Source organism: Hyaena hyaena, unplaced genomic scaffold (genome assembly GCF_003009895.1).
Source record: "Hyaena hyaena isolate Hyena2069 unplaced genomic scaffold, ASM300989v1 scaffold_471, whole genome shotgun sequence".
In the NCBI taxonomy this organism is placed as follows: Eukaryota; Metazoa; Chordata; class Mammalia; order Carnivora; family Hyaenidae; genus Hyaena; species Hyaena hyaena.
Window position 1 is genome coordinate 908,734 of NW_024081102.1, and position 51,601 is coordinate 960,334.

General features: G+C 48.7%; 2 protein-coding genes across 3 annotated transcripts in view; both read left to right on the plus strand.

The window, feature by feature from the left end:
- The first annotated feature begins 1,804 nt into the window (after positions 1 to 1,804).
- ZNF398 (zinc finger protein 398) lies at positions 1,805 to 32,292 on the plus strand. Of its 2 annotated transcripts, none has more exons than XM_039253911.1 (6): positions 1,805 to 2,133; positions 6,771 to 7,166; positions 14,154 to 14,280; positions 14,824 to 14,937; positions 26,069 to 26,182; positions 27,468 to 32,292. In XM_039253911.1, the coding sequence occupies exons 1-6, from the start codon at positions 2,110 to 2,112 to the stop codon at positions 28,619 to 28,621; spliced, it is 1,929 nt and encodes a 642-aa protein (XP_039109842.1). In that variant the 5' UTR covers positions 1,805 to 2,109; the 3' UTR covers positions 28,622 to 32,292. The 2 variants fall into 2 exon arrangements, with proteins under 2 accessions (XP_039109842.1, XP_039109841.1); XM_039253910.1 differs by lacking the exon at positions 1,805 to 2,133 and adding an exon at positions 4,179 to 4,257.
- Positions 32,293 to 39,383: 7,091 nt separating this feature from the next.
- ZNF282 (zinc finger protein 282) overlaps positions 39,384 to 51,601 on the plus strand; it is a 29,444-nt gene continuing 17,226 nt past the window's right edge. The window contains exons 1-3 of the mRNA XM_039253904.1: positions 39,384 to 39,644; positions 41,960 to 42,379; positions 51,329 to 51,455. Of these exons, the coding sequence (XP_039109835.1) occupies positions 39,480 to 39,644; positions 41,960 to 42,379; positions 51,329 to 51,455 (712 nt within the window). The 5' untranslated portion in view covers positions 39,384 to 39,479. The remainder of the gene's footprint in view (positions 39,645 to 41,959; positions 42,380 to 51,328; positions 51,456 to 51,601) is intronic.

Here is a 51,601-nt window from a genome sequence, read left to right on the forward strand (position 1 = left end):
AGCTTAAAAAGATGTAACAAAAAATGACTGGCTGCAAGCAGAAAGGTTGTAGACACTTCTGTAATTTTTCTTCAGTGAATAACAAATTATATGATATACAAGAGATTGTGAAATTGTCATATACATATACAAGATACTTAAACAAGGTGAAATAACAGTTATTACGTCTTTGAAAGGGTAACAAATAACGCCTTAATTCTGTATTTCCCAAGGAACATTACCAATGTAGCAAGACTTACTAATAACCAATGGTTGATTACACAAAAAGCAGTTTGCTTATTGGAACTTGATGTATAAATTGATGTGCCTTAAGAGTGTAAGTATTTCCTGCATGATCCCTGCTGAAAAGTTCTTCCTCTGATTCTACTCCAGGGAAGATCCTGAAATTGGTGCATACAAGGTAAGCTACAGATGGAACTTGGATTATTTTCTTAACTTGAAAGGTAATTAAATTGCTCCATTGTCACATTTCTAGATTCAAACTTTAAGGACACATTTATTTCCAGTGATTGTGTATAGTGGCAAGAACAGACAAAAATATTACAAATTAGAACCTAAATAAATGAGTGTAACCGTCTTAAAACCTGGTTCTGAAAGTATCATGTGTCTTGAAAATGCACAAAACTTCAGTCGGTGACATTGCTTCAATGGAACCCGATCATTGCCGAAGAAATTATCAAGGCCAACAATTATAAAGGAACGAAATTTTTACCATCATCAGTTCCTATTAGCTGAAGAAACACAATAAACTGGTGGCAGTATTACCATATTATACTGGCAGATGTCGCCTTGCTATTACTTGAAGCTCAGTTGAATGTAGCTTATTTAGTGATGCAAATGAACCTGTTTTTTGGCCTTAGGAGCATCCAGGAGTCGCCAGGGCTGAGAAGTTACTGTTTTTACCTTATCCGGCCAAACTTTAAAATTTAAACCGCTACGTTTTTAATAATAAAATCGTAAAAAATGAGTTCCCAAGAAAATTCGTGATTTTTTCTTTTTTTTTTAAAAACTCTGTTACGGTGACATTCTCGTTTAGAGAGTAGCAATTTTTTTTACAAACATTCACCACTTGACCGAAATATATTTTCAGGTATAGCTAGTCTAAAAGTAGTTTGTATACCGTAGAGCAGGTGCCCCGACAGGATAGTTCTCGTACTTCTGGGATTTATTGTTACTTTGGCCGTTGCGGGCATTGACCTGATTCCTGTTGAAATACAGGTTTGGGAGGGTTTTCATCCATGGTGAGCATGTTTGAAACGAAGGCTGTGCTAGAAACTCAGGCTTATGTGGTTGTCCTAACACACACGGCCTCCATAGGTAACACTCGCTCTCTCCCGTCCTGAACGCAGCAAACCACAACCTCAATAATCCGAGACTGCAGGCTTCAGTTTCGGTCCTAACACGGGCCACAGGAGACGTGAGCCGCTCCCCCTTGTCAGCCACATTTGCTGTTTCTGCAAACGACGGACGTCTCTTCATCGCAGATTTGTGCCTCTCGGTCACTCATTGTAACGCAGCGGCTCGCTCCGGCCGGCCTGGCTCTCGCACTCAGCCCACCGCCACCTTTCCAAATTGGGCTGTCCTGCCGCCGGTGCGCGTCCCACCGTGCGGTCCCCGCTAACCCGGCCCCCAGGAAGAAAGGCGCTCCCCGAAAAGAGCCCTGGTTTGGAGCTGGATCCTGAGCTCCTGAGAAAGCCTCCGCGGGGCAGCGAGAAAACAGACGCCTCGGGCGCCGCCGCCGCCGGGGCGGAAGTGGCCGCCGGGGCCGGCAGGGGGCGCGCTGCGGAAGCGGGCGGGCGGCGCGTCTAGGCCGGAGCCGTTTCCAGGGTGCGCTCGGTGGCCACAAAGCGCCAGCTGAGGGGCTGCTGCGGGCCGAGCGCCGCTGAGCCTGCCCGCCTCCTAGCTTCACCGGCCGGCCGCCGTGCCTCCGCCGCGTCCCCGCATCCCGAACAGCCGCGCGAGTCCGGGCAGGGAAGGCAGAGCCGGGCGGGCGCCGCCTGCGCAGACACCCGGAGCCGGCCTGCGTGGGGCCGCGCGGCGGCGGCGGCGGCAGCGGCGGCAGCGGCGGCAGCGACTCCGACTCCGGCCCGGGCCGGACAGCGCAGGGCCATGGCCGAGGCGGCCCCGGCTCCGGTAAGAGCGGCCCGCGCGCCGAGCGCCGCGAGCCCGGGACGGTCTGGGCGCCTGGGGCTCCGCGCCGCGGCCCCGAGGGAGGGGAGGAGGACGGGAAGCCCGGCCTGTCAGGCGCGGGGCCCCCGCGCAAGGGCGCTCCCGGGGTCGCGCCGGCCGGGAAGGGCCTGAGGCGCCGAGCGGGGACTCCGACGCGGAGTTCGGGTCCGGGGGGGTGGTTCGCGCCCCCTCCTCCGTCGCCTCCGGTGCGAGGCCCCGGGCTCCTCCTTCGCATTTGGACGTTTAGAGCGCGTCTTCCGCTAGTGGAAAAGGAATGAGTGAAGAGGGGCGCCTCCCGCCTGGTGTCAGCACCCCGCGGCCGCCGGACGCGCGGCGGTGAGCCGGGAGAATCAGCCATTCTCCGGCCCTGGCAGCCGCCCGCCCGGAAGCGCCGTGCGGGCGGCCCACCTGAGCCCCGCACAGCCGCGGCTGCGGCGGGGACCGTAGCGCCCCGGGCGGGACGAAGGACTGCGCGAGCACCCGGGGCCCCAGCGCCCGGCAGATGACAATGCGCGCCACCCGAGGCCCTCCGTCTGTGCTGGTGCGGCTTCCGAGGACGAGAAGCCCTTACGTGTGTTTATTCACTCGGCGGCTGTTTCCCGCAGGCCCGCGGCCGGCCAGGCCCTTCTCCCGGTTGCTAGGGCCGCACAGATGACCAACAGAGTCCCTGCGCACGACAGCCACGTAGAACGAGCAGGGACCGGCCCAGTAGCATAGGACCCAAACGGATGCCTTGGATTTTGTCCGCTAAGAAGCCTTTGGTCGCCCCACGGAGAGCCGTTTTAAAGGGTCAGGAGCCCGAATGGGCCATCGAGTCCCTGGAAAGTGAGGAGGAAAAGAGGGAGCAGTAGCAGTGGGGTGGCAAGTAGGGTAGAGAGGAACGCAGTCTCTGCTCTTGGGTCTGTTTTCCTTTTTCCAATTTTTTTTTTTTTTTTAACCATGGTAGAGATGAGCAATTCTCTATGCCAACCCTATCTATAGAAATATAGTGGAAACTGCATCTGTAACTTTAAGTTTTCTGGTAGTGGCATTTAAAAAGTTAAAAAAAAAAAGGTGAAATTAATTTTAATTTGATTGTATTTTATTTAATCCAATGCGGAGGAAATATTTCGGTGTGTAACCAACATTGAGAATTTTTTTGTGGGGGGCAGGGGACGCCTGGGTGGCTCAGTAGATTAAGTGTCTGACTGTTGGTTTTGGCCCAAGTCAGGATCTCAAGGTTTTGTGAGTTTGAGCCCTCCCAATCTGGCTCTCAAGCAGAGCCTGCTAAGGATTTTCTCTGTCCTTCTCTCTCTCTGCCCCTCCGCCACATGCGTTGTCTCTGTCTCTCTCAAATAAATAAACTTAAAAAAAAAAAAGAATTTCAGAGCACACACTAGTTGGGAGAGAGGGGCAGAGGGAGAATCCCAAACAAGCTCCCTGCTCAGTGCGGAACGGAATCTCAGGACCGTGAGATCATGACCTGACCCAAAATCAAGAATCAGATGCTCAACTGACTGAGCCACCCAGGTGCCCCCAATATTATGTATCCCCCCCCCCATACTAAGTCTGCAAAATCTGGTGTGTACTTTATACTTCCAGCACATCCCAATCACAATAACCACATTTCAAGTGCTAATGGCCACACGTGGTTACCATATTGAATGGTGGGGTCTGACTTACTGGAGAAGAATTAGGAGAGATTGAGCTACTGACCATAAAAAAGGGAAAAGAACAATGTCCCTGAAAGGGTGGAAAGAGTTGGCATTCAGAGCATAAGCGGAGAGATTAGTTTTAAATAGGATGCAACCTTTTCCTGTGGGAAGGAAGGAAGAAAGCGTGGACTAAGTTACTGACAGGTTTGAAGTGAGAAGGGTATGGGGGAAAAGGAGAAAGTTGAGAGAGTTTCAGCCTAATTACTCCAATTTTCTTCTCAAAGTCAGAGGCCGTGTTGTCCCCTGAGATTGAGGGGGCCTGCAGGGGACAAATGTCACTGCTCCATGTGTGCTCTCCACACCACCAGCATCAACATCACCTGGAAGCTTGTTGAAAATGCAGAATCTCTGCTTTCCTCCCGGACCTACTGAATCAAAGTCTGCATTTTTTAAGGTTATTTATTTTAGAGGGAGAACGAGCAAGCACGAGAGGGGGAGGGGCAGAGGGAAGGAGAGAGAATCCCAAGCAGGCTCTGCACTGTCCGCGCTGAGCCAGATGTGGGGCCCGATCTCATTACCTGTGAGAGCATGACCTGAGCTGAAATCGAGAGTCGGACACTCAACCATCAAAGTCTGCATTTTAACAAGATCTGCATATGATTCTTGTGCTTGTTAGTTTGAGAGGCGCTGTATTAGTAGTTTAAGGGGTGTTTGGCGGGGCAGGGGGGTTGCACTCGCCCCTGTATGGAATGGGAAGAGATGCCTGGGGGGCACCAGGCGGTGTTGAGTTCCTGCTGAGCTTAGAGACCACTGGTGTGTGGTGACACGCGTGTTCTCTGTCATGTGACTTCCTTTAGTACGGTTGACCAGCTTGCTCAGAGGAACAGAGAAGTAAAGATGAGACTGATTCAGAGCTGGAGCAGGTGAGGCAGAAAGACAGACAGGGGTTGGAGGTGGTTGAAATGATCCCCGAGGAAGGAAAGCAAGCCTGGAACAGGCTGGTGAGCCCGGAGCAAACGGCATGGGCAGGGGTGTAGTGGGATTGCAGAGCAGGTGTGGGTGAGCTGCAGAGATGGAAGGTTGTGGCCAGGGAGTGGGTTATCAAATTCATAGTTGCAAGGCTTTGTAGAGGTCATTTTGGTCCAGCCTCCCCTGTGTTGTAAGTTTGAGGATTCCCTTCTTCCTTCCTTTAATTTTGGAGAGGCCATGAGCTGGGGAGAGGGGCAGAAGGAGGGAGAGAGAGAGAGAAAGTATTTTTTTAATGTTTATTTATTTTTGAGAGAGTGCATGCAGGGGAGGGGCAGAGAGTGGGGGACAGAGGATCCCAAGCTGGCTCTGCGTTGACAGCAGTGAGCCCGATGTGGGGCTCGAACCCAAGAACTGCAAGATCATGACCTGAGAAGTCGGATGATGAGAGAGAAAGTCTTAAGCAGGCTCCACACTCAGCACGGGGCTCTGTCTCATGACCCTGGGATCATGACCTGAGCCAAAAGTAAGAGCTGGACACTCAACAGACTGACCCACCAGGTTCCCTGGAATTTCTTTTTTTAAATATACATTTTTTTTTTTTACATTTTATTTATTTTTGAGAGACAGAGTAAGACAGAGTATGAGTGGGGGAGGGGCAGAGAGAGAAAGAGACACAGAATCTGAAACAGGCTCCAGGCCCTGAGCAAGCATTCAGCACAGAGCCTGACGCGGGGCTCGAACCCACGAACCGTGAGATCATGACCTGAGCCAAAGTCGGACGCTTAACCGACTGAGCCACTCAGGCGCCCCTAAATATACATTTTGTTACACAGCATTTTCAGTGATGGGGCAGCCTGGTATTTTCTTGGAAAAATCTAGTTTCAAAAATTATTTATGTAGAACAGAGTTTACCTGCCTAAAAATTCCATGTTGGTTCTAGTTCTGCCCCCTGGAATAAATGCAATATAATATCTAAAATATTAAACGTTAAATAAAAAATTATAATGTTCTGGGGGGGTGCCTGGGTGGCTCAGTCATTTAAGTGTCCAACTTCAGCTCAGGTCATGATCTCACAGTTCATGAGTTTGAGCCCTGCATCAGGCTCTGTGCTGACAGCTCAGAGCCTGGAGCCTGCTGCAGATTCTGTGTCTCCCTCTCTCTCTGCCCCTCCCCCTCTCACACTCTGTCTATCTCTCAAAAATGAATAAACATTTAAAAAGTTTTTTTTTTTAATTTTTTTTTAAATTTATTTCTAGGAGAGAGAGAGACAGCATGAGCAGGGGAGGGTCAGAGAGAGAGGGAGATACAGACTCTGAAACAGGCTCCAGGCTCTGAGCTGGCAGTCAGCACAGAGCCCGATGCGGGGCTCGAACCCACGAACCGCGAGATCATGACCTAAGCGAAAGTCGGACTCTTAACCGACGAAGCCACCCAGGCGCCCCACATTTAAAAAGTTTTTTAAAAAAATTTTTAATAAAAAATGTCTGTTCTGCTTTCTGTTTTATAACCATCAAATATTTGAAAATATGTTTTCTCCATACTCAGTATTCTCAGCTTTTTAAAGTATTACTGAATGGTATGGTGTGGCTTGTAAGCAGGGTGGTGGGTGGGGCCAGAGCATAAATCAATAAAGGATTTACCAGAGGGCAGTGAGTCCAGAGAAACCTAGAAAGATCTGGTGCACGTAGGCCTTTTCCAGAAATAAAGGATGCAACCCGAGCCTCAGGACAACTGGCTTGAGAGCATAGCATCTCCAGGGCTAGGCCAGGCTAGCTCTGAATCCACTTTTCACACACTGTCTTACTTATTTCATCCCTGAACCACCAATAGGAGGCCTCTTGACTTTTGATGCGGACGAGCTTTTGCAGGCAGTACTAAAACTCTGTTTAGATGAATCACAGCTGGTTAACCAGCTAACCAGTGCTTCTCTGATTTTAGCTTGGCTTAGGGTTTCCTTTCCACACTCAGTGTCTTGTCTCCTCTCTCCACTGCACGCAGACTGCTGAATGGGACTCTGAATGCCTTACCTCCCTGCAGCCCCTCCCTCTTCCCACGCCCCCGGCAGCAAACGAAGCACCCCTGCAGACCGCAGCCATCTCCCTGTGGACCGTGGTGGCCGCCGTGCAGGCCATCGAGAGGAAGGTGGACGTCCACAGCCGCCGCCTCCTGACCCTGGAGGGGCGGACGGGGACGGCCGAGAAGAAGCTGGCCAGCTGCGAGAAGACCGTGGCGGAGCTGGGGAACCAGCTGGATGGCAAGTGGGCCGTGCTGGGGACGCTGCTGCAGGAGTACGGGCTGTTGCAGAGGCGGCTGGAGAACTTGGAGAACCTGCTGAGAAACAGAAACTTCTGGATCCTGCGCCTGCCGCCGGGGATTAAAGGGGATATCCCAAAGGTAATCCCCTCGCCGCGTCTGGGTGGAAAGTGGTCCCACTAGTCTTTAGACCGGCAGTAAGGCATCCTGTCGGCCAGTCAGGCTAAAGGAACAGTGACGTTGGTTTTTGTTCATCTGTTTGGGGGAACATTTCATGTTCAATTTAGCGATAATTTAAGTGTCAGACCTAAGAGTAGAAAACTTTCCAATTCAGAGTTGGCTACCTGGCAGATAGACTTTTTTTCCTCTCTTTAGCTTCCTCCTGTCCTTTTTTTGAGTCCCTTTTGTCTTCGTTAACCTGTCTGCTTCATTCTTGGTGTGGAAGCCAAAGTCAATATCATTTCAATCAGCCTGTTTGCATTTGTTGGTAATTCTGGTGAAAAGAGTGGTATGGGGGAAGAGCTGGAGAGGAAATGGTTAATATAAGGGTTTGGACTCTCTGTAGGTCTAGGATTGGATTGGTGTGATCCGCCCTTCAGCACCCTTTCTGGAAGTATGCTGTGGTATTAGGGCCCAGGGGCCCTTCTGGAGGGAATCGCCCATAGACCAAAGGAAAATAAACATCATTCTTAAGCTATGGGACACAGCCTCAGGCATCTGGATTTCCTGAGCACATACTGGGTACTGAGTATCTATATCCTGGAGGCATAGTACTGAACAATTCTGTAAGCTTCCTGGAGCTTAAATTTTAGTGGAGAAAGAAAAAAGATATAAACAGACAAGAAAATAAATCCATTTAGGGGCGCCTGGGTGGCTTAGTCAGTTAAGCGACCGACTTTCGCTCAGGTCATGATCTCGCGGTTCGTGGGTTCAAGCCCCGCGTCGGGCTCTGTGCTGACTGCCAGCTCAGAGCCTGGAGCCTGTTTCAGAATATGTATCACACTCTCTCTCTGACCCTCCCCTGCTCACGCTGTCTCTCTCTCTCTCTCTCCTAGAAATAAAACATTAAAAAAAAAAAAAGAAAAAAAATCCATTTAGGTGCAAGTAGGTAAAAAAATAAAAGTGCTATTAGGTGATTTATTTTTTGGTGGGTTTTCAGATAAGCTCTCATAAAGGTGCTAATATTTAGGCTGAGACTGAATGATAGGAAGGACCCAGCTGTGAGAAGATCTGAGGAAGAACTTTCTAGGCGGAGAGAATGCCCGCTGCAAAGTCCTGAAGACAGACAGACCCGGACCACTGAGGGCGAGGGGAAAGGCCCACTAGCTGGTATGCAGTGGAGACATAGGCCTGTGCCTAGAGAAATAGAGGGGGGTTGCGTCATTTAGGGCAGTGTTTCTCAGCCCTGACTGTACATAGCGATCACCTGAGGGCGTTTTCCATTTCGGTGGGCAGCACACCTACAGATTCTGACTCAGTGGGTCCCGGATGGGGCCAAAACATGAATAATTCTTGGAACTCCATAGTGGAGTCTATTGTGCAGCTGGGGTTGTGAATCACTGAAGTAGGGGGCTCGACACCAAGGTAAGGAATAGGTTTTATCTTGGGCATAATGGAAAGAAATTGAGGGATTATTTTGAACCGGTCACCTTGGCTGCTCTGTAGGAGCTGGATCAAGGAGGTAAGAACAGAAGCAGGGAGAAAACAAGAGGCAGCTGCAGTAGTGGGAGGGCTGTGAGTGGCTTGGGTGAAGGTAGCCGTGGTGGAGTCAGGCAGTGGGCAGATTCAGGACTTTGGTGAAGATGCTGGGGAGGGGTCCCGGCTGGAAGTTAATGGTAATGAAGAACGAAGGACAACGATAAGTTTAAATTTACTGTGCGATAATTTACGTAGGGCTTGTTCAAAGTGCCTTGGTCATTTTAATAGGAACCCTCACTTGCCCGAGACCTTTTCATTACTGAAAATAAATAATAGAGTAGTATAGTGACCCAGCTAGCTCGAGAGTGGATGCTCTTAACCACCTTACGTTTACTGATCCCAAGGCTTTTGGCTCGAAGAACCAGACGGATGGTGGTGACATTTGCTGAGTTGGGGTCTGTCTTGAGGAGTGGGAAGGAATCAGAGGCTCTCTTTTGGCAGTATTAGGTTTGAGATGCCTGTGATGCAGTCAGGAGAGATGTTAAGTGGTCCCCGCGGCTCAAAGAAGAGAAATATTTGGCAGCCATTGGTGCCCAGACCCTGTTGAAAGTCCTGAGACAGGAGGTGATTGCCTCAGGAGAAAGAGCCCGAACACCATGCTCGGCAAAGGGGACTGAGAGGCATGGCCACCGAGGTGGAACGAGATGGAACGTACGTGGCATCACCGGACAAGGAGAAAAAGCATTCAGGGAGAACGCTGTCATTTGGGTTGCATGTTACTGAGAGGTCTAGAAAGATGCGGACAGAGTACGATTTGGCAACACAGACCTTGCCGGGGACCTTGCCAAGATGCAGGGCATAGAAGTCTAGAAAGGGGCAGGTTGAAGAGTGAGTGGGAAGAGAGAAAAGGGAGAGGATGATGCCTCTTTCCAGGTTTTCGGGGAGGAAGGTCAGAGTTAGCATCTGATAGAGAGCCTTCCCCGGTGAGGGGTACTCGTGTGTCTGGAGCCTCTCCAGGATTCTGCGGGGAAATCTGTATTAGTGCTGCCATCAGATTTGTAGCTAAGGGAAGTTCCAGTGTGTATCCGTCGTCTTACCTGGATAACTCTCCATCTTCAACTCCAAAATCATATGTAAGACAATCTGATTTTCTTTAAGACTTCTTCATGAAGTTGGGGCACCTGGGTGGCTCAGTCGGTTAAGCGTCCAGCTACGGCTCAGGTCATGATCTCATGGTTCATGGTTTCAAGCCCTGCGTCAGGCTCTGTGCTGACAGCTCAGAGCCTGGAGCCTGTTTCAGATTCTGTGTCTCCCTCTCTCTTCTCCCTCCCCCACACGTGCTCTGTCTCTCTGTGTCTCAAAAATAAAAAACACAAAAAAATTTTTTAAAAAGATTTCTTCATGAAATAACATATTGAAGATTTATTAGCTTTAAATATGGGAAGTAAAATTTGTGTCTTTGGTTTGTTGAAAAAAATCTTATTCTGTCCTTATTATTCTTTTTTTTATGTTTGTTTATTTCTTTTCGAGACTGAGAGACCGAGCTAGGGAAGGGCAGAAGGAGAGAGAACCCAAAGCAGACTCCTCACTGTCAGCACAGAGCATGACTCGGGGCTCAAACTCATGAACCAGGAGATCACGACCTGAGTGAAAGTTAAGATGCTTAACCGACTGAGCCCCCCAGGTGCCCCTGTCCTTACTTCTGAGTGCCAAGTTCAGAATAATTTTCCCTCAGTTTTCTTCTTACTTTCAATATTAAATTGTGGTAAAATGTGTACAACATAAATGTACCGTTTTTGCCATGTTGAAACGCAGTTTAGTGGTTAGTACATTGTGCAACTATCACTGCCATGCATCTCCAAAACTTCCCAAAATGAAACTCTGTCCCCAATAAACCCTGACCCCTCAGCCCTTCTCTCCCAGCCCCTGGCGCCCACCGTCCTGCTTTCTATCTCTGTGAATTTGACTCTTTTGGGTCCCTCATATAAATGAGACCATATGCTATTTGTCCTTTTGCAACTGGCTTATTTCACTCAGCACAAAGTCTTCCAGGTTCATCCATGTTGTAGCGGATCAGCATTTCCTTTTCAAGGCTGAATAATACTCCATTTCTCTCAGTATTTTAAAGGCAAATTGGTCCTTTGTCTCATAACATCAAATGCCATTGATGAAAACCTTAATACCAAATCAATTCCAAATTAATATATCAGCATTAATTCCAAATGAACACCAAATCCATTTATAAGACATCTGTTCTCAGGGTGCCTGGGTGGCTCAGTCGTTAAGCATCTGACTTTGGCTCAGATCATGATCTCACGGTTCGTGGGTTTGAGCTCTGCATCAGGCTCTGTGCTGAGGGCTTGGAGCCAGGAGCCTGCTTTGGATTCTCTGTCTCCCTCTCTCTCTGCCCTCCCCCTCTCGCAATCTGTCTCTCTCTGTTTAGCAAAAATGAAATAAATGTCAAAAAAAAATTTTTAAAGAATTTTTTATGTTTATCTTTGAGAGAAAGGAAGACACAGAATCTGAACTGTGAGATCATGAACCGAGCCAAAGTCGAACGCTTAACTGACTGAGCCACTCAGACACCCCTCTTCACCTTTAAAAATTAAAAAAAAATTTTTTTTTCAATGTTTATTCATTTCTGAGAGACAGAGTACAAGCAGAGGTGGAGCGGAGAGAGGGAGACACAGAATTGGAAGCAGGCTCCAGGCTCTGAGCTATCAGCACAGAGCCTGATTCGGGGCTTGAACTCATGAACTATGAGATCATGACCTGGGCCGAAGCCAGCTGCCCAACCGACTGAGCCACCCAGGTGCCCCTTAAATTTTTTTTGAAGTTTACTTATTTATTTAGAGAGAGAGTGTGTATGTGCGTGCATGTGTGAGTAGGGGGAGGGACAAAGAGAGAGGGAGAGAGAATTACAAGCAGGCTCTGCACTGTAAGTGCAGAACCTGATGTGGGGCTCAAACCCCCAATCCACGAGATCATGACCTGAGCTGAAATCAAGATTCGGACACTTAACTGACTGAGCCACCCAGGAACCCCTTATTCACCTTTTTAGAGTTCCATCACCTTCCTTTCCAGCCTTTCTCATTTTTATTTTATACACATTTTCTATCTCCTTTTTTTTGAAGCAGCCTGAATTTATTTAAATGGGTGCAATTTCCAAATGTCTCTGGGAACATTTGTTCATTGTTTTTTCTTCTAGGACCGTTTGTAGTGTTTGTTCATCCTCGTGCCGTCATTTTTTTTTAAATATTGAGTAATCCTGGGTTGTGTATTCATAAGTGACAGGCTCGACTGATTAATAGGTTAATGCCAGGAAGCTGGCATGTCTTCTTGGCCACCATGTGAGTCTGTTTATCCAAAAGATCTTTCCTTTACAGCAGAGAGCTGCCTCCATTGACGTTAGACATAGTTGGGCTTTGCTTTGAAGTGCTGTGCAGGGAGCAAATAGGGAGTGCAGGGACCGCCCAGAGACCCGGAGGAAGGTGGTGCTCTGTGTCATCACACCCGCCCTGGAAGTCCATCCTGTCTCCAGGCAGGCTGTCTCCAGGCAGTTCCCTGCAGTTCCGAAGATAGACCTTCAAACTGCAGTCCATAATCACTTTTATTCCTTCTCATTGTCTCTGCCAGCTTTGAGCTTGAGATTTTCAGGATTCTTCAACTGCAGTCTGTCCTTTGCGTTGTCACAGAGCTGCAGCTTCCTCACTTACTCTGGACCCCAGCGCATGCCCATCCTCTGGGTCTTAGTGAGAAACTCATCAAAAACTCTGGTCTAGTGCTGGCTTCTCCTTGTTCTTGGTGCTGCTTTAGCATTATGGGGCATCTGGATGGCTCAGTTAAGCATCTGACTTGCAGCTCAGGTTCATGAGATCAAGCCCTGTGTCGGGCTCTGCACTGACAGTGAGGAGCCTGCTTGGGATTCTCTGTCTCCCTCTCTCTATACCCCTCCCAACCTCAAAAATAAACATTAAGAAAAAAATTTAGTCGCTGCTGATCTTACTGTCATTTCAGTAGAACTTAGGGAGGAAAGAAAAATACATAGATGCTTAGTTCATAGCCTTAAACAAGAAGCCCCCATCCTGATAGTTTATTTTTGTCATTATTTTATCATGTGTTTCTGTTGTAAGGTATCACGAATCTTCTGTGTAATGACATTAGATAAAATTCTGTTATCAACACTTGCCCTCACTCTCACTTTAGATGCTGAGCAAAGTGTAAAATGATTAATATAACATTTTAGCCCCTAAAGAACAAAATTTCTAGTTGGAGGGGAAAGGAAGCAATTAGAAAATAGACCCATTTGCCTCATAGTATTGTATAGACCTTTGACTCTTAAAGAGTATGTGAAGTTCATGAAGATAAGTATGTATTCTTTTCATTGAGTTTTTTAATTTAGAGAAGAAATGTGGATAGTAGATACCAGGAATGTTTCTTCTCTGATTTCCCTTTTTCCATAGCATCTTGTGTTTATTCTTTGGGCAGTGTAATATCTCTCAGATCTTTGTGGGAATACTGATTAGAGAGGAGATGGTGATGGTGTGTTTTTGTTTTCTAAATTCTGTTGTCTAGGTATTTCTGTTTCTTTCTACACTTTCCTCCCTCATTTCAGTCTCTCTTGTTCATGTGGCAGGCTTTTGCTAAATGGTCATTGATACCCATTGCTTAGCTTGTATTTCAGAATTTATCTACAGAAAGCCTGGACCCCAGTGCGTGCCCATCTGGTGACAGGAGGGTGAGCTAGTCTTAGGATGAGCAGCTAAATGCCAGAATGAGGAGAGTTTTGTAGTAGTGATAACGTCCATACTAGGTACCTTATATTCCCCAGGCAGCTCTTCTACATCTTTACAAAAGAACCTTCCAGTTTTTACCTAGGGAAGAGTGCCTAGCTTTGGACAAAACTATGCCGGAGGATAGGGGGGCTCTGATCCATGTATGCCCATTCCCTACCTAAAGCCTGAACTCCAACTAGCCAGGCTTCATAATTGTCCTCTGAAGGTCATCTCCAGTCTTCCATGCTTACATGTTTTTCCTGTTCCCAGAGCCCCACCTCTTTGAGACCCATCCCAGCCCTGTAATAGCTTGATAGCCAAAATTTCTGGTCCATGTCTTCCATTTGAATATGACCATATGCTTATTTTGGGCGGAAATATATTTTTGTAATCTTGGCACTTAGGATAATACTTGTACTTAGTGGATATTCAGAACATGTTGTATTGTGTGAATATATACTGTATTGCATCTGTACCCCTCTCGGAGAGGGACTGTTTACAAGCCATGTCCCCCACCCTCCCAAATGTCGTAGCTCTAAGGTTTATTACCTTTCTCCTTGAAAACATCTTCAACTCTTGGAGGTTGGATCTGTGCCTTCAGTTTTTCCTGTATCCCTCCAGCATTTCACACAGTCTTTTTGTGACAAGCAGGCACTTATGAAGAATGACTGAATTGCAATGGGAGGGACTAACTCCACTATGATTATAATTTCAGGTGCCTGTGACATTTGATGATATCTCCATCTACTTTTCTACTCCAGAGTGGGAAAAATTAGAAGAATGGCAAAAAGAACTTTACAAGAATATCATGAAGGGCAACTACGAGTCTCTCATCTCCATGGGTGAGGCTAAGTTGGCACCTTTTGAATGAGGGGACCCCCCCCCCTGCTCCACAGGGGCTTAGAACAGTCCCTTTCCCTCCAGTGGTCCTCATTTTCACTCTGTCCCCACACACTTCAGATTCTAGTTGCAAGCCAGAGATTTCCAGTTCACCTTCCTAAGTAGGAAACCATAATCCGGTTCATAGGATGGAGAATGGAGCTCAGGACTCTGGGTCTCCCAGTTGCAGTGGTCTCCATGGATATCCTTCACTTTGAAAGGGCCTGTTCTCCCCCTTGAGGCAACTGTCACTCTGACTCAGTAAGAGTACAGTAGAGTGTATAGTAGCACGCATGCCTCACCCACCCACTGCCTCTCCTCTTGTGTGCTTTCCGAAGAGCTGTCACCCACGTGGGAGGTGAGTGGATGGGGAGGAGTGCTCTAGAATCTGAAAGAAATTCCCTGGGTCTGGGGATCCCCAAGCCTGCAGCTCAGCCTTAGTGGCAGTTAGTTGTCATCCTCATTGATCTCTTTGTGATACCCCCTTTCCCTTCTTCCTTTCCTAGATTATGCCATGAATCAGCCTGACGTCTTGTCTCAGATTCAGCCGGAAGGAGAACATAATGCAGAGGAGCAGGCAGGGCCAGAGGAAAGCGAGATTCCCGCAGACCCCAGTGAAGGTAGGTTGCAGAGGAGATTATCCCCTCCTCGTCTCCCTTTCCTGGTCAGAGACGATGACTCAGAACTAAGTAAGCAGGGCTTGGGGCTTCTAGAGCCTCTCCAATCTAAATGGACTAGACTGGGAATAATGCCTGATCCTCAGACACTCAAGAGGGAGTATTAGAGATGGCCGATCCATAGCCTGCCCCGCCACTACCACGCTTCTGAGGGCTGGTAATGGTACTCCATGACAGAGGTTCCGAGGCCTGATTGATTATTTAGTAAAATGAACATGTCCTCAGATGGCAGAGGAAGCAGCAATGCTCTCCTGGAGGGAAGTGGCTTTGGTGACTATACACCTTGCGGTTGAGAAATGCTGGGGGCGCAGTGGGCGTCTGCATGGTCCCTCAGAGATGCGCTCACCGGCAGAGCCCAAGGATGTCAGGCCCGGCACGGTGAACGTCGCCTGGTTTGGGAGCCAGCTGTCGTGAATGACCTCCCGCATTTGCTCGGCTGGCAGCTGCTTCCTGTTGTGCGGGAAGACTGCGCGCCCACATGCGGTTGTGTGTCTCTCAGGTCCCCCCTCTACTGTCTGAGAAAGCTCATCGCTTCGTTCTTTGTCGGACAGAAAGTTCACGGCAAGCTCACCCTTCAGACCACTCTATTATATGAACTTTTCTTGGAACCCACGCCCTCTTCCATGCACTGCTTTTTTCTAACATTTTATTATGAAAATTTCCAAACAGAAAAGTTGAAATAATTTTACAGTGAACACCTAGAAACCTACCACCTAGATTCCACCACTAACAGTTTACTTCTTTATCACATATATATCCATCTCTGCATTCCTGTCAATCCATCCTGATTTCAGTGTATTTCTAGATCAATACAGACACCAATACATTTCCCCATAGAGGTGCCTGGGTTGGCTCAGTCAGCTTGGCGTCGAACTCTTTTTTTTTTTTTTTTTTTAATGTTTTATTTATTTCTGAAAGAGAGAGAGAGAGACACAAAATCTGAAGCAGGCTCCAGGCTCTGAGCTGGCTGTCAGCACAGAGCCTGACGTGGGGCTTGAACCCATGAACTATGAGATCATGACCTGAGCCAAAGTGGGACGCTTAACCCACTGAGCCACCCAAGCGCCCCAGCATTGAACTCCTGATTTTGGCTCAGGTCATGATCCTGGGGTCAGGGTCGTGGGACAGAGCCCACACTCAGTGTGGGGTCTGCTTAAGATATTCCTTCTTTCTCTCTTTCTCTCTCTCCCCCTTCTCCTTCCCCCTCCCTCCCTCCCCGCACTCCTTTCCTTCCTCCCTCTGCCCCTCTTCCCTGCTTGAGTTCTCTCTTTCTTCTTAACAAAAAGAAAGTACATTTCTTTCTTTCTTTTTTAAATTTTTAATGTTTTATTTCTGAGAGAGAGACAGAGACAGCGTGAGCAGGGGAGGGTCAGAGAGAGAGGGAGACATAGAATCCGAAACCTGCTCCAGGCTCTGAGCTAGCTGTCAGCACAGAGCCCGACATGGGGCTCAAACCCATGAACCATGAGATCATGACCTGAGCTGAAGTCGGACGTTCAACCGACTGAGCCACCCTGGCGCCCCCAGAAAAGGAAGTGCATCCCCTTGTAAGCAGTTTAGTATGAATATCATTAACTTAAGAGTTTAATATTTTTTTTAAGTTTATTTATTTTGAGAGAGAGAGAGAGAGAGAGAATCCCAGGCAAGCTCCGCACTGCAGTTCAGAGCCCAGCACAGGGCTCGAACCCACAAACCAAGAGATCATGACCTGAGCTGAAACCAAGAGTTGGACGGTTAACCGACTGAGACACCCAGCCACCCTGAGTTTTTTATTTTTATTTTTTTTTAATGTTTTTTTATTTATTTCTAGGAGAGAGAGAGAGAGACAGTGTGAGCAGGGGAGGGTCAGAGAGAGAGGGAGTCACAGACTCTGAAACAGGGCCGGCAGTCAGCACAGAGCCCGACGTGGGGCTCGAACCCATGAACCGTGAGATCGTGACCTAAGTGAAAGTCGAACACTTAACCGACTAAGCCACCCAGGCACCCCCCTGAGTTTTTTATTTTTAAATGTTTGTTTATTTATTTGTTTTGAGAGAGTGTGCAAACAGGCAGAGGGGCAGAGAGGGAGGGACAGAGAATCCCAAGCAGGCTGTACACTGTCAACACTGAGCCCACCCAGTATGGGGCTTGATCTCACATATGGAGATCATGACCTGATCTGAAATCAAGAGTTGGACGCTTAACTGACTGAACTACCCATGTACCCCAACATTCTCTGAGTTTTGAAGAATGTGTATATATCTGCACACATTATATTATTTTAAAGTCTCTGGTGGTGATTGTATTAAGCAATCTAACAGGTTGAATTTGATTAACCTTTATATCATGGATCTAAGTAATGAATCTAAAACCATCACAAAGATGGGTGACTTGATTACAGAAATCAGTTTATGTTTATTATTAGTTTATGTTATTAGCTATCAACTAGTATAAATCACTGTGTCATTTTCTTTTTGGGGATGAATGGAAAAGGTATAAATAATTTGGTTTTGTAACGATCTATGAAAGTTTCATTTAGCTGCCATTTTGTCAGTTTATTTTTACCATGGTTTTTAGGGCTCCATTTGTGGATGGTCAGCCAAATATATTAATGCATGTTTATGGGAAATTAACAAACAGTATAAACATTGAATTTCTTTAACGCTCTGTTTGATTCCGTACAGTTTTAGCTTACATTGATGATTATCATTATCAACCTAGCTTTTTACTAGAATTCGAGGATAGGATTTGTATTATTTGGACTGATCAATATGTAGCATTTTTAAACCCCCCCCCTCCAGCTGCGTCTCTCCTTTAGAACCCTTTATGTTTGCCCCCTTATAGGTTTAATCATATATTCATGACTTTTTGTTGATTTAAGCCAATTTTCTTTTGGCTGCTGAAATTGTTAACTTGGCAAGTGAGAGGACATTTAAACGTCCTCTCTTCCTAGTCCTGTGTCTTTCCAGTACTGCCTCAGTACTTGTTTTCTTAAAACACATGCTCCGGTCTGTTCTGGGGGTCTCCGAGGCCACCCCCGGGTTTGGGCCTTCACTAGGAGGACATGCAGGATTCAGCATAACACCATGCTTCGGGCTGAGGTTTGTTACAGCGAAAGCACACGGAGCAAAGCCAGCAAAGATAAAAGGCGCACAGGGCAAAGTCTGGAGGGAGCCGGGGCAACCTTCCAGAGTCCTCTCTCAGCAGAGGCTCACAGGACACATGTGGTTCCTCCAGCACCGAGTTGTGACAACATGTGCAGTATGTCGTCCTCCAGAAAATCTCACTAGAGACTTAGCATCCAAGGGTTTCACTGCGAGCTGGTTGCGGAGGCATCCTCTGCCCAGCATATTCCAGAATTCTAGACTCCCAGAAGGAAACCAAATGTTCTGCACAAACAGTGAGGCCTGGTGAAGCCTCCTCACATTTAGGGGGAATTTCCGGTCAACATAGGGGCATAAACCTTGCAACAGGCATTTCTGAGGACAGGCAGGCTCAGGCCGCTGCCTTAACACAGGCCTCTCTTAGAGTTTTCTTCTCCTAACACAACACAAAGTCCCGATTCCTTTCAGTGGTGAATAACCTGTCTGGTAATTAGGTGCATACAAACACTAGGCAGAGGTACTCATTCTAGTCCACGTTTGTGACATAACTAATAAAAACTAATAAAATATCTTTTTGATAGATTATTCTCCATTTAGTTTTTTTTTTTTTTGTTTTAAGTAATCTCTACAGCCAACATGGGGATTGAACTCACAACCCTTTGGTCTCGTGACCCTGAGATCAAGAGTTGCATGCTCTACAGACTATGCCAGCCAGCACCGCTCTCCACTTAAGGGGTACCATGTGTGTCCACTTCCTTTTTATGGCCAAATATCTTGGAATTGATGTTACATTCTGTTCCTTTCGCTGTCATCTGAATCCGATGAAGGGAAAGAGAAATTGTTATATCTCCCTAGAGAATGGTCATGGACACCTATTGATGTGTTGGATAAAATTCCATACAATTAGTAGAGAATAGTAGTGAATGGGAGAACACAGAAAAATATAATCTTGAGATTTTCTGAAATTCTTCTTTAACACTATTATTACGGCCAAGTGCAGACCAGCTGTATGTGCGTGTGGCCATGGCCATTATTTGGTCACTAATAGTTTGAATATTGGACTCCCAAGCTTTTAGAATTCTTTGGAGAAAAACTACCCAAGAAGTTAAAATTGAATAATTACTGGGGTGCCTGGGTGATTTAGTCGTTTGAGTGTCTGGCTTCAGCTCAGGTCATGATCTCACGGTTTGTGTGTTCGAGCCCCGTGTTGGGCTCTGTGCTGACAGCCAGCTCAGAGCCTGGAGTCTGTCTTGGGATTCTGTGTCTCCCTCTCTCTCTGACCCTCCCCTGCTCACACTGTCTCTATCTCTCTCTCAAAAATAAATAAAACATTTTAAAAAAAAGGAATAATTACTGAAAGTCCATTATCTTTGTCCTTCTAGTTCAGAAGCCATGAAGTCTAAAATGATTCTAAAATGACCCAAAAGTAAAACAAATTCATTTCTAAGTCTTACAGTCCTGGGAAGACCTCCCTGGTCATGGTTTCACCTGCATTGCCATTAGCCCTGCTGATGCCTGTTGACCCAAGTCCAGTGAGGCCATCATTTCCTGTACAAACCCAGTGGTTAAGGCACATGTCGATATGGTAATCCTTTGCTTTTAGCTTATCCTATTTGAGAACAAAAATCATCAGGGAATGATAAAACTCTGAGGTTTTAACATGTCACACAAATACTTAACACATTCATCTGGCAATGTTTCCGTCCCACATGTGTTTCACAAAAAGGTTAAAAACAATTTTTTAATGTTTATTTTTGAGAGAGTGATAACAGAGTGCAAGATGGGGAGGGACAGATAGAGAAGGAGTCATAGAATCTGAAGCAGGCTCCAGGCTCCCAGCTGCCAGCACAGAGCCTGACACGGGGCTCAAACTCACGAACCGCGAGATCATGACCTGAGCTGAAGTCGGACGCTTAACCGACTGAGCCACCCAGGTGCCCCTCACAAAAAGTTTTAAAAGAAAATTTGTGTATGTTTACCAATGGTTGGTTCATGTGTCAAATATTGTGTATTGCCTGCTTAAAAAGTCAGCTCTCTGCCCCATTTTTAACTCGGTTTAGAGTCCCTTTGTGTATATCCCAAAACCTCAAGCTTCCAGCTCCTTTTCAGACGGCATGGGCCCTTTTACCTGTTTAACACACATACACACATTGATTTCGTCATAGTTAAAGTAACATTTAACCAGTGTAGACATTAAATTTTTATATTTTCTTGTGATCAGCTTTTCTATTTTTAACTACCTTTCAAACCTAGAACCTCAGCATTTTTCAACTTCCTCCTGATTGCTCTTCAGTTTTGCTGTATTCTCTGGCTTTTCCAAAGCCTGCTGCCTACATGAGCCCAAGATTTGACTTGCACTTCATGTTTCTGTAAACGTCCACTGTTGGGACTCCTCAGGCCTGTGAGGAATGTGCTCTGAGAGACATGGTGGCCCAGCCAGCAGCTGCCGTATGGTCACCGTGCAGTTTCTGTTTTGGGCTGTCATAGTGCTCCCATTCTGCTCCTTTCATTTCGGGTCCAAAAAGTTCTCAGGCTGCACTCCCAGCCTGCACCCCGTATAGGAGACACCACAGCATTCTATGCATTCTGTGACAGGAGTGCTGAGACCGAATAATTTAACAAAATCAGTATCTCCTTAGTTGTACTGATCTAGCTAAATGACCACAGCAACTTTTAGCATCATTATCTACAGGAAAGGTTGGCTTCCTTTGATTTCCCAAGTTCAGTGAAGATCTGCTTAGCCAGTGGCTTCTAATAAAGCCACTTACATTTCAGGAGAACAATGTTGTTGTTTTTTACCTTTTTTTTTTTTTTCCCATTTATTATTGAGAGACAGAGAGAGAGCATGAGCAGAAGAGGGGCAGCAAGAGGGGGAGACACAGAATCTGAAGGAGGCTCTAGCCTCTGAGCTGTCAACATAGAGCCCAGCGTGGGGCTTGAACTCACAAACCACGAGATCATGACCTGAGCTGAAGTCGCACGTTTAACCGACTGAGCCACCCAGGCACCCCAGAACTGGTTTGGTTTTTTACCATTTCATAGCTTTTATGGTTGGCTGCTGACTAACAAAAGATTGGACAGAATCCAAATTCCCACCAGTAGGGGACTCTTGAATAAACAGCCACCTAGTACAGCTCTAGAAGGGAATGAGAACAATGTCTGTTCACTGCTCTACACGCATGTCCAGAATATGTTGTCAAGTAAAAAATTGGGGTACAGAACAGTTTGAGCAGTATGTCTTATAAAGGGGGGAAAATGAAGGAATGCCTGGGTGGCTCAGTCCGTTAAGCATCCAATTTCGGCTCAGGTCATGATCTCATGGTTCATAGGTTGGAGCCCTGCATCGGGCTCTGTGCTGACAGCTAGCTCAGGGGCCTGGAGCCTGTTTCAGATTCTGTATCTCTCTCTCTGACCCTTCCCTGCTCACTCGCTCTCTCAGAAATAAACATTTAAAAAAGGGGGGGTGAAAATGAAGTGTATATATATTTGCTTATATTTTACAAAGAAACAATAGAAGATTGAAACAAAAACCAGTAAGAGTGGCTACCTCTACAAGGAGGAGGAGATTTCAGATGGAAACCAGCCATCTCTGAGTGTATCTTATTTTATAGCTTTGATTTTGGAACCTTGTAAATATTATTATTATTATTTTTTTTAATATTTTTATTTATTTCTAGGAGAGAGAGAGAGAGAGAGACAGCGCGAGCAGGGGAGGGTCAGAGAGAGAGGGAGCCACAGACTGAAACAGGCTCCAGGCTCTGAGCCGGCAGCCAGCACAGAGCCCGACGCGGGGCTCGAACCCACCAACCGCGAGATCATGACCCAAGCGAAAGTCGGACGCTCAACCGACTAAGCCACCCAGGCGCCCCGTAAATATTATTTTAAAAAACTTTTTAGCTGTTTATTTTTAGAGCGAGACAGAGCCTGAGCAGAAGAGGGGCAGAGAGATACAGAATCGAAAGCAAGCTCTACACTCTGAGTTGTCAGCACAGAGCCTGACAGGGGGCTCGAACTCACACACTGTGAGATCATGACCTGAGCCGAAGTTGGATGCTTAACTGACTGAGCCACCCAGGCGCCCCACCTTGTAAATATTTTATATAATTTAAAAAACAAAATTAAATTTTAAAAATTAAGCACAGTCTGAAGTAAACTAATGTGTGACACACAGTCATAAAATAGATTTCTTTCAGGTGGTTTTAAAACATATTTGGGATGCCTAGGTGGATCAGCTGGTTAAGCAACTGACTTCAGCTCAGGTCATGATCTCATGGTTTGTGGGTTTAAGCCCCGCATCGGGCTCTGTGCTGACAGCTCGGAGCCTGAGCCCATTTCAGATTCTGTGCCTCCCTCTCTCTCTGCCCCTCCCCCACTCATGCTCTGTCTCTTCCTCTCTCTCAAAAATAAATAAACGTTAAAATTTTTTTTAATAAATAAAATATATTTTAACCATATATTTCTAGAAGGTGTGTAAAAGTCACAAAATAATCTTAAATCAAGTTCATATTTTTGTTTATAATATTGGTATTATTTTGACACAAGTCCAAGATTTTCAAGATAAGGGAGAAAAGATACAAGTATTAAATGAAAGGATTTAATTCAAGCCCTGTAATCTTAAATATGAATCATGAATATGAATATAAACTCATGACGCTTTTTCTAAAATGTATGTATTTCAATGTCTCTGTCCATTTAAAAGAGTTAGAAGCAGCAACAACCTGTTAGCTGTTGGCCTCCTTATCCAGATTGTGATCGCTAAATTCTATCTCTGATCAGTCATTGTGTGTGTGGCACAGGAAATGTCCAGGATGAACGTGGGATAGTCTGTCACACCAGAAATGAAAGACACTAGATGTTTGATGACGTGAAAAGACATAGAATCGCTCTGAAGAGGCTCCCACTGGCCAACAAAGGCACAATTTGAGCGATGGATTGAAACTCAGCAAATATATACCCCACCCCCCAAAAAAGTCAAAACCACTTGAGTCACATTTGATGAAATTGATGAAAAGCAATTAAGCATTTTATTTATTTATTTTTTTATTTTTTTATTTCTAGGAGAGAGAGAGAGAGACAACGTGAGCAGGGGAGGGTCAGAGAGAGAGGGAGTCACAGACTGAAACAGGCTCCAGGCTCCGAGCTGGCAGTCAGCACAGAGCCCGACGCGCGGCTCGAACCCACGAACCGTGAGATCATGACCTAAGTGAAAGTCGGACGCTTAACCGACTAAGCCACCCAGGCGCCCCCAATTAAGCATTTTATTATTAAAAAATTTTTTTTTATGTTTTATTTATCTCTGAGAGAGAGACAGCGGAACAATGAGGGTCAGAGAAAGAGGGAGACCACGGAATCTGAAACAGGCTTTGGGCTCTGAGCTGGCTGTCAGTACAGAGCCCCACACGGGTCTCGAACCCACGAACCGTGAGATCATGACCTGAGCCAAAGTCGGACACTCAACTGACTGAGCCGTCCAGGTGCCCCACTATTAGGCATTTTAAAAGTCTCATAGTTTTGATGAATAGAAAATTCATCCTCTGGATGTCTGTAAAAAGATTCTCTTTCTTAAACCTAGTCAGTTCCCTCCTGCTCTTATCCTTATATATGTGTGGGTATAAAATCTGGAAGAAAAAAAGATAAGATTGGACTATGTTCAGTACATTTCAGCCTGTAGTGGGAAGTGGGAAGTTGGAGAGACAACCTGCTGCGTGCACTAGATCTCGTGTTTTCCTGGTCTTGCTGCAGAAACTGACGGTCCTCGGGACCTCAGTCTTGTCCCAGCTCGTCGGTCTGCTTTGGGCACATCATATTTCAGTGGCCTCTGACTGATTTAAAAGGCACTGGGTAGGGGCGCCTGGGTGGCTTAGTCAGTCAAGTGTCTGACTTTGGCTTAGGTCATGATCTCATAGTCCACGAGTTTGAGCCCAAGCTGTGCTGACAGCTCAGCCTGGAGCCTGCTTTAGATTCTGTGTCTCCCTCTTTTCTCTGTCAATAATAAATAAAAACAGGGGCGCCTGGGTGGCTCAGTTGGTTAAGCATCCAACTTCAGCTCAGGTCATGATCTCGTGGTTTGTGGGTTCGAGCTAGACAGCTAGCTCAGCCTGGAGCCTCTTTCAGATTCTGTGCCTCCCTATCTCTCTGACCCTCCCTTGCGCCTCTCTCTCTCTGTCTGTCTCTCAGAAATAAACAAACCAAAAAAAAGAGTAAAAACATTAAAAATAAAATCTGCCTACCTACAAGGTTTTTTTGAGAAATAATATAGTTTGAATTTACTCTCTGCACCTTCTCGACTTGCCAGCTTGTCCTTTTAGGCCAAAAAAGGCTATTATAGGCCTTGGCTGGAATAGCAAGCACAGCTGTTCTGTACTGACCAAATGAGACATGTTATATGCAAACCTTTGGAGGCTTTTCTTTTTTTTTCTTTCCAGAAGAAGCCCCTAGGCCTGAGGGACTTGGAAATTCTATTCTGCCCTCTCCTGGGGGTTCAGGAAACAATGAGCTGTATCATTTAATAGGCAAAAGTAATGTGATTTTGGGGCACCTGGGTGGCTCAGTTGGTTAAGCGTCCAACTTTGGCTCAGGTCATGATCTTGCGGTTCGTGAGTTTGAGCCCCGCGTCAGCCTCTGTGCTGACAGCTGGGAGCCTGGAGCCTGCTTCAGACTCTGTCTCCCTTTCTCTCTGCCCTTTCCCCACTCACACTCTGTCTCTCTCAAAAATAAACATTAAAAAATTTTTTCTTTTAAATAATATCTTTTAGAGCTTACAACTGAGAACCTGAAAAGTATGTTTCTAAGGAGTCAGATCTGTGTTTAAACAGGCCTAAGTTTGTAATTCGGGGAATGTATTTGTTTTTTAATTAACATCTAAGAAAACTCATTGGTCAGTCTTGTTTTATGTGCTTTTTTTCTGCTGTATTTTAAAGTAGACCTTTGACAAAATGGCATTTCACCATACATACTTCCTTAACTGGCAATTTATTTAACCTCTTGGGGCCCTCTCTACTGAAATGGAGAAAATACTCCCTGCTTCATTATTTCATTAAAAAGCTGTGAGAGAAGGTGAAAACCTTTTGGAAGTAAGAGTGCTAAGAAAATGAAAGGCACTAGTGATTCTAGATTATGTCAGGGTGTCCTCTGCAAGGTAAAAACTATGATTTGTTTTAAAATGAAAACAGGGGTGCCTGGGTGGCTTAGTCACTTAAGCGGGCAACTCTTGGTTTTGGCTCAGGTCATAATCTCATGGTGTGTATGTTCAAATCCCCTGTCGGGATTCACATTGGCAGTGTGGAGCCTGCTTGGTAGTCTCTATCTCTCTCTCTCTCTCTCTCTCTCTCTCTCTCTCTCTCCTCACTTGTTCTCTCTCTCAAAGTAATTTAAAAAAAAGAAAGAAAGAAAGAAAATACTTAAAGGTATTCTAGAAATGTCAGTGTGCCTGGGACATTCATACTGCATTAAAAAAAAAAATAGTGAATCAGGGGGTACCTAGCTGTCTCAGTCAGTAGATCATGTGACTCTTAATCTTGGGATCATGAGTTAAAGTTTACTTTAAAAATAAATAAATAGGGGCACCTGGGTGGCTCAGTTGGTTAAGTGTCCAACTTAGGCTCAGGTCATGATCTCATGTTTCGTGGGTTTGAACCTGCATCGGGCTCTGCACTGACAGCTCAGAGCCTGGAGCCTGCTTCAAGGTCCGTGTCTCCCTCTCTCTGACCCTCCGCTGTTCACGCGGTCTCTCTCTCAGAAAAAAATAAATAATTTAAAAAAATTAAAGAAAATACTGAATCAGGTTTGAGTATATCATGTAAAAATACATAAATTTGGTTTCATTTTGAACTAGTTCTCTAGATGTATGCGTTTTTTAAAAGGCTGGTTTAGTTTTGGTTTTCCAGTTAGAGATAAATATTTGAGCAAAACATAGTGTTTAACAAGCCAGCCTGATCATTTTCACTTTCGTAGTCAATCCCTGAAGACCATTCTCTTTTCCCCACCAATAGAGCCTGGCATTTCAACCTCTGATATTCTGTCTTGGATCAAACAAGAGGAAGAGCCCCAGGTTGGGGCCCCACAGGAGGCCAAGGAGAGTGACATGCACAAGGGTGCCTACGCCGGTGAGTGAGGCCTCGGAGATGCCCACGTCCAGACTCTGCTGAAGCCAGGACTGACTGAGGAGGCAGCAAACGGGGTAGCGGGGGTGGGGGACTTGGAAGGAGACTGGGGAAAGGGGAAAAGGCCACGTTCCAGTAGGTTAGAAATGAAAATGAAATTAAACTAAGATGAATTTTATTTGAGAAAACACAGCCTTTTCGGTGTAAAGACAAAGTAGATTTGTTAGAGGAAGAACCAGAAGAGCACACAGATTTACCACAAGTATGAGGATGGGGAGAGACGGCGGACCATCTGGGGAGCGTGTAGAAAGCCTAGCACGAGGGTGGGGGGAGGAGACAAGCCACAGAGGCAAGAGCGTCCTTGGAGAGGCGCAAGTGTTGGCAACGAGCTCTCCCACGGGACAAAGTGTGATGGCACAAGAAGCAGATAGCTTCCCTCCCAGATATTTAGCACCGTCTGTATTTGCCATCTGAATCACAGAAGAGAATCCCAAGGTCAGAAGGAACCCATTCATATATATGACCTGATGCAACCTGTTTTAAATATCTTCTGTGCCCTGTGTTCCTTTAGACTCTGGGAAACAGAAATAAATATCTTTGTGCTCTTCCCGATATTTATATCAAACACCCCTCCCATCCCCCCCAGGACTGGGCATGCCTACTCTATAACGTCTCCAGGGTGAGTGGGATGGATGACTTCTACAAAAGAAATAAGGAGTTTGGAGAACACACATCAGTTTCAGTTTAGGTGTTTAGATAAGGCATCCAGCCTGCTGTGAAGCCAGAATTGGGCCTCACAAAACGGGCCTGATGTGGTTGCGTGTCATTTGGGAAAATGGGAAGAGACGGAGGCTACAAAAGGGAGGGTAGTATGAGCAAAGATACAGAGGCAGAAACGTGGACTGGATTTTCAGGGAAAGTTATGAGAGCTATTAGTCATGAAGCGGGTATCTGGCCGAGTGGAGAGGAGTAAGAATAATTTTAGGCCTTGTCACAAAAGGCAACAGAGAATCAAAGTTCCAGAGCAGAGAAACCAATGTAAGTAGTACTGGCAAGATGGATGCCCCGCTTTCTCCTGTTCTGAGCAGGGAGCACTGTAGAGGCCCAGCGTGCAGCTCTCTGATGAGGTGCCCTGGGACTGGAGATGCGGGGCATAAGGCCGGCCCTCCCCTGAGCTTCCCATCTGAGCCAGTGGAGCGCTCAGAGCAGTCTGCTGGAGCTGGCCAGGAGTACCGGGAGCGGCCGCCCACGGCTGTCGACCCGTGTGACTCTGAGTCCTTTCTTTCAGATGAAGAGCTTGTCATCAAAGCTGAAGGCCTCCCCGGAGCCTCCCTGTGCCCCGAGGTCCCCGTACCCTTCTCTTCTCCTCCACCAGCAGCGAAGGATACTTTTTCCGACGTGGCTTTCAAAAGCCAGCCGACCGCATCCATGACACCTTTCGGACGTCCAGCCGCTGACCTGGCCGAAGCCTCTGAGGGACAAGTGACTTTCACTCAGTTGGGCAGCTACCCACTGCCGCCTCCAGCAGGGGAACAGGTGTTTTCGTGCCACCACTGTGGCAAGAGCCTCAGCCAAGACATGCTGCTGACCCACCAGTGTGGCCATGCAGGTGAGCATCCCTTGGCCTGTGCCCCGTGCCCGAAGCACTTTGCCCAGCAGGCCGACCTTGGCAGCGGCTCCCAGCCCCACGCCACTGACACGCCCCCCACCTGCCCGCACTGCGCGAGAACTTTCACTCACCCGTCCCGCCTCACCTACCACCTTCGGGTCCACAACAGCACCGAGCGCCCCTTCCCCTGCCCCGACTGCCCCAAGCGCTTCGCGGACCAGGCGCGGCTCACCAGCCACCGGCGAGCGCACGCCAGCGAGAGGCCCTTCCGCTGCGCGCAGTGCGGCCGCAGCTTCAGCCTGAAAATCAGCCTCCTGCTGCACCAGCGGGGGCACGCACAGGAGAGGCCTTTCTCCTGCCCCCAGTGTGGCATTGACTTCAACGGCCACTCGGCCCTCATCCGCCACCAGATGATCCACACGGGCGAGCGGCCCTACCCATGCCCGGACTGCAGCAAGAGCTTCATGCGCAAGGAGCACCTGCTGAACCACCGGCGGCTGCACACAGGCGAGCGGCCCTTCCAGTGCGCACACTGCGGCAAGAGCTTCATCCGCAAGCACCACCTCATGAAGCACCAGCGCATCCACACGGGCGAGCGGCCCTATCCCTGTGCCGCCTGCGGCAGAAGCTTCCGCTATAAGCAGACGCTCAAGGACCACCTGCGCTCGGGCCATGGCGGTGGCTGTGCGGGTGACGGCGACCCCTCGGGACAGCCGCCCGAACCCCCGGGGCCTCTCCTAACCGGGCTCGAAACTACTGGCCTAGGCGTTAACACCGAAGGCATAGAGACCAGTCAGTGGTACGGAGAAGGGAGCGGAGGGGGGGGGTTGTAAATCTCGCTCCTTTCGCGGTTCGCAGTGCCTGCGAGCCTCTCCCAACCTCCGCGTTGATTGCTGTGTGGCACGTCCGTGAGTTTGGGATCTTACACACTTGACTAGAGACACGCTGGAATTTGGAACTCAACAACGTTACAAGAACACCACACTTTGAAACCCAGAAAGACCTGGAAAGGGGCCTGGCATCTCGTTTAAAAGTATTACCTAAGTAGAAGCTCTATGAGAATGTTATATACGAATGTTGCAGAGAGGTTAGACAGCAAGATTTGTCCTCTGGTAATCCATCACAGGGCCATAAGGTGATAATGATTGTGACTCTAGGTAGACACAGGTATGAGGGAAGAGCCTCCACAGTTCGAAGCCCATCCTGAGGCATGAGAATGTGTAACTGAACCTCTCCTTAATTCCTTGATGGTAAGACAGTGGTTAGGAGAGAGGGCTGGCTCCTGGGGGCGTGTACCACCCCTTCCAGATACCAGCTAGAATTTGCTCATCTGCTAATGTACTGGGTCTCCTGAAATGAGAACTCAAGGCTGCCTTCCTTGGTTTCCCAGGTTAATTCTTCTAATACATTTTGTTTAATATTGGGGGAGCAAGAAGTCTGACTTTAAAAGCTTCTTACTTAAAGGAGAACAGTTCCTAACTTTGAAGAATAGTTTGAAGAGTTCAGGCTCTTATTGGCATTTAACCTGCTGGGAACCTGTGTGGAGGTCCCGGTTACAAAAGTGGGCCCGTGTTCTCAGCCCTAGCTTTAAAATCTAGAGAGTACAGAGAAATGACAGAACAGCCCAAAATGTGAGCCTGAGCCTTGACAAAAACTTATGTCAAATTTTTCCTTATTTCCAAGCTAATAAGCTGATTTTTCCATTCCTGGTGTCTCATCTTCTTGACAGTCGTCAGCAGAAAAGACCACAGCACTTTCCGGAAGCATTATGGAGTTTTGGAAAGTGCCAGTGACCCTCAGCTCTCCTTTCCTCGGTAGTGAAATGATGGTGCCACACCGCAGCCTTCTTGCGGTATCGGGTATGCTCACACCTGGCTCTCCTCGTTGGCAGCGGGCAGATGGAGGGACTTTGGGGGTCCCTGAACACTAAGCACCATGCACAGACAAGGACAGCCCCTTCCTGCCTGCTCTGCTTTTAGGGACCTTGGCTCCCATGTGTTTGAGATCATTCAGTCCGAGGAGAGCATCTGAGTGTGGCCCTGCTCCTACGTGGCTTTGCAGTGGGACATAAGTCCCTTTCCCTGTACAGATTACAAATTTTCACTTGCAAAATGAGGCTGGTAGAAGGAAAAAAGTGAGCCTCCAGAAATTAACAAAACAAAGCTTGTGATTCATTTCTTCTGCCAAAATTCGATCTCTAACTCTGGCTTCTCTCCAGGCAAAGCCAGATACGACCCCCAAATCCAAGCAAAGTCGTTCTTGTTGAAACTTGACTGAACTCGATTTGTTTTACTCTTGCTGGGAGCCTGAGGTGGGAGAGACTGCCCTAAGTCTTGGGCTGTAAAGCTGTTTATTCCTACCCTCTCTTGTTTCCCCGAATCTTTCTCAGATGCCTGGAAACAAGGTCTGCACATACTTAGGACAGTTTCTTGATGAAATGATAAGGGAGGGACCCATTTTTTCCTTATCTCCTAGCCCAACCTTCACCCGGGCCAGCTATGCATAAACACAGTAGGAAAAAAAAGTTTTACCCTGGCTAGCTTTGCTCCTGGGAAGGCTCTGTCTGAACAGGCTGCCCTTATAGGATAATTGCATTTATGAAACATCTGCTCTGTGACAAGTCACAACACCAGGGATCACGGGACACCTAAGAAATGTGTGTGAGACCCGGCCCCCTGCTGTAACTTATAGTCCGAAGGCGATGCGAAAATCCAGTGTAGAACAAGCCGGGACAACTAACTGATGAGCAGGACCTCAGCACATTGGGATTAGAGCTTTCTAGCTAGAATCTAGACCAGTACTATGGGCGAATGGGGGGGAGGGGGGGCTCTGGGACTCCCAAAGCCTGGGTGCCAGCTTCACTGGTGACCTACTAAGAACTTGGTGGGAGACCCGGCTCTGGTTTGCACCTTGATCTCCTTGTTAAAGGGGAGAAGAATCAAAGTACTGTCTTTAGGTGGTGAGTTCCCTTCTCTGGAAGGATTTGAACATTTGCCAGGGTGTGCTAGAAAGGGATTCCTACATTAGGTGTGATGCTGCTCTAGACAACATCAGACACTTTTTACTCGAAGAGTTAATGAGGGCACAGAGCTTGTTAAATGAAAGAGAAAGAGACCTGTGGCTTAAAATGCACATACATCCCATAGTCCTTTCTGGAAGGCACTGTAGTCAGCAGGGACCCAGACTTGGGCAAGAAGTTGAACACATTCAAAATACCAGTGAGGTGGCTCAAATGCCATGGCAATGAGCTGAATGACAGGGAATGGGCAGGATCAGAAAGATGGAGGTTGGTGTTCTAATCAGCCCCACACACACCAGGGGTTTTCCACTATGCGTTCTGGTCTCCTTCCCCTGCACCAGTCCTCCACCAGGTAGAACTCCGGGCCAGCTCTAGGGTTTGTTTGCTTAAGATTTCTGAGTGGGTAAATAAATGCATCCGTGGACAAATTAAGTCCAACAGAAAGGTTTCCGTGTGTGGAGAAACTTGGCCCATCGAGGGCCCTTGAGAGAGACCGTTAAACTGCAGTTGAAGTGCCTGAGGATTGTTTGTCATGACCAGACAAAATAGGAAAGAGGAGAACCCAGCAATGTGCTCTCCGTCAGTCTGCCCCTGGGCTAAGAAGTCCGTCACACACAAACCGGCATATCTCCTTGGAAGAGCTCCAGATATGGACTATAACCAGATTCACTCTTTGCTTACCAAGCTTTTCATGGCCACCATTAGATGAGCCTCTTTTCCAGCCACAGATGTGAAAATAAATGGAAGTTGATTGCTTGTCTAGAAAGCGAAAGAAGACTCTTGTCGTTTCTGCTGGATATTTGATATTGGAAACACGGTAGCCGGGCTCTAGCTGGAGGCGTGCTTATGTAACTAGGACTGCAGGTTCCAGTGGGAGACTGTGGGGCTCCTGGCGGACAGACTTGGGTGACCACGCTCATCTCAGCCGGGATCAGACCTCCAGCCTTACCGGGGAGTAACAAACGTTCACTGCCTCAGTCCGCAAAATCTTTGTCGATAATAAAGGACCCAGATTCCTTTATTCATTCCTAATGGGTGGGAGAGCCCAGTTTCTGCTCAGGTTTTCTCCAAGGAGGGACACAACGCCCTGGTCCATGCCCCCACCCTCAGTCCATATCGCAGCTTCTTACACAGAGCTGTCAGGGCCGCTCAGTAGCAGTGAAACAAAGCAGGTCTTTCCCCAAATGGCTCTTATAGATGAGGGACTCTGTCATCATCAGTTTTAGTCTGTGTGTTTGGTGGATTCGTAAACTCTACAAACACAGGGTCTATACTAGGACATTCTTTGAGTAGGGAAGTGCCAGGCTCTGTAAGCAAAAGGACCTCAAGTTAGGTCAGATCGGCGGGGAGGAGGATGGGGAAGTGCACAGGGCCTTAACATAGGGACACACGTGGGTTAGTGCAACCTAACAGGCATAGACTCTGAGTCAGACCTGTATTCAAGTGCTGACGTCATCAGAAATAAATGCTATTTAACCATCATGAGCCTAGTTTCCATATCTGTAAGATAGAATGATACCAAGGTTTCAGAGGTACTAGGGCTTAGAGGGAAAGGATGCCTGTGTGCAGTGCTCAGCACAGAGCCTGACACACAGGTGTCAGCACGGAAACTATCCAGAGAGGTTATAGGACCGCCCAGAGAGACGACCATAAATCTAGCCTGCTCTACAGAAGCACATAATTGCCCAATGTCTCAGCTTTGGGACCACCATCTTTTGCTTCCGTTTAACCTGTTCGTGTATTCTGTCTTTTCTGTACCTCCTGGTCCCCACAGGTTTCTGTGTGCCTTGACACCAGGTGGCTCTGATTCCTTTGGGTGTTTTTGGTTTCTTCAGATTCGAAAGCACGCGATCTAACCAGGTCCCCTTTTCTATCCCAGGTCACACAGGTTTCCAGCCAACCCTTGGATTGGCTGCCCTTGGATTACACGCTCATCTTGACTCAGTCAGCTGTGGTCAGGAGGGAGCGTCCTGCGTTCCCTGCACCGGGTCTGTGGACCTGGGAATGGGCATATGGTGCCACAGCATTGTATTTCTGGCACTACCAGGTCAGGGGAGAATCTCTTTCACCTGCGACAGCGTTCCTTCCAAGGCTCCTTCTTCATTAGGACTTTTATAGACCAGAGCTTCTTGTCCCTAGTGTAAAGACTAGAAGGTACTATTTATGTATCTTGCAACATGAGCAATTTCTCACTTTCTAGGGTGTTATGCCTCCCTTTCTGGCCCTGCTCTAGTTTCGTTTTAAACATGAAACTCTGGCCGTAATCCTATATATATATACATACACAATGACTTCTGTCAACTAGGTCAAGTTGTCTCTTCAAAACAAAAAAGTATTTTGCCCCTAGGACCAATCAACAACTAAAGAAGGCAGATAGGTACAGCCTCATCAGAGGAGCGTCAGGGAGTGTGCTGCAATGCTCTCAAAAATTGCCAGGTACATTTAAAATATCTGATAAAGTCTCATCCAGCTATGTAGCTTTAATAGCAGAGCCATTATTTACTGTAAAATCTCAAAACTGATCTAAAAAGGGAGCTAATAACCAAGCGCACAGGCCACATCCTGTTTTGTAGCCCCCACGGGCCATGTGCTGAGAGGGACATGGGTGATCGATGCCTAAACATCCACTAGAAAGACCACCTGACCAGGAATTAAAAACTGGATTCTGGTCTAGCAGAACACTGTCTATCTACGTACTGGAAGCAAGCCACTTCATTTGTAGACCTCATTTTCCTCATTCTAACATGCAGACAGAACACGATGGTTCTTCCCGCCCCGAAATCATGGAATTTAACATTTTACATCTGGGTCCTGTTTTCCTTATATGATTTCTTCCCAGATTCTGCCCTGTTGAAAGAGTGCTTTGACACAGCACGATCAACACCTTGGAGAGGTATGCATTCTTAGAATCGTATTCTAACCTGATTATAATGACTCCAAAGCCATACAAAGTGACAATCTAACATTTTGTTTTAAAAACACATACACATCCGACTGCATTTTATTTAAAGCGTAGGAAAATAAGAAGGCATACCAAAATAACAGCGATGGATCTAAGGTATTGGGGCCATTCACTGGTTCTTTTTAGAAAAGGGTTCTTTCCCCCTGTGTTTAGAAAGCAAAATACTTGATGTACAGCATCTATAATGCTTTTTTAAGAAAAAGGATTATCGTAATGAAAAAGTTCTTGGGAAGGAAATCAGGAGGCCAGAGTTTCAATCTTGCTTTGGTTTTCTCACTCCTAGTATGAGGACAATGCCCACTTTACTAACTTTGCATAGGTGTTGGGTCACTCAAATGAATAAAGGTCTTAAGTGCTTTGAAACATATTGCATGCCTAAGAAAGTGTTAACATCGCTGCAGAATTACTTGTTGACCGGTTAAACAATTTCCTGGATGTTGTTGGCGCAGTCTCTTCGTTCAAGACCTGGTAGTGTTTGTTTCTTCGCTTCCAGTCTGCCTGCCTGTGCTGGGGAGACGCTGGCCCAGGATAGCAATTTGGGAAGCAGCGGGGAGAACAGTATGTGTGAGCAGAGATTGAAACAAAGTCTGATGCAGAAAGTGTCAGATAGACTTATATAATACATTCACTTCTACCGGCAACTTATGCCAGATAACTGGTTTTATGTATTATAACAAAGTAGGAAGTAGGCACGTTACTGGAGAGACTGGGCTCAACAGGCTGAACTCAAAACCAAGGAAGTACAGGAAGCAGTCTACATAAGTCAGTTCTTGGCTTTGAATCACAGTTTTAAAAAACTGTGCAAGAAAAACAGTATCTACAAGCCAAGCTCATTGAGTAAACGGCAGGATAAAAACAACGAACAATAATAGTTCAATCAATCCCATGTTTATCAGCCAATAAGTAATACTTCAGGACGCCCATTCCCGCAGGGTGAGCCTGTAAGGCACGCAGGGAAGTAGCAGGGAGACTGTCACACTGGTTTCTTCTTGGCTGCACGTGAGAATAAGCAGGGGAGCTTAAAAAATAAATTTGTGCCAGGGCCCACCCTGGCAGGCAGGATCTAATTTGCTGGGGTGGAGCCTGGGTGTTTTGTTTTTTAAAGCCTTCTCTCCCCCCCCCCCTCCCACCCCGTGATTCGAATGTGCCTGCAAGTTTAGAAGATCCTAGAACAAGAACATGAATTCTTGGACTGGAAATGACCAGTTAGCCTGCTTTACTGGAGCAGGGAGCTGCGGACTGGAGATTGATAAAGGGTCATTGAATCCACAGTGAGACATAATTTAGTAGGAAGCAAGCTGCCGGCGGGTGGTTGAAAAACTGCTGACCGATCACAGTAGTTCAGTTAGGACCCCTAGAGGCCCTGGGGAAAGCAGCATTCCCCCCCAGCTGTGCCCACCGAGGGCTCTGTCCGGAGACCTGGTGTGTGGCACACTGCTCGCGTACTGGACAAGCCCAGATGGGACCCGTCCAGATGCCTGCCCTGTGCCCTCACTTGTATTGTGGTGACACTAGCAGTGTGCTGAAGAATGAAAAGGGACCTTGGTGATGTCATTACCAGCTCGGCTTTAACAATAGCAATAACAATTTATTTGTCCCACTTAGAAAAACCAGTGTTATACCCTATGAGCATCGGACTTCATTTTGAATGAATTTTGACCATTTTTTAAAATTAAACATTTTCCTAATGTTTCATTTATTTCTGAGAGAGAGAGAGAAAGAGAGACAGCGTGAGCAGGGGAGGGTCAGAGAGAGGGAGACGCAGAATCCGAAGACAGGCTCCAAGGCTCAGCTGTCAGCACAGAGCCCAACACGGGGCTCGAACTCACAAACCCTGAGATCATGACCTGAGCCGAAGTTGGACGCTTAACCGACTGAGCCACCCAGGCACCCCCATTTTTAGTAATCAAATCCACACTTAAAAGTTGAAGCGATGCCCCCTGGGAGGATTCAAGAGAACATACCGCGATTATTAATTCCCGACACAAACCCTGTCTTCTGCGTGGAAAGAGTTTGTAGGTCCTGGGGTCCTGTTGCGGTGCAACTGTTGAGTAGCTAACTCAGTCACCCGCGCAATTACGTGTTTATTCACACTGAGCCGAGTACCATAGTCATTAAGAACTGAAGAAAAGCCAGCGAACTTCACTCATCTGCTGTGCCAAGACTTGTAAAGAAGGTGATGAAATGCCTATTTGAAGTAGGCGGAGAATAAACTCAGAAGGGAAAGAGCAATATTTTCTCTAAACTTTATGGAAAGCAGGAATTTTCAGAAGTTAGTGAGAAAGAGGGCATGCGTGTGTGCGTGCGCGGGCACACGCACACTTAAGTTTGAATAACGTTGGCAAAAGGTGGCTCTGAAAAGGCAAGTATGTTCAAACCTCATTAGCGAGAGCAAAGTGACCTTAAAACTGGATAATACAAAATATTTTCCTGTGATCCCCACGTCAACACTGCCTCTTGAAGCAGTCGGAGCTTTGTCACCTCACCCCCCAGTGTCCTCCCCCTCCAGAAGCCCTGCCTGGTTTTTAGTCACACTTAGGATGTCAGCGACTTTGAGACGTACAGGTTACCCTTCCTTGGAGGTTGGCAGACCTAGATTCTAACGTGAAGGAAGTGGTCACCGCAGACATGCCAGTGGGTGAGGGGCGCCGATGCCCCTCTGTTCTCCTGCCCCTGGATGACACCGTAGTCCCGAGACTGGCTTGTTAAATTAGGAGTGGGGAGACAGCCGAGATAGAAGTGCAAATCTGGGTACCCTGCTGGCTTAGCTGAGTGAATCTGGAGGTTTCCTTCCTCAAATAAAGCCTGTAGTTGTTGAAGGGGCGTGGAGTGCATGGGAGCACCAGGAATACTTAGGAAATGTTGACACCTGAGTTGGGGTTCTCCAGAGAAAAAGAACTAAAAGGACATATAGAGATGTCTGGAAGATGTGTCCCAGGAATTAGCTCATGCAGCTGTGGAGGTCCAGAAGTCCCCTGACCTGCCACTTGCAAGCGGGAAAACCAGGAAGGCCAGTGGTGCAATTCATTCTGAGTCCAGAGGCCCAAGAACCAGAAGAAGTGGCGTCCGAGGGCAGGAGGAGACAGATGTCCCCACTCGAGGAAGGAGCTAATCTTCACTTCCTCTGCCTCTCTGTTCCATTCAGGCCCTCAATGGATTGGATGGGGGCCTCTTCCGTATAATCAGTCTACTGATTCAAATGCTAATTTCTCCTGGAAACACCCTCCTGGGCACACCCAGAAATAATGTTTTACCAACTCTGGCCATCCTTCGGCCCCACCAAGTTGATGCATAACATGACCCACCACAACATATGAACGTTCTGGCATTTATGAATGAACGCCCTCTCCTTTGGCCTTTCCCACATCCTCTGGTTCCGCGTCTGTCACTTCAAACTTCCTGTCTAGAGCAGTGGCTGTGGAATTCCTAGTGAGGAGATGAAAAGCACTTCCCACCTGAGGGACGGAGGGGCCACAGGCTTGGGTCTTTCCCTTAAAAAAGCTGTTTGTTAACGTGAACGATACTTGACATTTTATAAGCCACGTAATCCAGCTGCTCACTCTGTCTGTCCCTCAGTAATTTAAACAATTGCTTCGTGGTTGCCCAGTGACTCAGAGAAACAGGTCTAATGACCGGACAGCCCTCCCAGTATGAGACCAACCCCCTGCCTAGCACAGCTTCGGCCCCATCAGGCCATCAGTCACTGGAGTACCCATCAGAGGGTTGGTGGCTAGTGCTACAGCAGCCCCCTGCTTATGCTCTTCTTGTTTTCTTTTTGGGAGGTGTCCCTGATCGCGACCCTCCCCCGCCACCTTGTAGCTACGACCGTTTTTTGTGATCTATGGTCGCCAGGCATGGTGGTTCTAGAACAATGCTAGTACAATGAAGCCTGTACATTTAAATTCTGTTTGAGTTGAGTAGCTTTGTGCATATCATGCAGCGAACTGAATCTCTGGGGCCCTGGGCAGCCACTCTGGCTGCCGGGGTAAAAGTGTGGCTTTGTGAAAATCCACCCTCTGAAGGAGAAGCATGAAGGAGATGTGCAGTGATGGTGACTCGTGTAAGCCCGTTATTATGACTAGTATTATGACTAGTTTAATGCTTAAAGGAAGTAGCTCTAACTGCTTAAACTGAAAAGATGGCTTAAACCTTTGGGACTAAGTCAGCCTCTCTCTCCCACCCTTAGGAAAGAGGGAAGGAGACTGATGATCAGAATATGTGCTTTGCAATGTGTCTCACTAGTAGAAATGAATTTACCTGGAACTGTTCAGACTCTGATAGTCTGGTTCCCCTAACAATAGTGGACATCATATTTACAATCAAGGGGCAGACTGTGGGCAGGGGACGGAGGCAAGGAGGTCACTGGCTTGCAGGAACATGACCTTAACGAGCCTGTAAGCTCCTTGAGGATGGAACTGTCACAAGATACTCATTATGTATCAGGAAAGGGTGTCTAACAGAGAAAGCACCTGATGATTCTTCATCTAAATATGATGCTCTAAGCACATGTCTCACCTGGGCTGATAATGTCCTTTATTTTACTAAGTGCAATGGGACCAAAGGCTACCAGTCTGGGGTGATTCTGTGTCAGGCCTGCCTCTACCCAGGGCAGTAAGTAGCTTTGGAGATCTCAGTCTTAAGAAGATAGGAACTACTTATTTAGGGAGACAAAGTAGATACAACTTTAAGGATAATTATAAGGCATCTTTGGGGGTAACTACCTTAGTTGGGTGCCTATTACGTGCTAAGCACTGTTCTTGTCTCATTTGCGTTTACAACTGAGGAGTAGAATTTGCTTCATTTCTATAGCAAGAGACAGGAAGCTCAGAAGCTCAATTGCTCACAGTCACAGCTAGTGAGTGGTGATTTGGGAACTTAAACTCAGGTATACCCAACTGCAAAGCCCACCGTCTGCCTAAGCAGTACCTGGCACCTAGCAGCTGCTCAGTAAATATTTGTGGACTGAATGAGTGAATTTTCCTCTCACCCTAATCTGCTCCATCAGCTTACCAGGGCCTCCCCCTGGTTCCTCTTCCGATTTGACTTGACATTTCAAAGCGATGTTGACCTAAATTTAAAGGTTTTGGAAGAGGCTGCTGTTGAAATCAGGTGCGCCTTAGCTGAGAGGAAGAGTTCGGCCCTCTTCTGACACATTAGCCCAGATCACTTCTCTGTCATCCAGACCAATGCAAAGGCCTGGAATTGGTCGCGGTAAATTTGGATTGGGAAGAGGGAGAGTGGGAGGTAAAGCCTGTAAAGGACCCAGGGAAGGGGAAAGGCCATAAGATACCGTCTGCAGGCACAATTACTTTTGCAAATTTTCCAAAAGGGTCAGACACCGTTTCCCTTTGGAACGCCCAATATGTGCCTGCAGAATCAACAGAAATCGGGACCTGGCATTGTTTGGGACGTTAGGGCAAGGCACCCCCCACGCAGGGCTCCGACCAGCCTATCCACCCAGGGCCACCTTGGGGGCGGCGGTGGGCGTGGTCCGGCCCCGAAGCGGCCCCCGCCCGTCCCCGCGGGCGGGCAGGAGCTCGGAGGCCATTGGCTGGCGAGCTGGCGGCGCAGGGGCGGGGAGCGCCGCCGAAGGGGACTGTTTGCTCCTACGGGCTGTAGATGGAGCTGTCCGGCCCCGGCGAGGGGGAAGGCGCCTGGAAAACGTTCTTCTTCTCCCTGGCCGGCCCGAGCGGGGAACAGCACTCCCAGGATGCAGTTTGTGTCAACACGGCCGCAGCCTCAGCAGCTGGGCATCCAGGGCCTGGGGCTGGACAGCGGGAGCTGGAGCTGGGCCCAGGCTCTGCCCCCGGAGGAGGTCTGCCACCAGGAGCCGACGCTGCGCGGGGAAATGGCCGAGGGAATGCCGCCCATGCAGGTGGGTGCAGCCCCCGCCCAGCGCCATGGCCGCGCCGCCTGGCCGTGGGGGCGGGGCGCGGGGCTGCGGGGCTGCGGGCGCCCCGGGGCCCTCGGCGTGCGGGCGCCGAATCGGAGGCCCTGGTGGGCCCCGGGGCCCGGGCGGGCTCGCGCGGCAGACCGGGCGCGGCGGCCCCGAGCAGGCCCGGCCCCGAGTCCCGCGGCCGGCCCCGGCGCCCGAGCAAGGCCCGGCCCGCGCGCGCCGCCGAGCAGCAGGCCCCGAGGCCGCGTGCGCCGGGTGCGGCCGCCCGGAGGAGGCCCCACGGGGAAGGGGGCCGGGACCTGGCGGGGCCGGGACCGCGGCACCTACCCCGGCCCCGGGCTCACCTTCGCGCCCAGCGGCGGAGCGCTTGGCCCGCAGTGCTCGGGCCCCAGGCCCGGGTGTGTGCGCACCTGCGTACCCCAACGGGCTTACACGGGAGCCACTTTGACAAAAAGGTTTTGTTTTTTTTTTAATGTTGTATTGCCATCTTGCACCAAATCTAACGAGTCATTCACTTTTCCCTTGCACCGGGTGTGACGGAGGAGAGGGGCCGTTGAGAGGTGACTTTGCCTTCTTTTCAGCCATTGGCAAACTTGGCTGCACATTCGAGTCACCCGAGCAGCGTTTAAGACGCCCCACTTGGCCCCAAAGCAGTGAAATCAGCGGCTCTGGGTTGAGAGGAGACACCAGTCAGTTCGTAAAGCTCCATGAGGATCTCGGGGTGCAGCTGAGTTTGGTAGCCAGTGCTTGGAAGCTGGGTGCGCGAAAAAGGCGAGGAGGTGCCGATGGAGACCTGCATGGGTCCCCCCGGTAAAGTGTGGGAACTGACCGTGGGTGGACCCCACAGAAGCCCCCTCTGCTCCTGGCCTGCTTCTCAACCCGCTTCTGACACGTTAGCCAGGAGTTGCATGGTCGTGTTGGATCATTTTCCAGCCTTAGGTCTCCAAACCTCCCAAAAGCAAACTGGGCCCGGTGACGCCCTGAGCTTCGGCTGTCAGCCCTTGTCCCCTCCTATGGGCCCAGAGGGGTGAAGCCTCAAGGAGCTCAGATGGAGGGTTTTGATGGAAATAGCGCCTCTTTCCTCAGCAGGGCCTGGCACCCAGGGCCCTGTTCGCCTCTATCCCAGGTCACCGAGCGATTCCCTGGAAGCCGTGGGGTGTTCCTCTGTGACCGTCACAGCTGCTTAGAGCTAGAGAGGGCAGTTGGCATGCCTCTCCCTGGACTGCTCGGGTCACCTCTAAACAGCAGGCCGCCACTCGGCCCAGCCTGAGCGCCCCTTCAGCCTCAACAGCGAGAAGAGAAAAAGAAGCCGCCTCCCATCCCACATGCTAAGGAAAACTGGCTATCCGCCCTCCTGTTGTCCGTTAGCCCTGGCTGCTGGTTGGTACGGGGGTCACCAATGGACCGTGACCACCTTCTCTTGGTCATAGGGCTTAGCTCCCAGCTTGCACCCAGGGGGCCTCACCTTCTAGCAGCAGAGCTGCACCACGGGGTACCCCTCCTCCAGGAAGCAAGGACGGGACTGGGAAGTCTCCTCTTCCTCTGAGGCACGTCCCCTCCTCCCCTTGCCAGTGAGTGACATTTTCTGGCGAGCCTATTTTCATTTTAGAAAACTTGAATAAGTAGCTGTATATGGAACCAGAGCTGCTCCTCGGCTCCCTCACTGGGGCTGTCTGGTGGCTCCTGTGGTCACAGCCCTGCCGGGTATGGTAGCACGTCCCTCAGCTGTGTTTTGTTACCCTCTGGGGCACCTAGAGCTGCTCCATTTGGTGGTGAAACCAGGTGCTGTAGAATGACCAGCCAGGTCTCTGTGCCTCAGTTCCATCATCTCGAAAACAGAGATAATCATTCTTGCCCCAGCCTGCTTGCTTAGAGATGGCTGGGAAGATTAGGGTCAGATGACTTACGAGAAAATTCTTACTCTGAAACAGAAAGTACTAGGCAGCTCCGGAGGGAGTTCGTCACTAAGTCTAGCCCCTGAGAAAAGTGGCTGTTCTGTGAAAGCAGTATGTGACATTGTAGGCGGGGCCGGGGGGGAGGTCCACAGCCTTGACACGGCAAGGGTCAAGGTGGGTAAATCAGTGGCCATGGCGGGATATGGCCAGGTTGGCTGGGCAGTTGCTCAAGCTACTGCCAGGGACAGTAATGAGTTCCTTAGCCTGGGTGGTGGGGGCATGGCGGAAAAGCGAGAGTCTGGGGCGTTTGCTGAGTTGTTTCCTGTGGTCAGGCGCCACTCCCCCCCTCACAGAGAGTCTCTCTCATCCCAGGCTCTCACTTTCTCGCTCTGCACACAGGCTCAAGAATGGGACATGGATGCCCGACGACCGATGCCTTTTCAGTTCCCGCCCTTCCCAGATAGGGCACCCGTCTTCCCTGACCGCATGATGAGAGAGCCCCAGCTGCCCACAGCAGAGATCTCTCTCTGGACCGTGGTGGCCGCCATTCAGGCCGTGGAGAGGAAGGTGGAGGCCCAGGCCAGCCAGCTGCTGAATCTGGAGGGGCGGACGGGGACGGCCGAGAAGAAGCTGGCCGACTGCGAGAAGACGGCCGTGGAGTTTGGGAACCACATGGAGAGCAAGTGGGCCGTGCTGGGGACGCTGCTGCAGGAGTACGGGCTGCTCCAGAGGCGGCTGGAGAACATGGAGAACCTGCTGAGAAACAGAAACTTCTGGGTGCTGCGGCTGCCTCCAGGCAGCAAGGGGGAGGTCCCCAAGGTATGTAACGGTCCCCACGGGCAGGGATGGAAGCGAGGACCAGCACAGGTGAACAAAACTTGTGATTTCAGTTTGCCACTCCTTTCCATGGAACTCTCTGGCTCCCTCATGGATGATTCCAGTTTCTCTTAAAGACTGCCTCTGCTTTTTTTTTTTTTGTTTTGTTTTGTTTTATTTATTTCTAGGAGAGAGAGAGAGAAAGACAGTGTGAGCAGGGGAGGGTCAGAGAGAGAGGGAGTCACAGACTGAAACAGGCTCCAGGCTCTGAGCTGGCAGTCAGCACAGAGCCCGACGCGGGGCTCGAACACACGAACCGCGAGATCATGACCTAAGCAAAAGTCGGAAGCTTAACCAACTTAAGCCACCCAGGCGCCCCAAGGCTGCCTCTGCTTAAACAACGTAGCCGTGAATATTCCACCTCCGTCAGGCTGCCCTCCAGCGTTCCCTGCAGAATCCGCATTCTGCTTCTCTCCGTTGGTCTTTCCCAGTACCCCCAAGGTCCCTGGGTGTCTGCAAACTCCCGCATTGCTTGGATTTTCCCCTTGGCACCTACAGAGGACCACGTGTCCTCGGTTATCTTCGAATATTCCTACCTGAATGTGGCTGAGAAAGACCCCAAACCACACTAACTGGAATTGCTAAGAAGCTGTGATCATCCTCTATGTGGGTCCTTCTTGCAGCTCAGAATTCATACTCCATTTCCCCCTTCCATTCGCTCTCCCACCATCCCCCTGGATCCTTAACACTACACAGTCAATCGATGACCCGGCCTTCTGGTCCACTGAGAAAATGGAGTCCCCAAAAGACATGCATGTGAAGCCACCCCATTCATCCATCCACTGCGGCCTTACCGGCCCACCCTTCACCGACCCCGGGGCTCGCTCTGGCCTTCTCCCCTTTCTCCTCTGGGTCATCAGTTCCTCCCCCTACCGGTCGCTCTAGACGTCCTCCTACCGGTCGCTCTAGACGTCCTCGAACATTGCCTGTCTCTGTAATTAAAACCTCTCTAGACCCTGCCTCTCCCTGCAGTCCGTGCTTCATTTCTCTGCTGCTCATTAGGGCCGAATTCCTTAACCAAGTTGTATTTGCTGTCTCCTTCTCCCCTTCGCCTTTTTAATCTTTTCATTATAGGAAATTCAAATATACGCACAAGTAGATAGAATAGTCTGATGAACCGTCCTGTGTCCATCATCCAGTTTCTTTCTTTTTTTAAAATTTTTTTTCTAATGTTTATTTATCTTTGGGGGTGGTGTGGGACAGAGCACCAGTGCGGGAGGGGCGGAGGGAGCACGAGACACAGAATCCAAAACAGGCTCCAGGCTCTGAGCTGTCAGCACAGAGCCAAACATGAAGCTGAAACTCACAGACTGAGATCACGACATGAGTCGCATTTGGACACTTAACCAACTGAGTCACCCAGGACCCCCTCCGTCATCCAGTTTCAATGCATCATTAGCTCTTGGCCCGTTTCCTCTAAGTCCCTACCCACCTCTCCTCCCATTTTATTTTGAAGTCAGTCTCAGATATCAATCTTTTTTTGTTTGGTAAATATTTCAGGTTATAGCTCTAAAAAGTAGAGTCTCTTTCTGAAATAAAGTCTCAATATTTCTACCACCACAAAAGCCTCAGGCCACTCAGGCATGTAGTCAGTGTTCAAATGTTCTGTTCTTCCAAACATGTCATAATTTGTTGTCTATTTGTTTGGATCAGAACTTAAGAAGGTGCTATGTTTTTTAAGTCTCTTTAAATCTGTCAGTTCCTCCTCCATCTCTTTCATTTTTCCTTGAGAAGTGCCTGTAGACGGGCGCCTGGGTGGCTCAGTTGGTTAAGCATCCGACTTCAGCTCAGGTCACGATCTTGCCATTCGTGAGTTTGAGCCCTGTGATCCACTGTGCGCTGATGGCACAGAACCTGCTTTGGATCTTCTGTCTCCTTCTTTTTGTACCTCCCCAGCTTGCTCACTGCTTTCTCTCTCTCTCTCTCTCTCTATCTCTCTTTCAAAAGAAAAGTGTCTGTAGAAGAAACTAGGCCACGTGTCCTCCCGAGTTTCTGACTGTCTGATTCTGCCTCTGCGTCCTCCGTGGTCTCATTGAACTCGTTCCTCTGTCCTCCGTATTCCAGTTCCTTGGTAATTGGACCTTTCTCCCCGGACCCTCTGCCAGCCAGGCTTCTGCTCCCAGCTCTCCATCCTGTTCATCTTGCCAAAGCCCTCACGATGTCCACAGTCAGTCCTGTCTTCGTCCTCTCTGCCCCGAAGGTGGCGATGCGTATAAGAGGCCACCCCCTCCTTGAAACACCTTTTCACATGGCTCCCAGTTCACCTCTCTTGATTCCGCTCCTACCTACTCGTGGCTCCTGCTCAGGCTTCCTCACTGGTTTCACCTCCTTTTCCCCAGCCTCTTCTGTTTGGAGAGGTCCAGGGCTGGGTGTTGACCCTTTGGCTCATTATCTACGCTCACTCTCTCCCTCCCTCATGATTTCATTCCATCTCGGAGTTCTGAACACACCCTGTGCTGTCGGCTCCCGGCTCCCGAATGCAGTCTCCTCCGCCCACTCTCTCTGTCTCTTGCCCAGACTTTCTTCTTAAACGCTAGATTCACATGCCTGTCTGTAGACCTGCTAATTCAGTGGGATTCAGTACGCATCTTAGATTCAACACGACCAAACTGAAACCCCGTCTTCTGCCTGAAATCTGTTCTGACCAAGTCATCCTCTTCTCCCTGGAAGATGACTCTGCCCTTCCAGTTGTTCGAGCCAAAAATCTCAAGGTCACGTTTGCCACCTCTCTTTCTTTTTTTTCTTTTTCAAATTTTTTAATGTTTTATTTATTTCTGAGAGAGAGAGAGAGAGAAAGAGAGAGACAGTGTGAGCAGGGGAGGGTCAGAGAGAGAGGGAGATACAGAATCAGAAGCAGGCTCCAGGCTCTGAGCTGTCAGCACAGAGCCCAACGTGAGGCTTGAACCCACAAACCATGAGATCATGACCCAAGCCGAAGCTGGACGCTCAACTGACTGAGCCACCCAGGCGCCCCGCCTCCTCTCTTTATCAACCCTCCTTTCAATATATTAGTAAATGCTGTCTGCCTGACTCTTCTTCAAAATGCCATCCACACTCCGATCACTGCATTCCACCTCCACTGCTCCCACCGTCCCCTGGTGGGGCCTCCGTCGCCATGGTCTCCTGCCTGGTCTTCATCCTTGTCCCTCACCCTGTACAATCTGTTCTCAGCAGAGCAGCCAGAGCGATCCTTCAAAAATATAAACCAGTTAGGGGTGCCAGTCAGTTAAGCACCTGACTTTGGCTCAAATCATGATCTCAGGGTCCATGAGTTCAAGCCCCGTGTCAGGCTCTGTGCTGCTTCAGATTCTGTGTGTGTGTCTCTTTCTGCTCCTTCCTCAATTGCACATGCACACTCTCTCTTTCTCTCAAAAATAAACAGTAAAAAAGTAATAAAAAATAAGTTACTTCTGCTTAAGACCCCCACATGGCTTCCCAACTCATGCAACATAAGTGGCCCTGTTCCATCAGGGACCCCCTCTCCAGCTGCGCCTTTCTGACCCCATCTCCCCTCCGCCCTTCGTGTCCACCCCTTTCCACACAGTCTCGCCTCGGGGACTTTCCTCCACTTGCCCGCTCCCTCCCCTGTACGGCCCCCTCCCTGTCGCTTCTATCAAGGGGTCTGCCCTTCCATGGCTCCCCCAACACAAGAAAGCCACGCCCCCCATCCTCATGCTCTTTTCCCAGTCCCTCCTCTCATTTTCTCCAAAGCAGTGTACCATTGGGCACCTTAAATATGTACTTTTTTTTTTTTCTTCTGCTTGGATGGTTTTCCCTGACCACTGCTGTGTCTCCTTGACTGTAACTGTACCTGGCTTTCGTCACTATTCAAAAAGTATTTGCTTGGGCCTGGGTGGCTCAGTCGGTTAAACGTCCAACTTCGGCTCAGGTCATGATCTCACAGCTTGTGGGTTCGAGCCCCGCGTCAGGCTCTGTGCTGACAGCTCGAAACCTGCAGCCTACCTCAGATTCTGTGTCTCCCTCTCTCTCTGCACCTTCGCCGCTCATACTCTGTGTCTCTCTCTCAAAAATGAATAACTTAAAAACAGAAAGTATTTGCCAAGGGACTCTGCCCAGCTGGAGAGCTCACACTTCCACATAAGGGACCAGGTTTCCGTATCTCCGTATCTGCTGAGGCAGCCAAGCCAGTGACTTTGCCAGCAGAGTTGTGTGACAGTGATTTATTGAGGCCTCAGAACTATGTTGTAACAGTGGTTTGGGCTCCCCCTAGGATACCACTGCCACTGCGGCTACACACGGGCCGCCTCAGTGTGGTTCGGCACAATGTGTGGTTCTCCTCAGTGTGCTTCTCTGGCGCAGTTGGCAGCTCTTCACACTGGCCTTTCTTCTTTCCTGTGCTGCGTGTTTGAACTTGGCCTTCCCGTGGCACTTTTGTGTGTTTTGTGCTTTGGCTCGGGCGTGAGGAGTTATGTTGACCTGTGCCCTCACACAATGACGGGCCGGTTATGGGGTCCGGAATCGGAGGACAAGGGTTCGAATGTGGGCTTTGCCAGCCACTGTCTTCCTGCACCTGCTCAAGTCTGTTTTTGGTTGTCCCTGAGCCACCTCAGGCCCTCTTTTGAAAGAAGTAAAGGATAAGTAAGTGATTTTTGTAAGTAAATACCGAGCTGGTCTTTTGGAGTTTCACTATTCTCGTGGGAAACGAAGATGATGATACATTTGCAACATGAATTGTGAGGATTCATTGACTTTGTTGACGGGGCCAACACTATGTAGCTGATTCTATTAGTTATCTATGGCTGTGTAACAAACTACTCCAAAAACTTAGCAGCCTAAAAAAATAATTATTTACCATCTTGGGGTTTCTGTGGGTTAGGAATTCAGGAGCAGCTTGGCCGCATGGTTCTGGCTCAGAGTCTTGTGAAGTTATAATCAAGCTATTGACTGAGTTTATGGTCCCCTGAAGGCTTGGCTGAGGCTGGAGGATTTGCATCCGGTTTGGCCCTCTCGCTTGGCAGATGGCAGGAAGCCTCTGTTCCTCACCATGTGGACCTCCCAACATGGCTGCTTGTGTCCTCACAGCACGGTGGCTGCCCCCTGCCATCCCCCCTCCCCAGACTGGGTGATCCCAGAGAGAGACCGGGATGGAGCTGAAATGTCTTAATGACCTGGTCTCAGAAATTGTACACACTACTACTTCTTAATTTGTTTGTTAGAAGTGAGTTTCTAAATCTTCTGCCCACACTCAAGGGGAGGACAAGTTTGAAAAGCCACGACCATAAAGCACCATGAGAAAGTTAATTAACGTTGCTGGTAATAGAATTCATCGTGTGCTCTTGGCCGTGCTAACCGTGTTCTCTTCGTCAGATCCAAGGAAGGCTGTTGTCTGTCGGATCCTTTGTGCCTCTTGGATTCTAGTGTGTCTGTTAATTGGCTGACAGATAATTCACGGGTAGTCTTTTCTGGGTAGCTAGACTGTGGGCTCCCCAAGTCTCAGACTATCCGCTGTATCCCAGAATGGGGACGTTTTTATGAAGTGATGTCTGTTTCAAACCTTGAGAATATGATTCCAGAATTGTGACTGTTCATAGAAGTGGTGCAGGAGGAGTGGCGTGTTGGAAAAGATGATGAACTTGGTTTTGAATACATTTAGTTTGAGGTCCCCAAAAGATGATTAAATGGAGCCACTCAGAGGGCTGTGGAAATCTGAACTCCGAAGGCAACAGGGAAAGCTGAAGAGTGTCATCTGCAAAGTGATAACCTCTGAGGTCCTGCAGAGGATGAACTTGCCAAAGAAAAAGCGAAGCAACAGGGAGGAGGAAGGGCAGAGCCTTGGGGTTGGGGGAGGAAGAGGAAGCAGTAAACTGTGCATGGGCCGGAGGAAGCAGAGTTGTGGAAACCTACACGGAGAACATTCTGGAAAGGCGATCTGCCCTTTCAAGGAGGTCTGAAAGGGTGAGGGTTAACAAGAGGCCACTGATGACCATCCAGGGTGTAGTTTCAGAGTGTGAGGGGTTCATAGCCAGACGGTAAAGGGTTAAAGGACGCATGGGTTGTGAAGAAGAAAGCACCAAGTGTGTTTTAAGCAAAGAGGGAGGGTAGAGGCTCTTGAGGTGGTAGAGTTGGGTTGTTTTAGATTGGATGACCCGCAAGGGAGAGCCTGAGATGTCACAGAGAAAAGATTGTCTGCGTGTCACGGGCAGGAGATGGAAGAGAAATGAGGGGCACGTTGCCAGCATCTCCCTGAGATCAGGGTCCGGGACGGATGGGGAGACGTGGGAGGGCCGGGGTTGGGGGGAGCGGTTGGGGAGAGAGAAGAGTTTGAAGGGAGCCTCCCAGGGAGCACGGGAGGTGGCCAGAAGATCCATGAGAAGTTTTCAAAGCAGCCGTGGGACAAGTGGCAGCAGCGTATGGTGGATGTCACCTGCAGAACTTTGTGCCTTTTGCCTAGCAGCAGGAAATTCAAATGCAGAAAGTGGTCTGAGTCCGTTTTCACAGGTTGGGGATTTGCCAGAGTCTGGTGGCAGCTTCAGGAAATGAGGAATTCTGTTCTGTCTCTAAAGATGGGTGGTGGGTGAGCTTTCAGTCAGCGGGAGGCATATAGGTGTGCAGGATGCCCGTAAGGTTATGAGCACTGGATGTGAGAACAGATATTACTGTCTTTTTTTTTTTTTTAAACTCTATTTATTTATCAATAGATAGGTAGGGGGGTAGGGGGGCATGCACATGTATGAGAGTGGGAGAAGGGCAGAGAGAAATAGTCCCAAGCAGGCTCTGCACTGTTAGCATGGAGCCAGACCAGGGGCTTGAACCCACGAACCGTGAGATCATGAGCTGAACAGAAGACAGACGCTTAACCAACGGAGCCACCCAGGTGCCCTCAAGACATTTCTAATTTATGTAAAGCCTCTGGCCACTCACTGAGCTGGGCACCAGTGGGCCTGGTGTTTGTTTTTTGTTTTTTAATATTTTTATTTATTTTTGAGAGAGAGAAAGAGAGTCAGAGCACCAGTCAGGGAGGGGCAGAGAGAGAGGGAGACACAGAATCCAAAGCAGCTCCAGGCTCTGAGCTGTCAGCACAGAGCCTGACTCAGGGCTCAAACTCATGAACCACGAGATCATGACTTGAGCCGAAGTCGGACGCCTAACTGGTGCTCTTTTTTTTTTTTTTTAATGAAAGTGTGTTTTTTTGTTTTTGTTTTTTAAATTTATTTATTTGAGAGACAGAGAGTGTGAGCACCAGCAAGGGAGAGGCAGAGAGAGAGAACGCCAAGCAGGCTCTGTACTGTCACTGCAGAGCCTGTTGCAGGGCTTGAACTCAGGAACTGTGAGATCATGACCTAAACTGAGCCACCCAGGGGCCCCTAGACATCTCTCTCTCTCTCTCTCTCTCTTCTTTTCTTTTCTTACTTTTCTTTCCTTCTTTCTTTCTTTCTTTCTTTCTTTCTTTCTTTCTTTCTTTCTGCCTTCCTTCCTCTCTCTCTCTTTTTTTTTTTTTTTTTTTTACTGTTTATTTTTTGGGAGAGAGAGCATGAGCAGAAGGGGCAGAGAGAGAGAGAGAGAGGGAGACACAGAATCTGAAGCAGGTGCCAAACTCTGAGCTGTCAGCACAGAGCCCAACACAGGGCTCGAACCCATGAGCTGTGAGATCATGACTTGAGCCCAAGTCGGCCGCCCAACCAACTGAGCTACCCAAGCTCCCATAGACATTTCTAATTAATGTAATGGTGCCCAAGCTGGGCGCCAGTGGGCCAGGCGCCCCGAAGGCTGTCCTTCTCTAATGCGTGCAGAGGTGCCTCATGGGCTGGCCGTGGCCCTGTGTGCAGTTTAGAAGACGGACACACTCCAGTTAGGGCCGGGGAGAACCGAGGGACGAGCTGAAGGCCGGTCCCACGGATGTGAGAGCGCGGTGTGTGTGTCCCCGAAGCGAAAGTCAGCTAATAAAGTCGTGAAGCAAAACCATTTTGAAAGGTTCGGTGCAAGGCTGGGCCACGCGGTGAGCATCTGAGATGAGCAGAGATCAGGACCTTTGTCATATGGACGGGGGAGTTCTGTAGCGCAGCCCAGCCTGGGTGGAGCCGCTAGGGGGCAGCCCTGGTGATGGGTGAGCCTGGCTGCAGGGGACTTAGCTGCCCAGTACCGGCAACAGCTGTTCACCATATTCAGCAGCTACTGGCTCCAAACCAGGTGCCTCTAGATGCTTGGGATACAGCAGTGAGCAGAGCAGGTCAAGGTCCTGCAGCTCTAGCACGTGCCCTGAGATTTACACGTGCTGGTGACAAAAACTAACCTGACTGGAAATACAGGTTTGAGGATAGGGCTCCCTGGCACCCACACTGAGAACCTTCCACACCTCTGTCACCCTGGGTGCCAAAAGCTGCACATGGATTTTAGCTTTACCTTCAGGGACCCAGTTTACCTGAAATTGAACTTACAAAGGATATGGTTAAATGCTTTAAAAAAAAAAAATAAGGGGGCACCTGGCTGAGCGTCCAATTTCGGGGCACCTGGCTGAGCGTCCGATTTCGGCTCAGGTTATGATCTCATGGTCTGTGGGTTTGAGCCCTGCGTCAGGCTCTGTGCTGACAGCTCAGAGCCTGGAGCCTGCTTCAGATTCTGAGTCTTCCTCTGTCTCTCTGTCCCTCCCCTGCTCATGCTCTGTCTCTCTCTGTCTCAAAAATTAATAATCATTAAAAAGAATTTTAAAAAGAGGGGTGGTGGTGTTGACCATCCCTGTTTTGGAAGCAAAATAAGATCAGGAGTAGAGTGGACTGGCCCCCCTGAGGTGGGCTGGGCTGCGATTTGGGGGATGCGGAGCTGTGGAGAGTGAGGGCCAGGCTCTAGGGTGGAAGGGTCCCCGTGGCCCCTGGAAGCGGGGGAGACTGTGGGGACAAGCAGGCAGATGCCAGACTGTGACTCTCGTCGGCCCAGGTACCGGTGACGTTTGTCGACATCGCCGTCTACTTCTCTGAGGATGAGTGGAAGAACTTGGATGAGTGGCAGAAGGAGCTTTACCACAACCTCGTCAAGGAGAACTACAAAACCCTGGTGTCCCTGGGTAAGCGACCTCCTTCCTCTGGGCAGGCAGTGTGTGCAGAGGGCAGCGAAACGCCTTCCATCCCACATGTGTACACACACACACACACACACACACACACACACACACACCCCGGCAAACGCCTTTCATCCTCTGGGCAGGCAGTG

Bases quoted from the DNA above. Each gene is read 5' to 3' on its own strand.
- ZNF398 (XM_039253910.1), top strand. From the start codon at position 4,201: ATGCAGAATCTCTGCTTTCCTCCCGGACCTACTGAATCAAAGTCTGCA. The intron at 14,281-14,823 runs GTGAGGCTAAGT...TTCCTTTCCTAG, and splicing joins CGAGTCTCTCATCTCCATGG to ATTATGCCATGAATCAGCCT. The intron at 14,938-26,068 runs GTAGGTTGCAGA...CCCCACCAATAG, and splicing joins TCCCGCAGACCCCAGTGAAG to AGCCTGGCATTTCAACCTCT.